This window comes from Panthera uncia, chromosome D1, assembly GCF_023721935.1.
Source record: "Panthera uncia isolate 11264 chromosome D1, Puncia_PCG_1.0, whole genome shotgun sequence".
NCBI classification, from domain to species: Eukaryota; Metazoa; Chordata; class Mammalia; order Carnivora; family Felidae; genus Panthera; species Panthera uncia.
The window spans coordinates 67,806,830-67,878,918 of record NC_064808.1 but is presented as its reverse complement, the minus strand read 5'-3'; the positions used below and the strand labels follow the sequence as shown (position 1 = coordinate 67,878,918).

Sequence of the window (72,089 nt, the reverse complement as noted above, 5' to 3'; positions counted from 1 at the left end):
GAGAGAAAGAGAGAGAGAGAGGACATGAGCAGGGGAGGGCTAGAGACAGAGGGAGGCAGAAGATCTGGAGCAGGCTCTGTGCTGACACCAGAGAGCCTGATGCAGGGCTCAAACTCACGAATGATGAGATCATAACCTGAGTCAAAATCAGATGCTTAACCAACTGAGCCACCAGGCACCCCAGGAAATTCATTTTTTAAAGCAATTCTCAGTATGTGCCATATTGTGGTGTAATGGTATAATGGAACTGACTAGGTTCAAGATATTACTCAATCTGTATATCATAAAACCACGAAATATGAACCAATGCTTATAGTAATGTCCATCAAGAGTAGCCATGCTCTAATTTCAGAGCCTTCAGTTTTCTAGAGGATTTGGGGACTATCCAGGTTTCTGATCAGTTTCCCAAAGATCTGAGAGTCTTTGCCCCGAGCCCAAGAAATGGAACACCAACTTGCATATGGTGTTGGAAGAGGAAGCCACTGTTTATCATAACCTAGGGATAGGTGAAGCAAAAATCCACTCATTAAAGTTTAGACTCAAAATTTCTTCTTCCTGATTTTCAAAATGTTATCTTTCTTGATCCTCTTTGTGATTCTCTTAATTTTTCCTTCATGAACTTTTTTCTTGAGCTTATTCCTTAAATTTTGGTGATTATTATAACAGCTGTCTTCAGCCTTTCTCTGCTCACTATCCGTGCCCACACTGTAGTCTATGGACTTGCTTTGGGTGATCTTCTCTACTCCTTTAATGTCAACTTTTATTTGTCTTTCTTCCCAAAACACCTACTCCACCATCATTTCTTCTTGCTTAGTGACTGCAGCACTAGTACTATGCTGAACAAATATTTATTAAACAAATGCAATTTTTGTGGTTAAGTATTATACTTCTACAATCTATGGATAACCATTTCTTCAGAATTTCTTCTTAATCTTCATACAAGTAAGGCAATGGGTATAGTGGGGGGAAAATGAGTGGTGGGATTCAGGCATATTTTGGGAATCAGCCCAACTTTCTAATTAAGCCACTTATTAACATGCATGGCATTTGTCAAGATACCTAATCTCTGTGCTCTAAACACTCTTTCATTTCTAAAATGAAGTGAATAATGCCTACCCTATAGTGCTGCTATAGGGATTAAACAGTATGCATATGTACATAGTGTCTACACATAGTAGACATTCAATAAATGGTCGTCATTATCATAAAAAGGAATTATACCTGCACATTTTGCCTCTTTCCATGATCTCACTTTCTCACTTTTAATTAAATTTCTCTGTCCCTCTTAATCTACTACTAATAACTCTTATCAATATTCTGTACACTACATGGGTGAGAAGGCCTGTTAAAATCATAAAAGTCAGGAAGGAAAAAATATAAATTAAAAACCTAAAGCATCCAACAACAGTGTGAATTTGCATCCCAAGCATGTTCTCCCTCAACGCTCTAAGTTAACTGAGTCTTGGAGCACAGCAATATGCAGGACTGGCAAACTACCAAGTTTTGGAAGGTACTTTTGAGGATGCAGGTTTAGGTAGAATTTCCAGGGGAGAGAGCTATTGTGGGACATCTATGAATAGGTAAAAAGAATATGTTCCAAAGAGATATACTTACATGGAAATGTATCAGATTACAAAGCAATTAGAATATTAAAAAATAAGCAGAGGGGTGCTTTGGTGGTTCAGTCGGTTAAGCATCCAGCTCTTGGTTTTAGCTCAGGTCATGATGTCACGGTTCATGAGATCGAGCTCTCAGTTGGTATACGTGCTGACAGTGTGGAGTCTACTTGGGATTTTATCTCTCCTCTCTCTCTGCCCCTCACCTGCTCACACTCTCTCTCTCGCAAAATAAATAAACATTAAAAAAAAAAAAAAGAAATAGATAACTAAGAACTTTATTAGAATTAGGTTACATTAAAATATTTCAACCACTCTTTCAGAATTGAAAGATACAATAGACAAAAAATAAAATAACTATAGTCACAGAAAGACTTAATTCAATCACTTTGTATATCAGTTGCCTTGAGTAAAGAAAATGTAATATTATATGTTGCTTTTATAGACCTGCCATAAATTTTGCTACAAAGAAAGTAATAAAATTTTAAGTGCTGATATTTTACAGAATATAATCTAAGAAAATAAGTTAAATTAAAACTTAACTAGTTAAAATAAGAGACTCCTAGATAACCTATGGAGGCAATTGGAATCTAAATCTAAATTAAAAACGTTTTAAATGACAAGGGGAAAAAAAGGATTTCACACTGTTCATACTGTAACTTGTGAGATACAGTCAGTTCGTCTCAGAAAAGAAGTGTGGGCCTAAAATACCTTTATTATTAAAGGAAAGAGTGAAAATGAGCTGCTAAGTATTCATGCTAATTAATTAAGGAAAGAAAGATAAAATGAACCAAATGAAAGAGAACTTACTACAAATAAAAGATGAAATTAGTTCATTAAAAAATGTGAGGGGCGCCTGGGTGGAGCAGTCGGTTAAGCCTCCGACTTCAGCCAGGTCACGATCTCGCGGTCCGTGAGTTCGAGCCCCGCGTCAGGCTCTGGGCTGATGGCTCGGAGCCTGGAGCCTGTTTCCGATTATGTGTCTCCCTCTCTCTCTGCCCCTCCCCCGTTCATGCTCTGTCTCTCTCTGTCCCAAAAATAAATAAAAAACGTTGAAAAAAAATTAAAAAAAAAAATGTGAAAATTATCACAGGAAACCACACTAAAATGGAGTCAGGAAGTTTTTGCTGTAGCTTGTTTGTCCCAGACTGCAATTCTCTGCTATTCCCCAAAACGACCATTTTCACTCGTAAAATAACTGGTAGTTTTATTTTAGGGTTTATATTGGTGATCAAATGTGGGATCCAGAGCAAACCTCCAAAGACCCCCAGGCTGGAGAGCCAACATCAGACAATGCCCAGAGAGCCGATGGGGCTCACTGCTTTCTCACTGACCCATGAGTTGGAAGGTAAGTTTTCTCCTAGGTTTTGGGCTCCATGCTTTGTGTTTGAGCTCTTCAGGCTTTGTTTGGGATCTTTGTTTTTGTTTTCGTTTTTATCTCAGAGTAATAGTTTGGCCTCTCATACAACTCCTTTTCAGAATTGGATTGTTCCTGATGGAACCATGCTGGCCTTTGGTCTGACTCGTTTTCAGAATCAGACTGTTCTTGTTGGACTGGTGCCAGGAGGAAATGTGCAGGCCTCCAATCCCACTGTTTGGGATCAGACTCTTCTGGTTGGAACTGTACCTATTGGAACTGTGCTCGCCTTCAGTCAACCTGTTGGGGATCAGACTCTTCCTGCTGAAACTGTGCTAGCATTCTGTCGGACTCCTTTTAGGAACTGGCCCGCCAGCCTTTGGTCCAATGTCTTCCGAACCGGGCAACTCCTACTGGAACTGTTCTGGCTTTTGGTCTGATTCCTACTGGAACCAGGCCATTGCTTTTGAAACTGGTATTTAGAAATGTTTCTGTTTTCTCTAGAAAAAGCTTTAAGAAATGGGATCCCAATCACCAAATGCTTTGAGGGTGCCCCCCTCACTTGGACTTGGGCCGGTTTTATGTTTAAAAACTATGGTCCCTCCTCATGTGCATTTCTCACTAAGTAGTCTGAGTTGTCCAAAAGTAATTTAGAACTTCAATGGCCATTGTGGGGGAACTTTACCTCTCCCCAAACTTATTCTACTCAAAATTAAATTAGAAAGTTGTGGTTCCAAAGGAAAAAAAGAAAAAGAAAAAACATCTGAACAGGATGCATATTTTTAAATGGTACCTTGAAACTTCCAGATGTTTTCAGGACTCTAAGTTTGCGTCTTTGCAAAATACCATTTCTAAATTAACCGGGGCAAACCACGGAAAGAAGTCAAAATGGCTTCTGAGGCCTCTTGTTCTCCACCCCAACTTTTTTGTCTGCAGACACATGGCAGCCATCTTATGCTCAGGCCTCACCTTTAGCACTATTTTCCTCTATTCTCTCTGCTGAACTTCCCTTTTCCTCTGAATCTCTCCCGCTCACTCCTCTTCTGAAACTATTGAAACTTGCCTCTTTAAAGTTAAATCTTCAGAAGATCTAAATACACCTCAAATTTCTTATGTTCCCTGAACTAAGGCTAAAATGCAAGTCATAGTTAAGGAGTTGCTTAAAGTGACTGAGGACCCACATAAGTTTGCAGAAGAATGTAGCATAGCTATTGAAATTTACCAATCTAGTTTATCAGGTTTATATCAATTAGTCCACATACCTGTTGGTGAGGATCAGGCCAAGCCTTGGATGAAACTAGTCAGAAGGGAACATCCTGAAGGGGATTTAGAGAAACAGACTCCTGACTTTGGGGCAACATGATAGAAAATCCATTGGAAATCTCCACTGGGCTATTATAATAGCTTTTCTTAAGCCTGTTGATAGGAACAAAATTCAAGCTTCACACAGAAGTCTTGTGAACCTGTCTATTTATGATTATTACAATCAACTACAAATTATCTTTTAAGAATATTCTTGTCTTCTTTTGGATATTGAATCTACCTGGTAGCATATAATTCTGCTTATTGATGAGCTAAACTGGAATCTTTCTCTCTTAGTCAAAAGGACCAGGATGTAATAGGAAACTGCCCACTCCAGATTTACTTAACATGGGCAAACCAATTTACTTGCATCCTAGATGAGCTACCTAAAAGAAAGACCACTAAAATTCTTTTTTCAACTTTGGCAAATGGATGCCCCTAAATAAATCTCAAAACCTTCTAGTTTCTGTTATTATTCCAAACAGCCAGGGCATTAGAAAAAGAATTGTTACAAATTTCAGCACTCCAGGCACCTTCTAACCAGCCTTTCTAGTGTCCTCCTAATTTCCAGTGATGGAACTCTGAGGAACTGGTCTCAGGAACCCCTCTGGGAACTGAGGAACTCTTCCCAATTCTCCCTATTAATCAGCTTGGAGAAACAACTCTCCAGATTGGGAATGAAATCTTTGCCCGTATTGACACCAGAACTACACTCTCAGTCTTAACCCCACTGCTATAAAGCAGCCCCTGCCTTGGAGTATGAAAAAACAGTTCAAAAGTAGAGTCTAATAAATGTCAACAGGTCTCTGGACCTATTCCCTTTGTCTAGGCCTTTTGAGACATACCATTTTCCTCCTTAGTTCCTCAATTTATTGGGCTGAGATTTCTTAGAAAACTATCTTGCCAGAATTTCTCCCAAAAGAGGAAAATAATTCTATAATTTGACAGTAGTAATCAAAATAGCCAACCAGGGGAATTAAATGACCATTAAACATCTTTCTATGCTGTGTCTCTGATGGCATCATAGTTGAGACCAGGGACAATGATCATCTGTTCCTATTGGATCAGCTACTAGCCTCTTTGAGGGCAAAATCTTCAGTTGATGTCAGCAGAATCCACAGTGCACCTCCCATCAATATTCAAATAGATCCCTCCAAATCTCATTCCACAATTAATACCCTATAAATAAAGAAGCCCTTCAGGGCATCAAATCCATAATAAAAGATTATGAAGTCCAGGGCCTCAACATCCCCTGCACTAGGCCCTCTAACCCCTATTTTACCTATGAGAAAACTGAACGACTGAGGGTGAAGGTTTGTCCAGGATCTTTGAGCAATAAATAACACTGTTATCCCTAGGCACGCTATTGTTCCTAACCCCCATGTGCTACTAACATCCATTTCCACTGAAAGCAAATTTATCACTATAATTGATCAATGCAGTGCAGTTTTAGTATTTCAGCTAAGAAGGATAGCCAATATCTTTTTGCTTTCACTTGGGAAGAACAAAAATACACCTGAACAGTAAATAATGCCCCAGGGTTACAGAGAGAGTCCCTCTTACTTTTCACAAACCATAAAAGCTGATTTGGATGATATAAAGCTTTCTATAGGCTCTACCTTGCTCTAATACATAGATGATTTGCTTCCCTACTCCTATTTTCAAACTTCTTCATAGGAGACCGCATCTACCTTTTGGCCTTAAAGGGACATAAAGTGTCCAAAGAAAAATTACAGTTTGCTCAAACTCAGTTTAGATACTTAAGGCATCTGATCTCAAAACAAGGACTACATTCTATCTAGACAAAACCCCTCATGACTGCTTAATGCTGACAGATTATCTTTTGACTTCCTGTGACAATTTACAGGAAACTCCTCTAGCCAATGCAAATCTTTCATGCTTTACCGATGGTTCTTATTTAAAGGATAAAATATTTCTGTGGTAAATATTATACTGGGTATGCTACTGCAACTCTTTTGAAGTCATTGAAACAGCTCCTTTACCTTTGGCTACTTCAGCCCAAACGGCTGAATTATACACCCAAGGGTAAAATAGATAACATTTATACTGATAGTTAGTATGCCTTAGGGGTAGCTCCTGACTTTGGAGTATTATGGAAATAGTGAGATGTCCTTACCTCCAAAGAAAGATAAAATTCAAAATGACTCCTATATCCAAAATACAGTAGATGCCATCTTCTTGTTGGCTTCCCTGATTATTAAGGTTCCCAGGCATTCCCTGGAAAATGAAGTAATCCACCTTAGTAATATTTCCATCAAAAATGCTGCTGTTAAGGAAACCAATAGTCAACTTCTGTCATGGCCCAAAGGAATCTTCTCCCAAATGAGAATTTGGAAAAATTGACAAGAGACATTGAGCAATTGGCCCCAGAGAGGGAGAAACAATATTGGAAATCTACTAACTGTTGTCTCAATAATAAAGGAGAGAACTTAGGTTTGGACAAAATAACAATCCAGCCCTATCAGAAATTCTAAAACTCCCACTACTTACCACTGTGCATACATTAAGCCATTGTTCTACTGACAAAATGATAGTGTTTATAAACCATTATTGGTGAGGAAATACCAAGAAGGCCACAAAAAGTTCCTATCTTGCTTGTCCCATTTGATCAGAATACAATCCTGGGAAACCTGTCTGTACCACTTGTGGACATTTTAAATTAAATAATGGATCATTTGAGGTTTGGTAAATGGATTTCATATACCTCTCCCCATATGACAGATATAAATATGTTTTAGTCATGGTTTGTGTTTTCACTGGACTAAAGCTTTCCCTTGTAGACAGATCAACACTTCTGTGGCAAATTGTGGCATTCATGATCTAGAATCTGAGCCCTTATATATCATGTGCCCTGCTTTTTATGCATGTTTGTAAAGAGCTGGTAAGTTTGGTAAGAGATCTGGAAGTCGACACACCAGGAAGTGAACCCAGATTACCTTTGCTTGGCAGGGTGTGAAAGAGAAGGAGAAGGAGAGGGGAGAAAGGGGGCGGGGAACTTTGTGTAGTATCATGGCAAAATGTACTTGGTATAATTTTATATCTAATCATATAATAATATACATATGGTTAAATATTAGGGACGAAAACAAGCAGTAGGAGGCAAAATATGCCTCTTTGGCATATTGATTATCTTAAGCTGGTTATTTTTAAGAAATGTCAGACACATGAAGCTCTGAAAACTGGGTAGATGTTAGAAGAGACATTTACATTTGTAAAGGGAATTCCCATTTGTAAGGGTGTCACCTTCACTGCACCAGGAAGAAAGGAAATGACTATATCTCTAGAAACTGTTATCAGTGGAGAAGGCAGAGACTTAAATCTGCACAACAACCTTACTCTTGTTTACTGTGCTTCTCCTGGTAACCTCCTATGTGTGATAATGATGTGATGTGGGGTCCTGGAGCAAAAGGTGAAGAAAGGATTTTTGAGAAGGATTTGGTGCAGAAATGTGGTTTTATTAAAGCACAGGGACAGGACCTGTGGGCACAAAGAACTACCCTGGGATTGTGAGGAGGGACTGATGATACACTTTTTAATTAGTGGAGGTTAGGGATAGCAGAAGTGACTAAGGAATTTGGAAGTGAGGCTTCCAGCACCTTGAGGGGCTAGCTGCTGTTAGGATAAGGTCATTTATTACTGTCTAGGAAAACATCAGTCTGAGACCCTTCAGATGTACATCAGGGAACCATATGTTTGAAGGATGATTGCTAACATATATCTTGGGAAGGGGGTTTGAGATATGGAGATATATGGAGAAGATATAATGATGTACGGAATCTTCCCTTTTTTGGTAACTGTGCCTAATTGTAAGTAGCTCATGGGTATGTTAAGGCCTGTGTCACCTGATGGGTCTGTTTGTATTCAGCCAGGTGGTCACTGCGGCCCTTTCTACATTCCATTGCTCAAACCTGTTTCTCTAAAGTGGCCTCTACACAATCAAGCTAAGGTTGCTTTTTGCCTCTAGCAAAGTCTTAATGTTAAAGCAGTTAAGTTCCTGGAGGAAGGTCACTCTGACAGTCTCAAGTACTTGTCAATGGGCTGCAAGTTGTAAGGAGATTCAATTTTTTTTTTACATTTCTTTTGCGTTTCTTTTTGACATCACTATCACTGACTCCCCACTGTGAATATCTTCTTTTGTCTTTAGCTAAAGATGGTATTTAAGGTGATGGCTTTGGCCATTTTGGAGAGTTACTCAATTTTCCTGATATTATGATACTCAAAATTGTCTGGGCACCCAGGGCACTGTAAGCCAATGTCTGAGACAACAGTTTTAAAACAAAGAAAGCTTTATTATCAAAACAACAGTCCAACAAGAAGCAGGGGGATCATTCCCAAAGCTGCCTTGTTCCTTGAGCCTAGGGACAGCTTATATATGTTTGCAAAGGAGGTGAATACATGAGGAAGGGTGAAGGGTTTCTTGAAACCTTGGGGCGGGGAGTTGAAATAATCTGGAGGTATGCATTCTTCTGTTAGGGAAAAATCCCTTATATGACTGCTGACAGGACTGATAAGGGAATTTCAGTCCCTGGCTGAAAACTTCCCTTCCAGGTTCTTGTTCCCACCCTGCTGCCTCAGGCACCAAATTACTACTAATTAGGAATGCAGAAGTAATAGAATATAAATTGCCCCCTCTGTTGATTCTCTGAGCTCAGATCTCTGGAGAATGATCTCCTCTGGGCCCACTGGTGTAAAATAAACCTCCTGCCTTCCAACATCTCCAAGTGCCATGTGGTTCTTCTGCTGGGTGATCCAGACTAGTTTCCGTAACACTTCCAGTGAGGTGCCTTTTGAGACCTGGTATATCAGGTGTGTCAGATAATTTCAAAACGAATGCTACCATCGGGTCCCCATTAGGTTTCTCTAATCAGTGGGTACATGTGGAGTAGGAGTGGAAAAGGCAAAATGAACAATTGATAAGAGGTGCATAAAACATAATTAAGTAGAGAACAAAACAAAATGTGGATCTAAGTTAATAATGCAACTAATACAACTATAATTCACAGAAAAGCCACCCAAACTGAGGCGGGATGTGTCTCCCCCCTTGCAGGAGGACCTGGATCCTGTGAGTGGAGGTGAATCCCAGATGGGCTGCCAAATTATTAGAAATAAGCCACTGACCCAATCCAAGGAATCAGAAGATCAAGCTGATTTATGCATTCCTCTTTTCAAACACTTAGTACCCTTAGAACCCTTAGAATTCAAAAATAAATCTATTAATAATAGATATATAATTAAATATATAAATAACTTTAATGTGGATACAATGAAGGTAACAGAACTCTGAGGAAAGAGGACCTCAAATTTATCATTTTTATTTGTTCTGTAGGAGCTGAAACCTCCCTTTCTCCCTTCTAAGTTCTTCGGCTAGTTTAATAATTAAATTGATTTAAGACAGAATAACATGAGAAATGAAATATTTTAAATGTTCCCCTATCATTACCTGGGTGTGATGCGGTTTTGGAGTGGTGGGGGTCCAGAGCCTATGACAAAGGAAGAATTCTTGAGACATCTTTGATGCAAAAAGATGAATTTCTTAAAGCACAGGAAGAGGACCCATGGGCAGAAAGAGCTGCATTATAAGCCTAAGGAGCTAGTATTTATATACCTGGGAGTTGGGGGAGGTAAAAGCAAGGTTTCCAAAAAGGACTTTGATATGCTAAAGAAGATTCTCAAGATACTGGATAACTAGCTTTGTGGAGCTAAGGTGGTTTTTCCTCTAGTAAGGCATTAACTTTAAGACAGCAGGGAGTTCTTGAAGAAATGTTATACTCTGCTTATCTTAAGTATTTGTCAATGGGCTGCAGGTTACAAGGAAATTCCATTTTATTTACCATTTCCTTTTTGCCTTTGTTCCCCCCATCACTATGGAGGGGAGGGTGATGTTGGGGATCCAGGAAACTGAGTCTATAGTTTTCTGAAGATTAGGCTATTGATAAGGTTGCCTTTTTCTTGTAAATTACTAAGACATTTGTATACTGATGGAGACTCATGTTTTGCATAACCATGATATCTATCAGTTAACCATTTGTTTTCTCCTTTACTTAGTTTTAGGGCAGCCAGGAATGCCTAGGAATGTCCCACCTTGGGGGGCGGGGGCCGTATGTGGGTTGCAGGGTGTTAGCTTGTGCTTTGCCCTCAGCTTGCCTTGGGCTCCTTCATTGGGTGAGTTATAGGATTCTTGGAAAACGATGCTCTTTCTCTACTTGGAGAAACTGATAGTCTTGACCTTTAAGCCTGTCATCCCAGTCTCATTTTGCTCTCTTCATGCCAAAACTCTACAGTTTTGCTATTTTAGAACTCACCTTGGTTCACTTCATGTGTCCTTTGCAGTGATAATGTATATAAAGGGAAGTCAAATAAAAACACATAACTTTGAAAATAAAATGCTGAGACATGCTTTGGCCTTCCTATTGCCCAATATGCATTTATAACTTCAGGATAGCGAGTCAAACATTTATGAAGCAGTCCATGGTCAACTTCCAAATGAATCCACACAGGTATACTAACTTAAAGTTCCAGATGTTGCTGGGGCTCTCAGGTTGGTCCCGTATACTACTTGAGTATCTCTGAAAGTGAACAGTATGAAGTGAGACATATAAAATGCATCATCTTATGACACAAACATTTGCCACACAAACAGAAATGAAAATTTGCTTCCAATTGTCCTGATTCTTAAAGTTGGAGAGTAAAGAGTTTCAATCAACATTTGATAAGTATTTATTGAACACTGTGAAAATTAATTAAGGGAAACCTTGCTGAAATGGAGTCTGGAGGTTTGGCACTGGAAGCTCTCATGCCCTACCACTAGTCCTCAATTGCTAATCTAACAAGAAAAGACAGACCTTGCACATGGATACTACTTGAGCTACTACTTTCCTATCCCAGCAGAAGGAAGAAAGACTCCCCCTGCCCTCCAGTAGTTCAGCCAATAAGAGACATTCACAGCTCAGCCAATGAGAAGCCACTATACTTCCAACTCCCAGTTTACTCCAATGGACTTTTTGTTTATGACTGCTCCTCCAATGTCCCCCTTTCCACTATAAAAGAATATTTCTTTCCTTTGCTATGCTGACTTGCTTATGGTTCTGTCCTAGCTTGCTTGTCCTTGATTGCAGTTCTCTGCTATTCCCAAATAAGCCCATCTTTTGCTGGTAAAATAACTGGCAGGTTTTTTTTTTTTAATTTTTTATGTTTATTTTTGAGAGAGAGAGAGAGAGAGAGAGAGCAAGTGGGGAAGGGGCAGAGAGAGAGGGAGACAGAGAATTCCAAGCAGGCTCTTCACTGACAGCAGAAAGCCCTATGTGGGGCTTGAAGGGCTCGAACTCAAGAACGGCGAGATCATGACTGGAGTCAAAGCCAGACACTTAACCAATTGAGCCACGCAGGCACCCCATTTTTTTTTTAAGTTCAAAGCACCCACTATGTGTTGGAAATACCATGGTGATCAAGACAGAGAAGTCCTCTGGAGCTTACATTCCAGTGGGGCAGAAACATAATAAACAAGAAAATTCAATAATTATAGGCAGTTTTAGGTGTCATGCAGAAAGAAATAGAAATAAAATTGAATAGCTGGAGAAGGCAACTTCAGACAGTGTGGTTAGAGGAGGCCTTTCTAAGAAGGTAAAATATTTATCAATGACAGTTTCATAAACAGTGAGTATGAGCAGCCATGTGAAAAAGTAGGTAAATTATTTCAGGCGGAGAGGATAGCAAAGTGCAAATGTAATGAGGAGAGAGGAAATCTCGACGGTTTGAGGATCAAACAGAAAGCAAGAGTTCATTCCTGGTACAGTGAGAGATTAGAGGAACAAAGAGATACGTAGTTCATGCAGGTCTTTCATGTAGGATTTCATTCAAAGATGATAACAAGGTAACCTCTTGGGAAGTATTCAGCTTCCCAATATTGAGAGTAACTTGATATGATTTACATTTAAATTAAAAAAAAATCACAGTGTTGAGGGTAGTCTCAGTGTGATACGTTGGCAGATCAGATAGGGGGGAGGGTGGGAAAAGGAAGAGTCAAGGATGATACTTAGGTTCCTGGCTTGTACCTTAAATTCAAGAAAAAGTGGATGAAATTAGAAGTTAACCACAGTTGTTAAGCCAGAAATGATGGCATGTTGGACCAGAGTGATGCTGGTGGAAAGGGAGCAAAGTGGACAAACTGATTACATCTGATGGCTCTGTAGGGTTGCTCTTACTCTCTGTGACCCAGAGGGTAAGCCTGGTCTATCTGTAAAAATAATGCTTCTTCAAAATCTCATTTCAAAAACTTGCTTAACAGAAGGAAACAGTGCAGTGAGAATGGGATCAAACAGTAGAGACTATGTCAGTAACTGAAAGTTCCACACCTGCCTCAATGTGCGTCTTCTGTCCAGGTCTCTTGGAGAACCTTTCTTTGTCTTAATTTTATATCTGACTGCACCAATAAGTAGGCCAAACTTCATTTTTTTTAATTCCATTCCAACAGTCTCACTAAAAACCAGAAAGTCTTCAGTTGGTTATCAGACTTATACTCACTAGCAGGATGACCACAGAAAAGTGACTTATCTTTTCAGAGCCCCATTTTCCTTATCTGTAAAGTGTGAGCAAAGATATCTATAAGATCACTAGCAGATTTATATAACATGTTAATGTATTGTGCAAGTTATAATAAACCTTTCAAATAGAAAGCAGAATAATTTTTTTAATTTTTAATTTTTTTATTTTTTTAAGTGTACTTATTTATTTTGAGAGAGAGAGAGAGCGAGCGAGAGAGCGCATGGGTGTGGGAGGGGCAGAGAGAAGGGGAGAGAGAGAATCCCAAGCAGGCTCCACACTGTCAGTGCAGAGCCTGATATGGGGCTCAAACACAAATTGTGAGATTATGACCTGAGCCAAAATCAAGAGTTACAGGCTTAACTCACTGAGCCACCCATGCACCCCTATAATTCTTTTTTTAAAATATATTTATTTTGACAGAGAGGGAGAGAGAGAGAGAGAGAGAGAGAGAGAGAGAGAGAAAATGCAAGTGGGGGAGGAGCAGAGAGAGAGAGGGAGAGAGAGAATACCAAGCAGGCTCCTTGCCATCAGCACAGTCTGATGTGGGGGCTCCATCTCACAGTCAGTAAGATCATGACCAAAGCTGAAATCAAGAGTTGGATGCTCAGCCAACTGAGGCACCCAGGCTCCCCAAAAGGGAGAAGTTTTATAAGAGAAATACATACAATAATAAATGCATAATAAATTTAGTCAGATCTCCACAGAGATCTGTATTTACTTATTTAGTCTTCTCAAAACCCAGATGAGGCAGATAGGGAATACAATTATGCACATTTTATAGATGAGAAAACAAAGGCACAAGATGAAGTAAAATAACTTCTTCAAGATTAAACAGCTGATGAGAGGCAGAGCCCAGTCTTCCCTCTCAAGCAGTGTGACTGGAGTCCTTGCTGATGCATAAACCAGTGATTCTCCAACTGTAGCTATAGTAGGAATCCTGAAACGGAATTGTTAAAACACAGATTGCTGGGACCTACCCAGACATTTTCTGATTCAGTAGGTTATGAGGGAGGGGTCAGGAATGTGCTTTTCTTACAAATCCCAGGAAGATTTGGCTGCTACTGGTCCCATTGATCCTGGGACCATGCTTTGAGAACTACTGCTAAAAAGGCTGCCTACTTATAATGATCTGAGCACCAAATTCTGGTTTGCGTGAAAATCAATTTCATTTCATATCATTTCAATATATGTCAAATTTTCAGGAATGAAACTTCTGGATAAATCAACAGAGGATAGTATTTTTTTTTTTTTTTTTTTTTTTTTTTTTTTTTTTTTTTTTTTCTGCTGGGACTTGACCAAGAGTTATCTAGCATCAACATCAAGGTATGGGTTGAATGACCATCTGATGAGATATTTGTATTCTAACTCGCTGAAATTATCTCTGTTTTCAGAGAAAAGGCACCCATCACTTTTCCCGATTCTATAATTTTATGTAGAGACATAATGAGTATCTGAACGTCATATTCTGTTTTCCAGCACATTGATCCATGAGCATTTTAGATGATGAAATATATCTTTGCATTAGAAATTTACTTAAAACATCTTTCCATTTATTCCTTATGTTAAATTTGGTATTTTAGTTTTCTTTTTTTATTAAATGTATAAGTAGCTTATATTATATACACATTTCACTTCAGAATGGTAAAGGTCTCTATAAAATATGTTATAAAAATAAAACATAGGGGGGCGCCTGGGTGGCGCAGTCGGTTAAGCGTCCGACTTCAGCCAGGTCACGATCTCGCGGTCCGTGAGTTCGAGCCCCACGTCAGGCTCTGGGCTGATGGCTCGGAGCCTGGAGCCTGTTTCCGATTCTGTGTCTCCCTCTCTCTCTGCCCCTTCCCCGTTCATGCTCTGTCTCTCTCTGTCCCAAAAATAAATAAAAAACGTTGAAAAAAAAATTTTTTTTTAAATAAAACATAGGGCCTGATCAGTTTGAGAATCATGCAATTTTCCTCCCTGCTAACGGAAAGAGGACCAGCACTTTACTTTGAGGGGGAATAGTTTGTAAATAGTAGATAATTGGAAACAAACTAAATTTAAAATCAAGTTATCTGAGGTTTATTTTTGAATCTCAGTAACTAGCATTGTGACATCTAGTGAGTTATTATGATCTCTGGATCTCTACTTTCCAATACTAAAATTAATCCATTAGACTAAAAGTTCTCCAAGATCCCCTTTTAGTTATCATTCAGTGAATAAAGACTATTTAAACTATCTTCACAATTAAGTATGCTACTTGATTACATCTATCAAAGAAATTTCCAACTGGATTGTTCAACTCTTCAATATTGACAACCTAGTAAAAGACTTCATGTTTTAACAAATAACACACTTTGGGGAAACTTCAGAAGGCAATGCTACTCTGTTGGTGTATCGTTAAGTGTGTTACTGTAATTACATGATGTCAACTTTTAATCTCAAGCATACGGCTATGAAATCTAAAAGGCCACACCCTTGCCTTTGCAGTTTTTGCCTACATTAGAAAGCATACTCACTTCTGAGCTTTCAAGAGCAGTTCCTCTTGCCAAATTGAAATTGGCTTCCAGGCTTCAAAACCAAGATAAGGTTATACAGGGGAGAAAAAAAATTTCCTCTACCCTTCAAAGGTTCTCCTAGCTGGGATAAGAATTAAATTGACATGAAACTGATTAACAGGAGGAAATAAAATGTGATTTTGTATGTATGGGAACCCCACATACAATGATAAGTTCAAAGCCAGAAAGGCAAAACGAGGTATGGACTCCATCCTGAGCTGAGGAATAGGCTAGGGGCCTGGCACATCAAAGGAGAAGGGGACAATTCACAGGGCAATAAGAAGAGCGGATATTTGGTAATTAGATCTTTGCCCTACCATGCAGATAGGTCAGTCAGATAAAATGTATCTCTGGTACTAAGTCTAATTCTGGAAAAGATCCTCAATTAGATTTTTCTAGGTAGTTGCGGGATAAAAAGTTTCTTTTCTTAAAAAAAAAATTTTAATGTTTATTTTATTTTATTTTTTGAGAGGCAGAGCGTGAGCTGGGGAGGGGCAGACAGAAAGGGAGACACAGAATCCGAAGCCAGCTCCAGGCTCTGAGCTGTCAGACCCAGCCCGATGCAGTGCTTGAACCCAGGAATGTGAGATCATGACCTGAGCCAAAGTCAGATACTCAACTGACTGTGCCACCCAGGCACCCCAAAAAGTTTCTCATGACCAGGTAGGGCCTTGATTGCCTTCAGCTCAAAATAGTCAACATGCCTCAGTGGCATGTTTTGGGGAGACTTGCTCTGAACCCCCTCAGTTATTATGCATTTATTTTAAAACCGCAGGACAATTTCTGAGTGTGTGTGTTTTTTTTGTTTTTTTTTTTGTTTTTTTGAGAGAGAAAGAGCCAGAGAGAGAGCGGGAACATACACTAGTGGGGGGGTGGGGTGGGGGGAGGGAGAGAGAGAATCCCAAGCATGCTCTGCATGCTGTCAGCATGGACCCTGATTTAGGGCCTGATCCAGGAACCTGATGGAAATCCATGACCTGAGCTGAAATCAAGAGTGGGATGCTTAAATGACTGAGCCACCCAGGTGCCCCAATTTCTGGGTGTTTTTAAGTCATAATCTAGGGAGACAAAGGTGAATAATGAGCATATTTATTTGTAACCACTGTGATGAGGGCAAAATACGTGTGCCCTAGAGGACAGGGACACATAAAAGTCTATCTTGTTCATCACTTGCCCTTGATGCTGACACACAGCTTGACACCTAACAGGCTCTGTGTATAAAAGAAGCCCCAGCTTCCACCAATAGTCAGGAAAAGTCACAGGAGCTCTCCCAGAAAAGGGTGATATTTAAACTAAGCCAAGAGGCACTTGGAAACAGTGTTACATAATAATTATTGGCAGTCACACTGGCACACTGGACCTGCTCATAAAACCAGCTTTCTCCTACCAGCTTCCTTCCTCACCCTGGGCAAGTTACTTCCTCTCTCTGGGCCTCCTGCTTTTCATCTGTAAAAGAAGGGGTGGAGGTCCACAATCTCTGACAGTTTTTGTGCATGTGTGTGAGTACTTGCCTTTACTAAATCCTATAAAGTTTGCAGGGGAAAAAAAACCAACTGATACACAAAAACCTGCTACTTTGCACATCTGAATTCTCTTGTGGATAATAAGTAAACAACGTTAACAGGAAACCAAACAAAACCAAGCAAAAAACTGCTGTGAAACTTTTGGCAAACGGAAGGAAGAGCAGTTCTCAAACAGCTGGGGTGCCTGGGGGCAACATTTTCCCCAGTGGGTACAAAATAACTGAGTTGGTGAGGACTAACTGGGGAAGGGGAGGGAGTAAAAGAAAACTCCACTTGTTAGATCGCTTCCTCTCTGGGTCTTTTTCACACTTTCTGTCTATTCCCACCCCCACCCCCTCACCTCAGTTGTACGTCTGTCTCTTTCTGATCTATAGTTCCTGCCTACCGCCGCACATTGTTCCCCCCCCCCACCCCCGGGGTTACTTCTCATGGAACAAAGTCACTGTGGCTCTTAACTCCTCTTTGGAGACGTCCCATGGTAATAGACCCTGTCTGCAGGTTCAAGCCAGGTTCCGGTGGAGCTGCGGCCAGGTGCGGAGCTGCGCGCACCCGGGAGCACGTTACTGCGCCCGAGCGCCCCTCCCCCCGCCCCTGGGGCCCCAGACCCCGCCCCCGCCCCTTGCAGGCCGTGGGTTTCCGGCAGCTCAGGCTATTTTAAGGCGCACGCTGTGCTGATCGCCTCGCTGTGAGCCCTCTGCTCTTCAGGGACGACTTCGTCCTTCTCCTCCCCTCTGGGGCACCGCCAGCATGGGTCCCAGGCCCCAGTCGCTGCTCGCCGCCCTCCTACTGCTCCTCGCCGTCGCTGGCCCCGCGTACTGCGACACACCTGCCAACTGCACCTACCCTGACCTGCTGGGCACCTGGGTCTTCCAGGTGGGCCCCGTTGGTTCTCAGAGCGAAGTCAACTGCTCGGTTATGGGTAAGCCGCGGCGCCCCGGCCTCTCCCCCTTCCCGCTTTGGCCCGGGACTCCTTCCTTGCCTTCCCGAGCTCTCTGCCCCCAGCGTCCACGCGGAGCGCGGAGACCCGAGGCCGGTGCTAGTGGAAGCCAGGATGGACTTGAGGCCCCTTGGGGTGCCTTTTCCCGCTCCAGGGCCGAGAAGTCCAAGCTGAGCGGCTGAGAACTTCTAATTGCACGTTTCCTTAGCTATTCCCGGGGCCTAAACACTTTTTCGAGAACTTTTTTTCCCCTTTTTAGTTTTTGGGTTTTGGTTTATTTGATTTGGAAGAGAGTTGAGACCGTGCAATCTTAGGATCTCCCTGCCCAATCTGCATATTTTTATAAAGCTGTGCCCATGAAAAATAAGCTCGAATACTGGAGAAAATAGCAAAAAAGTTTTTTTCCTTTTGTTAGCTTGTGGGAAAGAGCCTTTTTTTTTTTTGCCCAGAGTTTTTGACTTACACGTGTGTTGAAGCTACTAGTCCGAGAAAACTTTCGGTATTGGCTCTGCGCTTTTTCGTGTATTGCAGGGGGGTAGATAAAAGTACCCCCCCCCCCCCCCCCCATTCATTTTTTTTTACTTTCTACTTCTTCTTCGTCGTTTTTTTTTTTTTTTTTGGAAATAACTCTTTAGTCAGTGATTATATTTGGGAATGTCCAGAGCCAAGCACAAAGTCTGGCTTATGGAAACCTCTGAAAGAAATGTCTCGTGTTAGAACACACTGGGATATTTCATATGTCCTCAGAGAACATAGCTACCCTGAGGACAAAGAATTTAGAGAAGGGAGAAGAAAAAACACACAATCTCTGTCAAAAGAGGCACTCTTGTTCTGCCCAAACCCTTACCACCCTGTGGCATGTGCAGAGTGAGGGAAGCTCTCTGCCTCAATTTCCTTGTCTCAGCAGGAAAAGATTGCCAGGTCATTTGTTACTAAAACAGACCTATTCAACTATTCCAACTCCAGATGACTGTGTGGCATTTTGTAATCCTGGGCATTATAACCACCTTCTGTTTTAAAAGTTGAATTTGAAGGTCCGAAGCAGAAGGAGAACTGTTCTGTCACATGCAGCCTCCTCTTTCAGAGTATTCATCTGAAACGTGGAAAAACTAAAGTGTGAAACCCCCAGATGGACACAGTAGAACCCTTTCAGACAACCTCTGCTTATAAATCGTGCCTTTGACTTTAATCTAGTAAAGACACATGTAGATCCAAGCTCTTATCTTCTGAAGGTTGAAAGCTTAGTTCCTATTGGCACAAACTAGCTTTATAGGATAGAAACCTTGAGTTTGCCTAATAGCGTGGAAGGATTCAGATTATGAGGTTCTGAACTGCTAGAGCCATTGAGAAAGATACCCCATTTCTTCCCTAAAGAGATCATTTCCTTTGTCCTTGTGATATGATAGCAGATCTTTTATATTTTGTATTTTCCATTTTTTGACTACCATTTCGTATTCTACCCATTTTGGGCTGTCATTTGAAACATTCCTATTCCTCTTTTTCTTCAGTGTTTCGATGCTCTGGGAAGGTAGGGCTGTACTTTTGGGGGAGTCTCTGCCTGGTGGGCCACTGGACATATTTCTGTCTTTTGAGCCTTCACTTCACTGGTTTTCCCGAGACACCTGTGGGAGTGTACAGGATGGAGACTCTGATATCTTCACAAGCCAGACTGGTCCAAATCGAGTGGCATGAAAGGAAAGCAGCTTAAAAATAATGGAAATTCTAGAGATTTCCCTGCCATTTGCAGTCCAAATAATTTTCCTCTGTTGTGCATTATTATTTATTTATTTATTTTTAGGACCACCAGAAAAAAAGGTAGTGGTGCACCTTAAGAAGTTGGATACAGCATATGATGATTTTGGCAATGCCGGCCATTTTACCATCATTTACAATCAAGGCTTTGAGATTGTGTTGAATGACTACAAGTGGTTTGCCTTTTTTAAGGTTAGTTTTGTTGGGAATGTATTTGTATTTTCAGTGATCTGATATCTGAAGCTTCTTCTAATCAGACTCTCAGAATTTTAATTTTAGATTAAGAAGATAACCAGAATTGACACCATTTTTCCCAAGAGATATTAGATGGTGTAATTTTGCCACTTTATTTAAAATTGTGAATTCAGTAAATTAAAAAAAAAGAGCTATATTTGAATATGTACAACCCATCTGTATTGAAATTTACATTTTGGTAAGTATGACTAAATTTATTTATTACTACACCTTTACTTTTAAATGTTGCCTTAGTCACTTGGCTCTGTGCTGAATGTGTAGGAAAGATATGGGCATTATAAATTTCTTTTTCTTGGAATTATTATCCTATCCTACCATTGCTTGTTGACTCTGAGAAATTGATGACACATTCCTCAACTTAATAATGATGGATGGGTTATGTCGCAATACACCCATTGTAAATGGAAAATGTGTTTCATTCCTATCAGACATCATGGCTTAGCCTGCCCTACCTTGAGCATGCTCAGAACACCTAAATTGGCCTCTAGCAAAATCATCTAACACAGTCTATTTTATAGTGTGTTGACTATTTCATTGAATTAATTGAATACTGTAATAAAAGGGAGAAACAGAATGGTTGTAAGTGTATCACTGGTCCACCCTTGTGATCATGGGGCTGACTGCTACTGTTCAGCATCACAGGAATGTTTCCTACTGCATAGTGCTAGCCTAGGAAAAAATCAAAATTCAAAGTCCGGTTTCTACTGAACGTGTATAGCTTTTACACCATATGTATGTGTGTAGCTTACCAAAGATGGTAAGTTGGACCACCGTAAAGTCCAGGACCATCTGTGTTATAATGTACTAGATGTATTAATGTGAATAACTCCCTTTAGTGAGCTGAGACAAAGAGATAGAGAGCGTGAGTTATGCCTTGGGCTGAAGTAAAATGTAGCTCCGCCAGTCCAACCTGTGTTCTTCTTTCACTGGGGAAGAAGCATTGTCCGTTCTTGTATTTTAACACCTGGCTTCCCGTTGCATACATATGCTGAGGTATAATAGCTTATTTAGCACAGATTTCAGTCCATCCCAGATAACTTTCTGAAGTTGGAACTTTTCCTGTTGGCAGAGTATTAACTGCTGTAAGTGAATTGAGGACACAAGCCTGAGACTCGCTGTTTCTTACTATAAATAGAGTATAAACAAAAACAGACTTGCATGGAGTAGGGTTTACAACTTTTGGAACATCTGGTAAGAGTTGGCCAATTACAGGGATCTGTGGGAAAGTGGGGAATGAATCTGTTTAGGATGATGAAAGACAGGGGACTAACAAAAGAGTCACCTCTGAATTTATTGTGATTTTTCTAACCTGGCTTGTGATTTAATCACTGGGATATGGTGCTACATCTGAGCCAAGTGTATTTCTTAGAATAACAACTTTCCTTTTTTTTTTTTTCCTTAACCTTGAGAATCCCTCTTTAACATGAAAAAAGGGAAGAGAGACCAAGAGGAAAAAATTATCCCCCTCGCCTGTATTAGCTGGTTTGATACTCAGTGAGAACTGATCTATCCTTTCTGATCTATCCAGTTGAGAGCCAGCTGGTCATGTTTTTTAGTTGGAACCCATGCTTGACCATTTATGAAACGTTTTAATATCACCCCTGGATACTATGTATTTAAAAAAATAGTATCTATATGAATTTTTAAAATTGTGATACATAGGTGGTAAGCATAATTCATTCTGAATATAATTCTTGATCTGCTTATTGATGAGCCTAGGGCTTTGCAGACTCCTTGTCAGTACTCTGCTATAGCCCTTCAAAAGTTCTTTGCCTTTTAGGTGAGAACCATTTGCCTATGGAATTGATGTACAAGGAAAGACCTATTCAAGCTAGTTGTTGACTATGTACTCTACCCGCCTCCCCCTTGTCCTTTTTTGCCTGACACTTAGTAGACACTTAGTTGGTAATTTGTTTAAATACTGAAAATGAATCCATGAAGTGGAATTCACTTGAGAAATAGGAGGTTGAAGTGTAAGTTGGGAAGTTGCATACAAATAGATGAGTAAGTAAAATAGTTTTACCCATTTGGCTTAGAAAAGTTTTCTTTCTTACCTTCTGTAGAATGGGAGAAACTGTTGGGCAAACTTCTAAAGTCAGCATTTAATTGCCTGAGCCATAACCAGAAATAGATCTGAGCAGTTTCCTTTTATTAATATTTTTCCATCAGTTTGTCTGCTCTCAGCTTAAATAAGAGTCCAAAGCTGGTAGGTACAGAGGGGACAGCTGGTGGCTGGAGGAGGAATCAGAATGCCTTTTTGTATTTCCCTTGAAATTACAGTGTAAGCACATTTGGTATTTTTCCATAACCTCAGAATGTTAAGTCATGGGTCAGTAGAGAGCCACTTCATAAAGTCAAATAAGGTTTTAAGTGTACTTAACCACAAGTGGGAAGAATCAATACATACACTGTTGTTGGGTAGACCCCTACTTAATCACAGGCTTCTGGATGGCATTCTCTGATTAGGAGCAAGAAAAGGAAGAGTGTTCTTGCATTAACTGATTTCAGTATATTTTTTGAAGTGCTTTTTTAAACAGAACCATTATCAGGGCTGTGTTTTCCTGCTGAAAAATCAGTCACTCTGACTGGTCAATAGTTAAGTTTTGTGATAGGATCATAATTTTAATAAACAGTAGAATATACATAAGATACTTGGTTTTAAAATTTCTCTTAAGCTAATCAAGCAGTTCTAGATAAACATGTTTTGCAGAGTGAAAGAATCTATGCTCTTTTTGGCAAATCCAAGTGACAGAGTAATGGGGAGCTGAGTTTTAAATTTAAGAAAAATTATAGAGTGGAATTGACTGTAGATAATAGGAAAGGCAAATATTTTTGGTGACACTGGCTAACACAAAAAACTTGCTGGATTTTTACCATAAGTATCAGGGCATTTCCTGCAGAAGTACCAAATTAGGTGTCTTAACTCAAGAAAAACGCAAACGTCTTTTTTTAATAAGATTTCTTTTCTTTTTTTTTTTAATTTTGTTTTTTTTTTTTTTTTTACTGTTTATTTTTTATTTTTGAGACAGAGACAGAGCATGAACAGGGGAGGGGCAGAGAGAGAGAGGGAGACACAGAATCTGAAACAGGCTCCAGGCTCTGAGCTGTCAGCACAGAGCCCGATGCGGGGCTCAAACTCACGGACTGAGAGATCATGACCTGAGCCGAAGTCGGATGCTTAACCGACTGAGCCACCCAGGCGCCCAATAAGATTTCTTTTTTTTTTTTTTTTTTTTTTAAGTTTATTTTGAGAGAGAGGAGGAGAGAGCAAGTATGTGTGAGCAGGGAAAGGGCAGAGAGAGTGCAAGAGAGAGAATCTCAACCAGGCTCTGTGTAAGTGCAGAGCCCCATATGGGGCTTGATCCCATGAACCATGAGATAATGACCTGAACTGAAATCAGGAGTCAGCTGCTTAACCATCTGAGCCACCCAAGCACCCCAACCAAAAACCTGTTAATGTCACAGAGCTTTGGTCATTTATTCTACAGACTTAGAAAATATCTTTTAAATGAAAATTTATTTTTGAAAAGGTAGAATTATCAAGATGTAAGCAGTATTTGTTATTTAGAGTGTCTCATGTAAACTACAACGTAGTGTTCAACCTACCACTGTTAAAGAAATACCTGACATTTTTGCCATGAATATCTACTATCTATATGTTCTTAGTCTGCAAATCAATTGGATTTCCAGATCTCTATGTTGACTCATACCAGGCCCTACCACTTGTTTCCTTTTGTCCTTTTCAGATATGCCTTCATTAGATTACATATTTACATTAGATTGTTTCTTGTTGCTGTTAGCGTTTGTTGAACAGGTGATACATGTAGGATATTGTTAGCTCTGTTCCACGCAGCCCAGTAGAGCCGACAGCTTCCACATCATTCTCCCTGCATTCCAACTTTGAAGCAATTGTGATACCACTACTGTTGGTAGGAATTTGCTTTATTTAGTTCTCAAGCCTCACCTGGAAGGTGGGCATTTTTCATAATCTAAGTTTTTGTAAGCTCTTTCTTTTTCCCCCTTGGTTTTAACTGCTTGAGAAATTGGGAGTCAAGTGGGGATAATCTGTTGTTGAATAGGACTTCAAGCTAGATAAAAAGCTTGGAAGGAAATAAATCTGGACACTGAATTTTCATTCCTGGATAGTTTGAATTTGATAGGAAGCACTAGGTATATATTCTTAAAAGGTATGTTTTTCTACTCCCCTTCCTGCATACATTCAATTATCTGAAACATTATGGGGAGTTACAATCTCAGATGTATTTAGGGCTCACCTGGGTAGCTACTTAAGCATTTGAAATGACTGTAATGTGAAACAATAAGGAGTAATAAGATCAATGGCAAAATAGAAACTGTCTTAGAGGCATTCATACTCAGTTTTTTAAAAAAGCAGTGTACTGGCCAAAGTAAATGACAGAACTATCTGCAGGCTAGTTTCTAAGAGTTATCAAATTTAATAGCATTACCATTGGCTTATAATTGGTATGCCCAACAAATTCGTATCCCTTCAAAGTACCTGCAGATCAAAAGCAGCCAACCTCTTTTTTTTTTTTTTTTTTTTTTTTTTTTTTATAATTTGTGTGTGTGAGAGAGCGAGAGAGAGAATATCTTAAGCAGGCTCTGCCCCATGCTTAGTGCAGAGTGTGATGTGGGGCTCAATCCCATGACCTGGGATTCACGACCTGGGCCAAAATCAAGTCTGATGCTCAACCAACTGAGCCACTCTGGTGCCCCAAAAGCAGCCAACCTCTTATATGAAAACAGAATATAACAAAACAGGATGTTAAATAATGGCTGACTATGTGTTGGGTGGATAAGTGATTTTTTTTATGCTTTTATGTACTTTATTTTTTATCATCACGTGTAAAGCCCCTCTGTACCGCATCTTCTCTAATGGCACAGAGGAAGGAAGTCCTATGAGCGAAACTAAGTTCCGAAGAAAATCCTCAAGTTAAAAAGGCTTCCTAACCTTTTCCTGCTTCCCGTTTCACTTTCTCTGAGGCTGCAAAAAAGGAACAGTAGAGCAGGAACTCAGACTTCATTTTGAAGATTAAGCCACTCACGGGTGGAGAAGATGTGTTGAAGAGAAACTAGTCTTCTGACTGAAAATTTTATTTTAGGACTGGCAAGCAAACCTTATTGATCTCTAATTGTGTTTTTGTTTGCAACCCACTAGTCTTGGTAGAACTTGAAGCTAAAAAAGACTTCCATGGTTCGTTCTTTCTTTCTTCTTTTATTTTTTTTTTAAGTTTATTTATTTATTTTGAGAGACCACTGGGGAGGGGCAGAGAGAGAGAGAGAGAGAGAGAAAAAGAAAGAGAAGGAAAGAAAGAAAGAAAGAAAGAAAGAAAGAAGGAAAGAAAGAAAGAATGAATCTCAAGCAGGCTCTGCACTGTCCGCATAGGGCTTGATGTGAAGCTCAAACTCACAGAACTGAGATCATGACCTGAGCCAAAACCAAGAGTCAGATGCTTAACCGACTAAGCCACCCAAGCACCCCTTCCATGGGTATTTCTATATCAGGTTGGCTCTTGAAACAAGAGTGGTACGTTGGGAAATCCATACCAGGGAATTTATTTGCACATTTTGTGTGCTAGTGACTTGTAAATTTCAAGCTTGTCACGTCAGCCAGAAATGTCAATCATGTTTCCACAGTTAAGAATTTGGGAATCTTGTAATTTTTTTTTTTTGTTTTGTTTTTTTGTTTTGTTTTTACTGTGCTTTCTGGGTTCATTTTTAAGATCTAACAGTTTAGCTTTTAGAATACTTGTTTTTAGCCTAATTTACTTGTTTTAGTATAGATTTAGCATACTGAGATCCAGATGTTGTCTTTTTTTTTAATTTTAACAACTTGAGATTTACTCTTGAGTATTTCATTTTATGGAAAGAATCAGAACTTTAACAATCCAAGCCTAGTTTTGTTTTTTTTTTCATGGTGATGCTTAATTGTAACATAATGACTTAGTTTACCATTGTGAACTCTTCATAGGATGTCACTGATTTTATCAGTCAGTTGTTCATGCAGCTGGGAACTGTGAGGGTACATGATTTGAGACATCTGAGGAACAAACTGGGTGAGCTCCACTGAAATTTTTAACTTACTAAAGAGCCAGCTTCCCTCCTCCCTGGTGGCTTATGCACATTACTATTTGTTTATTCATCTGGGAAAGGGAGATGAAGACTGGAGAGATTAGGGTTTTCTTATACATTTCTTGCTTGAGCCTGCTTCTTGCTTTGCTACTTCTTACCTGCCTGCACTATTTTATGTGAGTGATCTTTCACTTTAGTTTATTCTGTTTGCAACACATCGAATTGGTTGTCACAAGTATGATGCTCATAACATAAGCAGACATGAACCCAAAAAGGTAGAGACCCAGTTAAGAAAAAGTTAGCTCACAGTCACTTCACTTATTATTTGAAGTAGTTACACTGCCTCAGGTTGCTCATTTTTTTCCTAAAAAGACTCCAGAGGGAACCATGTGAAGCTATGGCATATTAGGTCTGTTTTCTAGTAGAGAGGGTGGCTCTTCTAGAGAAATTCATCTGCCTGGCACTCGTCACTGTGAGACATCACCCATCTTTTGAAACTGACTCCTTCTCAGAACAGAGACTACTGACTAGAAATAAGAGGGTCTTTTGCACTTTTGACATTCTTCTCACACTTAGAAAAGGTGTTTTTTAAAATTTTAATCTTAACTTATTTTACAGTGCACGTGTGTGCGGTGTGAGCACAAGCAGGGGAGGGGCAAAGGGAAAGTGAGAGAATCTCAAACAGGTTCCTTGCTCATCACAGAGCCTGACATGGAGCTCAATTCTACAACCCTGGGATCATGACCTGAGCCAAACTCAAAAGTTGGATGCTCAAGAGACTGAATCACCCAGGCTCCCCAAAAAGATGTTTAAATCATTACTCTCACTGGGTCCATAAATTTAGAGGTCTTAAAACTTTTTATGCAAAGGGCGCCTGGGTGGCTCAGTTGGTTGAGCATCCAACTTCTGTTCAGGTTATTATCTCATGGCTTGTGAGTTCGAACCCCAAATCGGGCTCTGTGCTGATGGCTGAGAGCCTGGAGCCTCTTCAAATTCTGTGTCTTTCTCTCTCTCTCTCTCTCTCTCTCTCTGCCCCTCCCCCACTCACACTCTGTCTCTCTCTGTCTCTCAAAAATAAATAAACATTAAAAAAATTAAACTTTTTATGGAAAAAGGGTGGTTAGAGAGTAACGTTGATAGGGACTTAACTGTTCCTTGCATTTTTTTTTAAGATTTTATTTTTAACTAATCTCTACACCCAAAATGGGGCTCGAACCTTCAACCCTGAGATCAAGAGTCACACGCTGTACTGACTGAGCCAGCCAGATGCCCTACCATTCCTTGCATTTTAACACAATATTATTTCCCCCTTCCTCTTTCCCTACTTCCTTTACTTAGCTCCTAAGTAAAAAAGAGCTATGAAAAAGGGAACTGGGATAAGTGTTGAAATTTCCATAGCTTTATCCTGTATCAGCGTTTTCCAAACTGTTAACAGACCCCTAGTGCCCCACACATGTGCTGGGTAGGCTTACTCATCACTTGTCACTGTATCTTGTTAAACTTCAGAGGTTGTTCTAGGCAGCCACTATTAACAGATCAAAGTGAAAATTAGAGCTGAAATTAATAAGCTCTTTTTTCCCTGAATTCCTGGTAGTTGAATAAGTATACATTGTGTAGTTTCCCTTTCAGAATCTCAGGATCTTTTATAGAGTGGATGGTGGTAGCTTTGGAGGAAGACAAAATAGGAAACTTGCCCAAAATAAGCTACCCGTTTTTTTCCTCACAAAAAATAAGGTATCTTCAGAATGCAGTTGACAAAATTCTGTCTTAAAACTCTCACTCTTCCCAATAATTAAGGAATGCCTCTATTAAAAGATAAACCCCCTTAGTGTTTGCTCTTAGTAAGTGGGATAAATAGAGGGATAAATACCTGGAAATACAGATCAAAGCAGCATTAAGCCTGCATTTAGGTTTCGTAAGGAATGCATGGTAACCTATCTATCTAGGTTGCTGGATTGGCCTGTTTCTTTTAAGTATATTTCAAAATTATATTAGATTCATACAGTGGTAGTTGATTTCAAATGCCTTTACATGTGCTTCTTGAGCATGTGGGCTGCATGCATGATACATGTTGCTTAAGCTTTCAGCTTTGGAGAATGGCAGCTTTTGTGAATGTCTTAAATAGCATTAAGATTTACCAGCATTTCAAATACTAGCACTGTTTTTTTTTTGTTTTTTTTTTGGGGGGGGGGGGTTTCTTTTTTTTTTCTGAAAAGAAATTAATATGATTAAACATTCTTAAGAGACCATCTGATTCTGGTTGGCTTGTAACTCTAGTTTTTATTGTCTTTTAGTTATTAAATAGAGCATCTGTTGAGGGGCTCTTTTAAAACAACAACCAAAAAGCAGACTTTGGGGCTAAGAGGCAGAGCAGCATGCAGCCGTGGACCTTCTTACCTCTAACAGCTAGCCGAGGCCTCTAGCAACTACATTCCCCTTCTGGAGTCTTTCTGTGCATGTAAAATGCTGAGGAGTCCTGGTGACCTACCTCCAAGGCAGCTGCCCTCCTGAACCATTTCCCTGGAAAGCAGCAACCGCCATTTTGAAATGTGAACAACCAGACTACACAGGAAAAAGAAAGACATCTGGAAGTCTTAGGTGGCTTCACCATTCAACCTTTGAATGAAAGGAACTATATGAAACTCGAGTTTTTCCCTTTTGAATATTCTTCTATTGAAATGATTTTTCCAAACTCATTAGGATTTGAATTTTGTGTTGTATTTTGTTCATAGTGCAAATTTTATTCCCAGTTAAATTATCTTCTTGTGTGCCTTTCTTTCTTTAATTATCTTGATGAACCACAGGACCCATTGTAAGGAGAAATTAATGCTTCAGGATATCTTGAGATGCACAGATGTAAAGGGTAGAAAGATCATTCTACAGAAGACATGTTTGGGGGACAGGTTTCTGAGATAAGTCAAACCACTGAAGGGTATCCTTGTAGATCATAGGCCTGTATACCCTAGCCAGAAAGATGGGGTCATTAATACATTTTTTTGTCTGTTTTTTTGATTAGGTCCCAGTTTTGTACTAAGAACTTGACATATATTGCCTTACAAGATGTTATGAAGTAGATATTACTAGCTTCATTTTACAGATAGGGAAAATTAGTCTCTTACTGTGCATCCAATTGTAAAATGACAAGGGCTAGCCTTTCAAGCCTAAGGACCTCCCTGGGGCTAAAGGATAAAAGAAATAATGGTACTTAAGTGACAGACATTTCAGTGGATTTTTTTTCTGGAGACTCCCAATTCATAAGCATCATGAATGTTTAATGGGATGAAATACGCATTGCATTGGCTTCTTTTGAAATGGTTTACAGCTTATGTTTCCTTACCAAATTAGGCTATTCTCTTTCTTTCCTAAACCAGGGTCCTTTCATTCAAGATGAAAACTTACCTTCTCTCCTTTTGTGTTCTTAGAAAGGAAGGTTCTGAAAAACATCACATTAAGTAACATTGCCTAGTTGACTTCTCTTAATTACACTGTTGTTCTTATTGATTGCTATCTTTTAGCTCTTTCCTGCTAAACAGTGGACTAGTTTCCTGCTCAGTTGTTCAGAATTGATGAATATCAGCCTCAGTAAGTTGAAAATTTGGAACCATACCTAGTCCCTATTTTCTGGAGGGCTTTTCTCTTGTATCTGTGCTTGAATGGAAGAATCTCTAGATACCAGATTTTTATCATTTTATTGGTTCAGAGAACTTTTTATGACCTCTGAGTGGCCACTGGTCTGCTATTCTGGAAAGGTTATGTCTTAGAAAGGTGAAGTAACTGTATACCCGACTACTTCTACCTGGATACTTTTTTCCATCCTACCTCTGGACCTGATAATTCATTACCCGGGGCCTTGATGCCACCTCTGTGAGACCTTCCCTAGCTCTCTCCATTGGTGGGAGAACTGCCATTGTTTTGGTTCACATCGTGCTTGCAGTTACCTCTGCTCAGGTAATTCTGCATTAACTGCTGTAATGGAGTGATTTGATAGTGTGTCTTCTTCCAGACTGAAAAGCTGTATGTCAACCTGTGTATCTTCAGAACCTGATTACATAGAACTTTGTAAGTGTTTGGAAAACTGACCACACTTCTCTTGTCTTTTCAAAGACTTTTCACAAGTAATATTAGCTTACATAGATGTATTTCTTTTGTATTCTAGGAGCACAATCAGAAATGATGCTATGTTTATATTTCTGGTTCTGTGCCCTAAAAATACAAATCAGGTTACCTGTCTCCAGGGTTCTAAAAGAGTTGCATTTTTCAAACTAATTTTCAGGATGTAAAGTGACAAAGCAGCTAATGTGTATAAGAATGTATTTAATATGGAATTTAAAACCACCTCTACGAAAGTTGTTTTTTATTGTTTTTTTTTTCCTATTTCTCTGAGAAACTTTGCATCTAAATGTTTTGCTAATGGAAAAGAAGACTTGGTAGGTACAAAATTACAGATACTTGTGTTAGCAGGTGTCCTAAAATAATACCGCTTTGCATTTTCTGTCACAATTGTTTGTCTTCTCTGATCTTTAAACTCTGAGGGCAGGGATCAACTCTGTACTACTAAGCATTTTATTCCCTTTGTATAATGTGATGCATGATAAATAATAGGCCTTCAATAAATGTAGAAGAAAGAAAATTGAATAATATATCATTGTATTGTCTTGTTTTATTGACATGTTTCTGGGTATATTGTTACCTTTATGTACTTAAGAGTCTGTAGTGGACCCTCAGGCCATATATGTTGAATTGGCATGGTAGAAAACAGTGGAGGATTTTAGATTTTATTCTGTTCATTTATTTACGTTTTAATTTTTGTATGAGACTAGAAAAACCGAGATAGGGCTCAAAGTTAAAAACAGTAAAGTTGTAACTTTGAGAATTACTAAAAACTAAGTTAGCTGTCAGGGTAGATAGCTTTATGATGGCAGATTCCGCACAGCCTGGAGTGCTGTGTGCTGTCCTGTTCCTTCCCCCATTTCGGTACATGGAGAGACACCAGCCAAAGGTTAGATTAGGTGAACTCTCAGATTTGTTCAAATCTCCCAGTTTAAAAATTTATGAGTGAGGAAGTGAGGAATGAGCCAAGAGATTTTGACAACTGTATTGAATGATAAATTGCTATTTTAACTAATTCTAGAACCTATATTTTGGTTTAACCTGAATGTGTTTTAAGCACTGGAAATAAATGAACTCACTTCCACATGCAAATCTGTCTTTACCTCAGTAAAATCCTGGAAGGTATTTGGTTACAACCACTAATGATTTCTTGGCAGTTTCAAAATTCATTGAAATTCAACTTTTTAAACAAATGGTTAAATCTTAGGTAGAAAGCTAGAGCTAATCCTTGAAGCCGGCAGAGGGGAGTTTGTTTTTTTTTCTGAGGAAATATGTGGTACTCTTGGGTAGGTCTGGGAAAATAACAACTTAGTAAAAATGTGCCTTGTTCTCTTTTGTTGATGATTTTTACACTCCAGACCTGACAGCAAATGAAAGCAGTTAATCTATATACAGGAAACAGGGCAGAACTCAAGTAAACATGTTTTGTTATTTAGTATTGCTGGAAATGTACTATCTCTGCATATATGCTTTACCATTAAATCATTGAGCTTCATGCCAGGTGTCTTTTCCTGAAATGTTGAATGATCTTGATGGATAAGACCTGGTTCTCCAAATTTTTTGTCATGTATTCCACAGTGTGTAAAGGTACATTTAAAACATTATATCCGTGTACTGCCGTACTGATGTTTGCTATCAAACACATGAGGTAATATTAAATGATTAAATATTTGTCACAAAAATGGGTTTTGCCAAAATATATTCCATGATGATATTCTTTGAAAATAATACAAAAAGCATGCTTCATTATCATAAGAATCTGTTACCTATAATTTTCACTACTGAAAGTTTTCCACATTTGGAAGCACAATTTTCTAATTAAAATCTTTAAAAGATGTTAGTAGTTTTTGATCCATTTTATTAAAAGTATGAAAGTATCACAGGTTTAGTAAAGTCTGGAAGTGCTGTTGGGTATTAGGGGTGGTGACAGTTTAATGGACTATTTTTTTTAAATTGGGGTAGAGCTAACACAGTGTTCTGATAGTGTCCGATTCGACAGCTCTCTGTTACGCCATGCTCACCACAAGTGTAGCTAGACAGATTTTAAGTGAGACGTGTTTTATTGGTAACTAAGATTAAAAACTGAACACTGCTGTGATGGAACCATTGGAAAACATCTGATTTCAGAAACTTGTATTTGCCCGACAACTTCTACCAGGAACAGGGCAAAGGTAAGCTTTGTCAGTTTTCTTATGTCTGCTTATATTAGTATTTGCAAATTCGGGTTTCTCTGCAAGTATTTTAAGCCACTTTGTGAAAATTAGCTTCATTAAATCAGCTAGGTACAGAAATCAGTGTAAGCAGGCCCATGTAAAAAGGACATCCTGTGTCTTAACCATCACATGTGTAGCACACTGTGCCTGGCAGGTGAACTTCTGACCTTGACACTGAGCGGTGGCATCAGTTGCTTTGTAAATTAAAGAACAGTGGAAGTTGTTTCTCAATTTTATTTGTATATAATTACAAATGTAAAAAAAAATGTTTTTCCCAATATTCTAGTGGATCATCTTTCATCTCATTTTGGAAACCACTGGTTGACAACCAGTATCAACTGTTCAGCTGACAGATTGGGCTTAGTGTTTTAAGTTCTTTGATGGCATAGTTACAGTCATAAAACAACTTCTGTATCCCCCGCGGTAACAGATAATCATACTTCTACTGTTTCTTGTTTCATGTTCCTAACTTTTTAAACTCATCAAAGTTACAATGTCATCTTTATCCTTCAAAGGTGTCCAGTGTTGTAGGTATCATTCCCACTATCGGGTGAAGAAATTGGGGCTCCTTAGTTGTGGTTTGCTGAAGGTTACATAAATTATAAGTGGCAGAACAGGATTTAAAGGGCAAAGCCCTTTTACAAGACTGCCTATTTCTGATAGCCAGTGCATTACATAAAAGTTAAGTATTCAAATATTTGCCAAGTATATTAATCAGGGAAACCATGGAACAAAGTGATTTTAAACTTAAGTTCTAAAATATCCCAACCTGTTCTTTTTCAATTGGTTAAATAGGTAACAGTAATGATAGTTGATGAAATGAGTGGGAACTTGAAGAGGGGTTTGAGAATGTTTGGCGACCCTGGGTAATTTTGAAGAAGCAAATGGATAGCTAGTAAATCCTAGTAGTTTTCTAAACCTAAATGCTAGTGTGTGGAATTTACATTTTATGAAATTATGTGTTGAAATTGGCAAGAATGAATGGAAACTTAAGTTACACCATCTGTGCAAGACGGTATTCGGACACTGATGTTTATATAAATGAAATAAATGAAAACCCTTAAAAATACTTTGGCTATATTTCAAGCTGGATAGTGTGGCCAAAACTTCAGCTTCTTAATTGGTAATAATGTCAGAATCACATAAGAACTATTTCACAATAGCAAAAATGACCGATACCGTGAGAACGTTCAAATCAAGAAAATAACATGAACAGCATGTGGTCCTTTCAAGGTGTAAGGTAATGACTAGTCGGCTTCTAGAGTGCTCAATGCTTCTTCTACTGAATCCTGCACAGATTACAGGGTATTACAACCCTGTCCTACCTTTTATAAGGTAATTTCAGGGTCTCTGTGATATCTTAGAAGCACTGCACTTCGATTAATTACAAACTTCGTATCTTTTCTGAGTTTCTTGTGTTATTGCTAAAGAGGACTTGGCATTTGTTGTTCTTTCTCTTATTCATTTATTCACTCATTCCATAACTAATTGCTTCCTAATGCCAGTTTCCTACTTCCTGAATAAACAATCCTATTCTCACAGTGCCTTTTTTTTTTTTTTTTTTTTTTGAGGCGAGAACAACCTCATAAGCTGCTGTGAAAGTGAAATGAGTCAATATATGTAAAACAGAGTATATGAGGTGGAGTCTACTATCATCCTGATCTTATAGATGAGGGTGCAGAAAAGATAAGTAATCTGCTTAGGATCACACAGACAGTTAATGTCAGAGCTGGATATAGTCTAGGAAGTCCAGCCTGAAGAGCATGTCTGTGACCTTTGCTCCCCATCAAAAAACCTTGGCAAAAAAAAGGTAAAAAGATTGAATTAGAAAATGACCATTAGAGTTGCTAGAGAATGTAAGTGGCCCTTACAGGGCTGTGGACAGCAATTTGGACTTTACTCTTGAGAGTCTGTTAATCTTCTCCAACTTTTTTTTTTTTTTTAAAGGAAACAGTGAATAAAGTAATGATCCTATAACTTGTGAACCCATGTTTGAATTCTCTTTTCTCCATTTACTTTGCAAAGCATGTAATTTTTTTTTCTTTATGAAAAGAGTGATGCCTATTATCCCAAGGAATCATTGTGAGGCTCGAATGATACAGATGGAAACTCTTTGCTGCGTGGTTTCTCGGTATCTCCTCTCTGTTTTTGGAGTTGGCTAGTATGTTTACTTCTCTAGCTCTTTGTGAAAAGACAGAGTATATGAAGTGGTGTGTGGTATTGGGAAGAGCCCTTGGTTTTATAAATTCTAGTTTGACTACTTTTCTTATTTTGTCCCCTGAGACTATATTATCTCGGTTTCCTTGAACTTAGAAGATTTATGAGTGATGGGTAAGATATTTATCGAAATGTGAACTGATAAGGTGCTATAGTTCCATAATGTTGATAAAAAATACAGAGTCCTTAAACAAATGTGGTAAGAAACTTCAGCAAAATCAGTCATGCTTTGGTGAATTTTTTCCCCCTCTATCAAAATAACAAGTCAGCCTTCCCATCACAGGGAAAGTTCATTTGGTGGTAGACATGATGCTTGTAACTATGACTCATTTGTGCCAACCAGGTGAGCAAAACCACACTGAAAAACATGGGGCCCAGTTCTTCTCACTTGAATGCCCCTAACTCTTTTGGTATTAGGGGAAAGTTATTTCATCTGTGATCTAAATTCTGCCTAGATGGGGAAGTTTCCCGGGCTTCTCCAGCATGGTTAGCTTCTTGAACCACATGATGTTGTAATGAATTATTTGTTTCTTTCATTGAATTGTGAACCTCTTAAGGGCTAGGGCCACATCAATACATTTATGTGTGTGTGCCTAGTACCTTGCACTGATGCCTGAGAAATAGGTGGCCAATAAATATTTGATAAATAAATGAAAGACCTTAGCAAAATACACAGTAAGTTCTATAAATAATTTTTTTCAAGTGTAATAGTAATTCCAAAACAGATGAGTGTTAACAGCCTCTAACAACACCTTGACCATCTCTCCTAGGCGTCCTCTTCCAGGACTTTGTAGGCTATGAGTTTCATTCTTAGGAAATTTTTTAATTTATTTTTTTTAATGTTGATTCATTTTCGAGAAAGATGGCACATGTGTGTGCACAAGTGGGATAGGGGCAAAGAGAGAGGGGGATGATCTGAAATAGGCTCTGTGCTGACAGCAGACAGCTCCCTGTGGGGCTCAAACTCACCATGAGATCATGACCTGAGCCAAACTTGGACACTTAGCTGATGGAGCCACCCAGGCACCCAAGAATATTTTTTAAAGTGAATAATTGTATATAGCAGTCCTCATTTTATAAACAAGGAGATTCTACCCAGAGACTGATTTTGCCTTTTATTTCCATTTTTGAAACTTCTTTGCATTTGTATTCAACTTAAGTACTATCTTGTAATTTTTTTTCTTAACATAGGTTTTCTACAGAGGTCGATAAACTTTTTCTTATAAGGTCAGGTAGTAAACATTTCTGGCTTTGTGGGCCTTAGGTATTCTAAGGTGGCTACTCAGTTCTGCTGCTGTAGTATGGAGGCAGCCATAGACCATATGTGCACAAGTGGTCCTGGCCGTGTTCAATAAAACTACATTCATAGAAGCAGGCAGCCGTCTGTCCTATAGAACTCACATTTATCATTTAAAATGCTGTATAATACTCCTTTATTTTTATACATGAACATTTAGGACACAGTTCTTGGTTTTAACTTTTCTGTTGCAATGAGTGTCTTCCTACGTGTAGTATTTTTTTTTCATTTATGTGTATCTGACATATTTTGTAAGGTACATTTCAAGAACTCTTTAAAGTCTTGTCAGACTGCTTTCTGAAATGGCAGAGGTGGGGGAGCCTTGGCTTAACCCCACCTGGCCTATCTGACCACCACACTGCAGAGAATGGAACACGATCAAGAGCCTATGCCAAAGAGACACTGAAAAGAATGCTAAGGGGTTTAGATTCCATCAAATGAGGTACCAATATTAGTGTGTTTTTGATCTATAAAAATAGTAGTTGCATGTAGTTTTGATTTTAATAAATATAAATTTTACTGATCTTTTTACACAACACACCCTCTAATGTTGCAGCTTGGTCATATTCTATGGCCTTTGTTTCAGTGTTTCTCATCCTGAGTTGGGGCTTTAGCAGGGACATGAGCAGGAAGCTGAACTCACACAGGTGAAGACATGCTTCGCCAGCTGTGGATAGACAGGTTTCACAATATCATGAACCACCAATACGGATGCAGAGTATAAATCTATGTGAGTAGTCCATACTCCCTTATCCTGTGTTGTATAGCTTAGTGGGTGGTGAATCCCAAGGTTCAAATCTAGTTTTTTGGATTCTAAGGCCAAGCATTTTTAACTCCATTCGTAAATATGATTTGAATTCAGAGAGAGTCTGATGCAAAGGTAATTCTATCTTTAGGTATAGTTTAGCGCATGCATTCCTCTAAACGCAGGGGTTGCAAACCTTGGGCCTGGTCTTGTAAATAAAGTTCTGCTGGCACACAGTCTACTTCATTCATTTCTTTGTTTCCTATACAACTTTTATATTGCGGTGGCAGAGTTGAGTGGTTTTGACAGAGGCCTTATAGTTAGCAAGCCTTCAAATGTTATTTCTCTGGCTTTAGAAAAGAAGTTTGCCAACCCCTGCACACAGGTAAAGTGATACCTGTTATGTCAGGAGTTCGCAAACTATAGCCTGTGAGTCAAAAATAACCTACTATGTACTTTTCGAAAGAAAAGTATTGCAATTCAGCTGACAGCTGGCAATTTGTTTATGTGTCATCTGACTGCTTCTGTGCTTTTGTTCCAGTAAGTCAGTGCCTGAAATTGTGCCCAAGACCCTCCTCATTGAAATTTAGCATGAATTTTCCCTTTCTTCCTCCCACATTCTGGGCTTTCCTTCTCCATGAGGAGATGTTATAACATGAGGGTTTGTAAGCTCAGGAACCTATGTATTTGAGTTCAAATCCTAGATCTATCACATTATAGGTGTTCAGTATTAACATTGGAATAGGACAAGGGGCCATATTAATGAAATATAATGGAGAGAATATTAATAATCAGGTTACTTTTCTCCCCCGTAATCAGATTATCCTAATAAATTGTGAGGTTGACAGGAAAAAGGATTTTGTTTAGTTCTATGGAAATTTTTCATCCTTTATTTTTGTAGTTTGCTGGAGTACATCTTCTTTGAGTAGAAAAGTATAGTCTGACAGATTGAACAGAAATTTATTTCTGCCGTGTAACTGCTCTGTTATTTTAGGAGCTACGTACCTTCTCTCAGCCGAGCCTCCACTTACTTGCTGGTAAAATGGGCTTATTGAAGGCTCTTTCCCCATTGGCTTAGCGAGGACTACATGAGGAAACTATTGTAAAATGCCTGCCATGGGGCAGATGCTCTAAAAATGTTAGGTTTTTTCCCCCTGATTTTCATTCCCAGAAATGTTTTGTTATGCAAATTTTGTTTTTGGCAGTCAGTTCCTGCAATCATAGAAAAGTTTATTTCTCCTCCTTTTGTAGAGTAATTCTCAGAATGTAACCTCTCAGGGTGAATTTTTTCTTTTGGTTGGCAGAGGCTGGTTCCCAAGATGAAAGGACTGTGAATGGGAGCCGGGAAAAGGGACCTGACAGATGAGCACAGATCCATTGGCTTGACGTTTCCTTCCCTTACTTGGTTGCAGTATGAAGAAGAGTGCGGCAAGGTAACCAGTTACTGCCAGGAGACCATGCCTGGATGGGTGCACGATGTGCTGGGCCGGAACTGGGCTTGCTTCACGGGAACCAAGGTGGGAAGTACCTCTGAGAATGTGAATGTGAACACAGCACACCTTGAGAGTCTCCCGGAAAAGTGAGTTGTTACAAGGGAAAAATACATTTAGTTTTATAGTATGTAGAAGGATGCGTCTATGTTAATTCTTGGAAAACATTATTTTGATGATACACAATTTATTTAACATAGAAACATAGGCCATATTATATAAAACCTAACTGGAAAAACATATTGAGTAATGGAACGGAGAGAAGAAAATATTTTTTCCAAGAGTAATGGACCACTGATGGCTTTCAAGAAAATTTATATGAAGGACCATCGAATTGCAGTGCCAAAGAAAGAAAAGAGCGGTTTATCATTGCCATGTGATTGCTTAACACTTGTACATGCCAATGTTTATGTTGCAACAAATCATAGGTGATACTAATTGAACATAACTTTTAAACAAGGGCAGTGAGTAACTGAACTGACAGTTCTTAGTAGTGATGTAGCAGTGTATTAGTTTGCTGGGGCTGCCGAAACCAAGTGTCACAGACTGAGTGGCTTAAGCAACAAAAATTTCTTTTCTCACAGTTCTGGAGGCCAGTAGTCCAAGATCCACCATGTCAGCCGGCTTGGTTTCTTGTGAAGGCTGTATCCCTGGCTTGCACACAGCCACCTTCTCACTGTGTCCTTACATGTCACCCCTCAGCTTGTTTCCTAATCTCTTTTTTTCCTGAGTGCACCAGTCATATTGGGTTTGGGACCACTGATAGGACCTCATGTTTCTGTAATTTCCCTGTTAAAGGTCCTGTCTCCAAATCACTTTCCGAGGAAGTTTAGACTTGAACCTATGAATTTTGGGAAGACACAATTCAACTTACAATACGCAGTTAAAGTTTTTGTTAAGCAAGGTCCAGGTTAAGTAACTGTGAACCACACAAATGAGAGATTTCAGACTTTAGTTATTTGGAAGGAAAAGATAAAGGGGTATTATTGGTAGCAGCCTTTTCTGTTTTGTTTAGTTGTGAAATCCACTAAAAGTACCCATGAATAAATTTTCCCAGGCCAGGCCACATGGGCAGTGAGTGATCCTACAGTAGAGAAGTTGGGGATGTGGTTCTGAGGTAGAGACAATGGGGACAGGAGTTTAAAGAGGACAAGTTGCATTTGTCTGGGAAAGTACTCATAAAGATCTAGACTAATGCATCCTCTCCATTTTGAATTTAGCTTTTAAATTACTTTGCTTGACTTGATCCTTGAGCAACACTTTTCTTATTAAACTGTTCACTTTTCACTCTCGACTTGGGATGTGCTGTGTACTAATGTGCTCCTTTTGGTATTTTAAACATTGTCCCACTTAATGAAGAAGCTACTCACTGGCATGCTCAGAACCTATTCCGCTTCACCTGTAAAAGCATTTGGGACTATGCTTTAAGGTCTTCTGCTTAAGACCTTAAGGTCTTCTGCTTAAGACCTTAAGGTCTTCTGCTCTATGCTTAAAGAGATCTTTAAGGTCTCTTTCAGCTCTTAATGATCTGTTATCCCATAGTAAACTACATTATTTTTAATTTCCTTGGATCTTAAACACTGAAAATAATAGTGTTTAAGACCTACCTTGTCATTAGTATAGTGCACATGTCCCTGTCTGATGTGTTGCTAGGATAAAGCAAGAAAAGCAGGACTAACTTACTGCTTCTTGAATACCTGAGAGTCAACAGTGACTCCCATCAGTGGAAAACACTTCAAAATAGACCTTTACAATTTAAAATTTACCCTCGTATCTAAAGAAACAAACAACCGTAACTTGTTTTTATTTTGTTAGTGTTGTCAGAAACCAGATACAGGAAGTTTTAAAATCTATTTAATAATCATAACTCTCTGGTTTCACACTTTGCAAGAAGGAAAGAGCTTTGATAAAAACATGTATACACATGATTATCAAAGTAGTTGCACATTTTTCTTATTATTTTCAGTGCTCCCAGTTTCTTTGACTATGTCAAAATAATTCCTCTGTGAACACCTAAATAAAAAGGGAAAGAAAAGTTCACAACATGCCTAGATGTTACTCAAATTAGGTGTGTCTTGCTTTGCATAATTGGGAAGTCTTGGATAATGAGTCACACTTCAGTGACAGAATCTTCTTAAGTAGAAATAATTATCCGTAATCCTAGTACCTGGAACATAGGTTTGATACATGTTTGTATTGTATGACTAATCAACTTCTCCAGTTTTTTTGCTTTGTAAGCATATTCTCTGTGTATTAGATTTATTTATATCCGTATCCATATCCATACCCAAGCGTTTGAGATCAGGGAAACCAGTGCTTCTCAAATTTAATGTTATTGTGAATCACCTGGGAATATTGTTAAAATGTTGTTTCTGATTTTGGTGGTCTGGATTGGATACTTGGAATCTGCATGTCTAATGGGCTTTCAGGTGTGGCTGCTAATATTGGGTTCAAGAACCACATTTGAATAACAAGGATGTAAACCTAACGTCCATATGTAAAAAAAATTTTTTGCCTCCTATGTTATAATGTTTGCCATGCTATATGTACATTATATACAGTTTATGCTGTCATCTCCTTTTTTTTATTATTTTTACAAAGTTATAAAGGTGCATTGTAAAACTTGTAGCGGGTGGGGCAAGGTAGTGATTCTGTGTTGCCACTCAGAGATAACAAGTTTTGGCCTTTTATTTTTTACTTTTTAAAATTTATTTATTCTGAGAGAGAGAGTGTGAGAGAGCACGTGGGGAAGGGGCAGAGAGAGGGAAAGAGAGAATCCCAAGCAGGCTCCACTGCCAGCACAGAACCCAAAAAGTATGAGATCATGACCTGACCCTAAATTAAGAGCCAGACACTTAACTGACTGAGTCACCCAGGCACCCCTTGGCATTTTAAAAGTGTATTTATACTATAAGTATATTTTCACAAAAATTGGTTGATTCTGTATAAACTTATTTGATATCCTGCCTTTTTATTTATATACCGTGCGAATACTCTTCCGTATCACTTGCTAACATTAAAAATAAAACTGACAGTTATTTTACCAGCAAAAGGTGATTTTATTTGGGAATAGCAGAGAATTGCAACTGTGACCAACAAGCTATGGCAGAAACCGTACACAAGTGTGCAGAGCAAGGGAAGCAAGCTCTTTTATAGAGGATAGGAGGGAACTGGGAAGGTTATGATAAACAAAACAGTCATGCAGGAAACTGGGAGTTGGAAGTATAGTGGCTTCTCATTGGCTGAGTTGCGGCTCCCTCTCATTGGCTGGGCCTTCCCAGGGGAGGAGGTAAGCCTTTCTTCCTTCTGATGGGATAGTAAAGTTGTATCCACTGGCAAGATCCTTATCTTCCTGTTGGATTTGCCATTGATGAAGAGTGGTAGGGCATGAGAGCTCCCCTTGCCAAACCTCCAGACTATTTTAGTGAGATATCCTTTAATTTTCACGCAGTAAATAATCTCCTGTACATTTTTACTGAATAAACTCATAGTCAATGAAGTACCATTGTTAATCAATGCTTTATCTTAGAACATTTATTTAGGTTATTTATAAACTATCAGTATTATAAAAGTGTTTCATCAAACATCCTTACACATAGATCTTTGTTAACTTGAACTTTTATTTTATACGAGACATTCCAGTTCTAGACTCTTGGTATACATGTGCTTTCCCTCAGGCAAAAGTGAAGGGTACTTTTTGGACCTTCCTTATAGGTCGTGTCTTTGTATATGAACAAACTCAAATTTGCTTTGGTGCCAGAAATACAGCCCTATTTGAACAAAAGCTATTAACACAAACTGCTATAAACAACAGTTTGTTTAAAATATGACGGGTAAGGACTAGGATATATTTCAGAAGCCTGATGACGTTAGAGTCAAATTAAGGGGATTTTTCAGATCAAAAATTGGTTACATTTATTGTTAGAGTGTCTGATGCGGTTACTAATGGCTCCCAAAAATTCTTGAACTGGATTAATAGGCTCATACTCTGAATATGATACAAGACAATGACTTGAGTCTAGTGAAATTTCATTAAGATTGAGTATTTCAGGAATCCTAGTAGTTTGGTTTTTGTTTTCTGAAACTGGATTTTATTTTATCTGATAATTTCAGTTTATCTAAATTTTGTGTTCTCTTTGTGTGATGCTGGACTATCATTGACTATTATGGAAACTCAGTGTTATGGCTCTTTTTAAACTGTGGTGCATTTAACTTGCTGATTTTTATACTAAAAATGTAAAATAAAGATTATTTTGAAGATTTGAATAAAGTGGTTCAGTTGCCTTACCAAAAAAAAAAGAAAAAAAAATTGCCTTCCTAAAATATTATTCCACTTTCCACTTAGGCCCAGAGTATAAGGATGCCTACTTTAATGAAGTCTAATTACATCTGTAAAGAGGATAACTGAGACTGTCGTATTTTTGTTGTCAGCTATTCTAATAGGCTCTACCAATATAATCATGACTTTGTGAAAGCAATCAATGCCATTCAGAAGTCTTGGACTGCAACCACATACATGGAATATGAGACTCTCACACTGAGAGAGATGATTAGGAGAGGTGGTGGTCACAGCCGAAGAATCCCAAGGTAATAAAGCATATCTGTTTATCGCTAATAAAGATATTTTAATGCCACTCTCCCCTCCAACCTGCTCTCCCTGGTTTGCCCACCATGTTGTTGCTCATTCCAGTTTGTTACATTATCTTTTTTTCTGACCATCTCTCTCTCTCTCCTTTTCACATACATCCTAGTGCTCTGAGTCCTATTTATGGCTGTTGCTTTCACAGCATCTGCTGCCGCCATCGTTCTCTGGCCATTTTCTGCATGCCAGCTTAGGGTTTTGTCATTTCTCTGCTGCATTATGGATCAGCCTCCCACCTCCTGTCTCTCTAGTCCCATCTCTTTGGTTTCTTTTCCTCCTGGTCCCCATTCTTAGACATTCTTTAAAATACCAGCTTCATCTTCCTGTACCCAGCTATGATTGTGTTACTACCTATTATCTAATAAATAAACTTAACCTGGTTAACCCAAGCCTTTTAAATTTGTGCCTATATTCAGTATCCTGATCTGCTTTCAGAAAATAAGACACACAGTTACTGAAAACTTTGCTGTCAAGCTAACTCCATTCATGCCACTCTTTGTTTCAGATATCCCTCATCTTGCCTCAGGAACTGTCAGATTTGTCACTGTAAAAATCTCAACACTCCCTATTATCAGGTCCAGCAAAAAGAAAATTGCTCCTTATTTATCAGCGTACCTCTACTTCTCCCAGCCAGGAGTGACACTTCCATGGCATATTTTTCTTACTTTAAGAAAATGAATTTATATTAGAAATTTGGTAGATTTTAAAAAATTTCCTCAAAGCTATAGGTGGATCTATCAGAATATATAGTCCCTAAACATTTGTTAAATGACCAAGGTTATTCCGGGGATGCCATACCTTGTTGAGGAGAAATTGATCTCACCAAAGGGCAGAGAACTGGAAACCAATAAGGAGTCAGTGGGACTCAGTAAATTGTGTAGGTAATTTTTCCTTGGTACATAAAAACATTTTCCAATTTTCAGAGAATACAGTGATTATTTCCTTATTAATCTCTATAGAGTTTTGGTTCAGGTTTTGTTTGAACGGGCCACTAATTAACTAAAATGCGTTTCTGATTTTTTTCATTTGCAGACTAATAATCCTAATACTCTGACATTTTTCGGTTATGACTCTGGGTAGAGATTTTTCCTATCTAACTGATAGCATTCTCTGATAATCCTGCCCCTTTCTCAAAAGACTCTCCTACAGTATTTCTCAAAGTGTATTCTAAGGAATTTCCAGCCCATGAGACTCTGGTGAGTGGAAATTAGGGAAGAGAGCATGTTGTATCCAGGTTTGAGAAAGTGAAGGAGCTATATTGTGTGCGTGTGAGACAAGAAGTGAGAACTGTTGAGTAAAAATCCAAAGGGGCACGAGAAAGAGGTTTGAGCATCTGAGCCTCAGACACAATTCCTTTGCCATGTGCCATGGGCCATGTTTCTCGGGAACTCTTTTGTGTTTGGCACTTCTGTCTCTCCACCCAACCACCTTTGTTTTAAAGAAGGGCTAGCTTTATGAAGCGCTGCTTCTGTGGCTACGGCTCCATAGAAGTTTAGAGATAGGAGATGGAATTGAGTGAAATGAAAATTCTGAAGCAGACATTGTGGTCTGGCTGCCTGGTTTTCAGTAGCATTTTTGTATATAAATTAGTTCTAAGAATCCAGTGACATAATAGAAACTCTCAGAGCCTTAACTTGAGGTTCAGGGAGTCATTGAAACTGCTGAAAGTATAGAAAAAGTATTGGTTATGGTCATCTCCCTGAGGTCAGAGCTTTCACCAAAGTTAAAGAATCTAGACCCAAATGATTAAGAGCCCAAAATGTGTGCTGCACCTATAATGTTTGTAATTCTTCCCTGTCTCACAAATGGCTTTCGCTCTTCATTTTCACATCATCGAGCTTCTGTTGTCACATTCTTTTAGTTTTGTTTGTCTGTGCATTGACAGGCAAATACTCTGCCTTATAGCATGGTAGGAAGAAGGAAGTTAACACCTGAGTGCCTGCTTTGTGCCAGACAATCGCTTAAATAAAGGTATCCACATCATATTTAATCCTCTTAATGGCATGGGTGATGATGATGATGGGAGTTATCGTAAGAGCTTAATCTACTAAGGATTTGCAGAGATAGGAGCTGTTCTAAGCACTTGGTAATCATTACCATATTTGAATTATTTTATAGTAATTGTTTGAGGTAGGTATGATTATACCCATCTTAATAGGAGTCAGTTGTAGTTTTGTGATGTTAAATTCTTTCACAAATGTCAGACAGCTAGTAAGTGGTGAAACCATTTGTAGGAGGTCAGTATGACCTAAGATATCTGCTCAGAAATTACATTTTGCTGCCAAACTTCAATTTCCTTTTAAAAAAAATTAAGTGTATTTATTTTGAGCAAGAGAGAGAGGAGAGAGAGAATGAATGGGGGAGGGGCAAAGAGAGGGAGAGGCAGAATCCCAAGCAGGCTCCACAGGATCAGTGCAGAGCCTGATGCAGGGCTCGAACTCATGAACCATGAGATCATGACCTGAGCCAAGATCAAGAGTCACATGCCTATTGGTGCTGACGGCTCAGAGCCTGGAGCCTGCTTCAGATTCTGTGTCTCCCCCTCTCTCTACCCCTCCCCTGCTCGCACTCTGTGTCTCTCTGTCTCTCAATAATAAATAAACCTTAAAAAAAAAAGAAAAAAAGACGCCTGACAGAGCCACCCAGGTGCCCCCAATTCCTTTTTTAATCTTTCAAATTACTTAGTGTATTCTTAAGTATATACAGGACAATTAATATGTATTGATTGATTGAATCTTTTATCCTTGCAGTGCAAAATCATGGAAACTTTATTTCCTTCCAAAAATTGTTCGCACCTAATTTTTACTTATAAATCTTGAAAGAAATATCCAAGATTTGTTTCTTGATTTGTTTTTTTCTCCTGCCCTAAAATTTTTGCGGTGCATAGCTTTTTTATGTACCTTGGTCATTCCATTGACATTATCTAAGTTGTATGTTTTATAACTTACAACTTCTTTGTGTTATTGTAATTGCTCTGTGTTTCATATCTTTTTTTTATGTTTATTTATTTATTTTGAGAGAGAGTGTGAGTGGAGGAGGGACAGAGAGAGAGAGACAGAGAATCTGAAGCAGGCTCTAGATTATGAACTGTCAACACAGAGCCTGACGTGAGGCTTGAACTCAAAAGCCATGAGATCATGACCTGAGCCAAAGTCAAATGCTCAACCAGCTGAGCCACCCAGGTGCCCGATATGTTTCATGTCTCTTAATGCAGTCTTTCATATGGTCACAGATCACATCAAGTTCATCTCCTGTCACGTAGTTTCCAGCAATGTCCTGGCTTAGTTAATATTTTAGTGAAAAATTGATACTTCTTTATGGAATATGCTATCTATCTTTACAGTTTCAGAAGGTTATGATTGCTGTTAACGAGTGTTTTTTGGTTTTTTTTTCCTCTTCCTCTGTTTCATTTCCATTGTGTCCTAGCATTGACTCACATCATCTCTAAAAGAAGTGAGAGAGGGAATTGATTGGGAATAGTTGCAGAAGACATGAAGAAACCCAGAAATAATCTTTGCCAGTAACTAAATTGGAACCTGGTAAACCGGATAAGCACTGAAAAGTTAGAACAGTGTGATATGGCAATGCCAAGTTGAATGAGAAATTCACATAGTGTATAATCAGAAAGATACATGTTATCATGGTGTAATAGTAGTGCCCTAACTAAAGAGTTGATAGAGCATAGAAGTGAGTTTTTGTTGGCGGCTGGTGGGTAGACGCTGCTGTGTGAGTGGTCTTTAAAGTAGAAGTTAGGGAAGAACTTCTAAAGGGATTTCTTCTAAGCAGCAGGCAGCAGGCATTTGGGGTAAAAGGAGCAGCAGGAAGACCTGGAACACTGAAGTCATTTCACAGACTGGAAAATTCCTAAGAAATCTAATGTGTCTAGAGCTGGAATGCTATTTGTTTTAAATTGCTAACATGAAGAAGCTTGTAGAACAGTTTTCTCATTTCTGGACAATGTGTCTGTCCCTCATTCATCATCCCAAGCAAGTCCTCTCTTTGTGTCTTGCTTTCCAACCATATCCTATAAGGTACAGTTCTGTAATGATGAAGCATTTTCATCTGTTGTTTATGGAGCCAGTCGTCTACTTGACTTGATCTCTAATCTCTGTGCTACTTGACTTCTTTTATAACCACCTCACCATCACCACTAACCATCTCCTGAGTCAAACCTCTGTAGTTCCTGTATTTTCTCTGTATCCTTTGTAGGCCATCTTCAACTTCCCATGTGTCTACTTTCTTAGTCACAATCTGTTTAAGAGAATGCAGCTATTGAAATATACTAAAAATAGCATCTCAGTGATGTACATAACCAGGGTCCTTTCATAGAAGAAAGTTGCTAACCCTGAAAAAGAAACCAATTGTGAAAGCCATTTGTAAAGCCATTTATAGAACTTAGTTGTGTAGTTCAAACAGGGCCTAGTGGACACATTGTTGTATAATTGAAACATTGATAGGACAAGTGCTCCTTGGGCCTGAATGTAGATTCTAGGCAGCCATGTAGTTGAAATCATGGAATTAAGGGTTAGGAAATCATTCTCAAAGGAATGACTATATGTTGATGTCAAATGTATTATTTCTGTCCTAGACCCAAACCTGCACCACTGACTGCTGAAATACATGAAAAGCTTTTACATTTGCCAGCATCTTGGGACTGGAGAAATGTTCATGGTACCAATTTTGTTACTCCTGTTAGAAACCAAGGTAAAAAAAAAAAAAAAAAAAAAAGTCTGATTTTTCATTTATTCATTCTGAAATACTGAACACTTACTATATACCAGGCTCTCGGGTTGATTCTGGGGATACAGGGATGAAACAGGCACGATTCACTTTAGTAAAGAAATGGAAAGTATATAGCCGATGGCCACTCCTTCCTTTTTTATCCACGACAGATCAGAGATAATAGATAATCTCCAGCTGAGCCCAGCATTTCTATAGTAGCCTTCTCCAAGTACTTCTAGGCAGCTAATGAGATTAATCAGTAACCGGTAAGACAAGCTCATCTGCTCTCCCCAGTAGGAGAGACTCATGCAGAAACAAAGAACTGCACAGAATTGAAATTGGTCTTCTTCTGTAAGTGCTTTGGTGGAATCTGTCTTGGCCATTTGCCCCTACACATTCCACCCTCTGCTCCCCACCATTTAGTTTTTAGTTACTGTATGAGCCCAGAAAAACAGATCCTTAATTTTTTTTTTTCTGTTACAGTAGATTTTTTGAGCTGTGTAAGGACCTTTTTAATTCATTTTATGTCAACAGGACATATGATGGTAAGTATTAACCAAGCTTCCTGAGTGGTGACCTTGTGGAGCCCAGCTTTACCAAAAGTATCATCATAATTGCATTTTATCCATTATTTTCAGAAATCTGATACAATATGAGTAGATTGAGTAACTCTTCCTCTAATAGTGCTTGATAGCAAATTATCTTGTTATCCTAAATTTTAGCCAACAGTGACTTGGAGAATCATTTATACCATACTCAGGTTTATTGCTTCTAAGCTCATTTTGAAGATAATTATAGTACACACGACTGATTTGTTACTGTAAAATAGGTGTAGTATTTGCTGTCTGGAAACATTCTGATTAGTGTCTTCTGAGAGGATTATAAGTTAATAACACCCCAAAATAAATTGTTCTTCCCCTTTCCTGAAAATTCCATGATAATCAGCCTGACTTCTCAGCATTCACCACCAGCCCTTTAATTCCATCCTCACTGAACCCTGGCAAAGTCTTCTGAGTGTACAGAGCTTTGAGCAGGTCTTAGAGCAGCCAGCCAGCAAGGTTCCTGTACTCCAAATGACATCAGAGGTCTCATCTCTTTGTCTTTCCTTTCACAAGTTGTTCTGGGACTCTTCAGCTCTAGAGAAAGAGATCCTGAAAATTCTCCCCTACTTTTTCTTTCCTGGGGAGGGCTTCTTTGGAAAGGAGGGATGGGGGATGAGAGAACTTTGCAGGTAATCGAGAAATGAATGGAGAGTGAAATTAAAGGGCTGATGTCCAGAGAGGCTTAAAATTTACTCTGTCATCAAAGAGATGCTCTATACTTATCTGAGAGGATTACGTAAATACTGTACGTCAAGTGTTGATTATCGTGGGCCTGGCACATGGTTGTTCTTGCCGTATTATAGGGTGTTTATAGAACATCAAATGTGTTATGATTTTTTTTTAACGGCTGAGGATATAAAGACTAATTGATATAGCTCTTGTCCTAAGGATTTGCAGTTTAGCAAGATCTGCAAGCCAAAAACATTAAAATATAATATGGTAACTGCTTTTGTAGTGTTTTTAAAATTTGCTGGGGCATAGGAGAAGGTCAAAAGAAAAGTTTAGGGCTACTGGGTGGCCCAGTTGGTTAAGCATCCAACTTTGGCTTAGTTCATGATCTCATGGTTCATGAGTTCGAGTCCCATGTCTGGCTCAGTGCTGACAGTTCAGAGCCCGGAGCCTGTCTTCGCCTGTCTTCGGATTCCGTGTCTCCCTCTCTCTCTCTGCCCTTCCCCTGCTAGTGCTGTCTGTCTGTCTGTCTGTCTGTCTCTCTCTCTCTCACTCAAAAATAAGCCATAAAAATTTTTAAAATTAAAAAAAGGAAAAAAAAAAAGAAAAGTGCCACTCACTTCCAGAAAGACACAATTGACTGGTGATGAGACAGTAATGCAAGGGAAGGAAATTTGAGTTTTTAAAGCCGAATTCTTTGATACTGGTTTTCTCATAGCTTGGTAAAAACCATTGTCTCCCATGTTCTATATTCTGTGAGTGCTATAAATATGATTTGTACAGACACAGGCAATTTTTAAAGGTTCCTCTTTTGACTTCCTTTTTGGTTGTCTTTACTTTGGGTTGGGGAAAAAATTAATTATTTTTTCTTCTGGGAAACTGGGCTACTTGGAAAATTCCACTAACATTAGGAACACCAGTGTTCTAGGTGACCCAGAATTCAAAATTACCCAAGTTAAGGTAATTCACAACTTTGCTGTATTCAGAAAGTAAATCAAGGTGAGTGACAAAAGGAATATTGCGAGGAAAATGAGGTTTTATCTTGACACTTGAAGGCTGCTTTAAGCACCAGCTGTGTGGCTAGATTTATGTCCAAGTGTGAGAGGGAAGAGAAACTAGGAAATTGGAAGACTTGGACTTTCTTTGTTCTTCCCTCTTATGTACTGTCTTTATTATTGCACCTTCAAAAGGGAAAGGGGGTGTCTCTCAGGTCACATTAGTTAGGGAATGCAGTGTTTTTCTAATGTCTAAAACCTAGTTCATTTAAGTCTTGTTCTAAATACCATCTGTACGCAGGGCCTGAAATTGTTCCACGCTATTCATTTTACATACAAGATAAAAAGGAAGTGCCAGAAAGGTCCAGTGACTTGCCCAGAGTCACACAGCTGAGTCATGGACTTACTACTACACTTACTAGTTCAGTGTGTCCTCCACTGTGGGAAAGGGTCAGCCGAACATAGTTAAACCATATGGAAATCACATTAGCTCTTTGAGTTGGTGGAAATTGGATTACTGCAAAGCTCTGTCTGGGTCAGACCCCCTTAATTCTTTGTTGCCTTGTAGTCTTAAGGAATAATGGTTCTTTTAAAATCTACATTCTAGTCTTAACTTTTTGAAAGGAGGCATTAATTTCCTTGGCAGCTGACACATTATTCTGGGAGTGTCAATGGCTTGAAGGAGGTTGTGTCCTTACCTCATTGCTGCAGTTTCTCTCTCTTAACAGCACATTCTGAGCCTTTGAATGTACATGTGGCCTATCGCTCCCACAGTGCTAGATGGTCAGATGAAGAGGGTTCAATGGTTAGTTCCAAGAGTGATTATGTCTGTGGATACCCATGGCCCAAGAATGCTGGGTGATCAAAATGGGCCATTTCCCTATTCTTGGGATGTTATTTATTACAAGTGTACCTTGAAAAGAACACTGGCTTTATTTATTTACTGTTGCTGATCTAGTTCTCTGACACTCTATCATTTGAAAGAGGGGTCCCAAGGATAGCATTATTTAGATGGTTTCAAAAACAAAATGTTCAAGTTAATTTTGGCCTATTTAGTAACTTGATGACAGGAAAGAAAATTTGAAAATTCTTTCAAGTAGATGCAGACATATGAACTGAAAAGAACACAACCTGCCTTAGGAGACGCTTAGATACTAGCACCTGCCATCTATTCATTTTGTGACTTTGAACAGATCATTGCTTCTCTCTGAGTTTCAACATACACATTATCAAGTGGGTACTACACCAGGTGAATTCAAGATCCTCTTCCAAGTGTTTGTCCTAATCTTCATCATTTAGGAGATCTCTTAGCAGTAAAAGCAGTATATGGTATGGATAAATCTGAGATGTTTATAGGGAGAAGTTTGGGAAACATCTGAAATGGTAGCAGTTAAAGGGTAGTAGAGTTCTAATGGACTCTAGTCAAGGACATGTGGTATTGTTTAACTACTGGAGAGGACTCACAGTAGAGTCTAGGTTTCTGCCTCCCTTATAGCTTAGAAACAAGTAAAGGTTGACTACTACCAATGAAGTCACTTTTTTCCCCCTGGATGTAAATCTATATCCACTTGTTAGTAACTGGAATGTTCTTTCTACAAATACGCATTGAGTTTCTTGATTGCATCAGGCAGCTAGATGAAGAAGGCACATTTCTTATGTACACTCATGGAAATCACAGTTCAGTTTGAGGAAAACAGTATAAGTAATTCAGCTGGAGTGTAGGATGTTAGGGGCTGAGCATAGAGTATCCTGGCTTTCATTTGTACTCAGGGACAAATGTGAATCAACATCACCAGGTGAAAGGGAAGAACAGTGTCCCGATAGATAGTTATCTAATACATAATGTTGTTTTGGATACTTTTCTCTCTAAGGAAGGCAGTTACTAAATTTTACTAATTTCAGGTTTATTAAAGAGAAGACAACATACTCTTTATGTGAAATGGATTTTTTTAATGTAATATTGTCTATTCATTAATCTTATTTTAGTGCATAAGGGAGTGCTCACCATTCAAATAATTTGGTAAATAATATATTAGTATGTTGAATAATATCAATTGCGTGTAACTACATTTGTACCAATATTTTTGATTTGTTGCAAGCCTAACTCTATGTAGAATTTGTGTCAGTGGCAGAGGTGAAAGAGGCTGTATAATAGAGATATTAAAACTATGTTCATTTTTTTCTAGAATGTAACAAGTTGAAATCCCGTTTTTGTCACATGTGCCATATTTTCTTAAATGTATTTATGTGTTTACTCACACCTGTTAAAGAAATGTACAAAAATGATATTGTTCATATAAATTACCTCATAATAAAACATTTTCCTTCTCTTGAAAGAGCAACTATATCCCTAGCATTTGCTTCTTAATAAATTAATTTTGTCTTCACCAGGACATCCGGGTATTAAATAAAGCAGTTCTCTTTTCCCCTCTCCCTTACCTCTATCCAGCTACTTTTCGTGTTCCTCTTTCCTCTGGGTGACACTTCTCAGGGGACCATGACTGTATTGCTCTTACCCTTTTCCCCTTAGAACCAGTCTGTTTTCAATTTCATTACCTCCATATTCCTTATACCTTTACTTCCTCATTGGCCACCTTAAATACCATATCTGTCATTAAAATTACTCTCTTACCTTTCTTGGACTTTGTTGTATTTTGCCTCCTCGACCCTGGTTAAGTTGAACTTTCTATAATACACCCATACCTGAGCCATTCTTAGTGTTAATTCCACCCAACAAGTAGCTTTAGAAAATGCTGCTCTGGAGATATTTAAAAGCTCAGCTCACATGTGTCCCTTCATAGTTTTTCTCAACTGAATGGCTCAGAATGCTGCAGACATACATTATTTCTTGATTACCAGGAATAGTACCAAATTCTTTTCAGAGATTAGAGGAGTTTTTTGGTTTCGTTTTGCTTTGTTTTGCCTCCTAAAATATTCTCACGGAAAGCCCCATAGAGTAACCTTGGCCTTTTGAAAGCTGACATCTTAACGTTTGTCTATAAGGTTAATAGTGTTTGTCTATTGAATCTTCTCTATTGGGCTGATTCTTACAACAACAGCAACACACAATATAAATATGTTAATTGTATCTCTCCACTCACATATTTCTGTGTTTCTTTGTAAGTGCTTCAAAGTTCTCTTGGGTTATATATCTTGCTTTTCCATCACCAGCATCTTGTGGCAGCTGCTACTCATTTGCTTCCATGGGTATGCTAGAAGCAAGAATTCGTATATTAACCAACAATACTCAGACCCCAATCTTGAGCCCTCAGGAGGTTGTCTCTTGCAGCCAGTATGCTCAAGGTAAGTGTTGTATTTCAAGCCCTTTTTACCTGGGTGTGGTAGGCCATTGTTGGCAAAGGTAAAAGGATAGTGTAGTAGAGAGCACACTGTCTGTAGTCAGAGCACCTAGGTGCAAGTTCTGGCCCTATCACTTATTCATGAGTGATTCTCATGGAATTCACTGCACCATTCAGCAAAATGTCACTAGTTACTATGTACTGAATGAGCACTAGCTCTTAGGAGCCTTTTATGGACATTATCTAACAATGCTCAAAACCTTGAGAAGTAGATATCCCTGTTTATAAACAGGACAGACACAATGTTGTTCTGTCATATTTTGAAGGCCACACAGCTTCTAAACAGTAAAGTTTCAGTTCCAACTAAAGTCTCACCCCAAAATGTAATTTGTATTAAAACCATGCTAACACTGGTTTCTCTCTAGGAGGAAACTAAAATTCTGAAAGTGGGCTTTCAGAACAGGGCATGGGTAATCTATGTAGAAAGCCCAGCTGCAACTGATTTATAGTGAAACATTCTCAGGTTAAAGTTTTCTGTCAACACCAGATTGGGCCAGTAGAGATTGAAACTGCCAGGAATGATTATTTGTCATTTAGCCTCTTGTTCTTTTTGAAATTCTTATTAAACCCCAACATTGTAACTTCTAAGCCCTGGGAACTGTAAGTATCAAGACAGTCCTTTATCCTCATGAACCTTGTACTTAAGTGAGGAAGGTAGAAATTAAGTAATGAAAAGAACGGTGAAGAAAAAATACACGTTAATGGATGTTTATAATAAGGTAAGGACTGGAGGCAGGTGATGGGGACCTGACTTAGACTTTTTTTGCAGTAGGTAGTCAGAGAAGACTTCCTTCAGGAAGAGCCACATTGTGGTGTCTGGCTATTTAACAATGATGGTAATAATAGCCAACTTTTATTGCTTTTACATGTAGTAACCAGTCCTACGAGGAAGGTACTATTCCTATCTATATTTTACAGATAAGTAAACAGATATGGAGAAGTTAAATTCTTCACAGTTTTGGATCTGAACTTCACTACATAGTCAGGCTTCAGAGCCTCCCCACTCAACCACTGTGCTATTATAGCTACGTTCCATGTCAGGTGCCAAATAAATGTCTGTTAATTATATGGGGATGAGAGGGTAGTTAGCTTATGTGGCTAATGGATGAATGAAGTAGCATTTAAACTAAGAACAACTCTTGGGGGTAACAAAAAATTAATGGAGTAGAAAAGGAAAAATAGGAAATGGGACACTTTCTCCTCTGCCTATTTCTAATGTGTGTTATTCATCCTCAGGCTGTGAGGGTGGCTTCCCCTACCTCATTGCAGGAAAATACGCCCAAGATTTTGGGCTGGTGGAAGAGGCATGCTTCCCCTACACAGGCACAGATTCTCCATGCAAACCGAAGGAGGACTGCGTCCGTTACTACTCCTCCGAGTACCACTATGTGGGAGGTTTCTATGGAGGCTGCAACGAAGCCCTGATGAAGCTTGAACTGGTCCACCACGGGCCCATGGCAGTTGCTTTTGAAGTCTACAATGACTTCCTCCACTACCGCAAGGGGATCTACTACCACACTGGTCTGAGAGACCCTTTCAACCCCTTTGAGCTGACTAATCATGCCGTCTTGCTGGTGGGCTATGGCACTGACCCAGTGTCTGGAATGGATTACTGGATTGTTAAAAACAGCTGGGGCATTGGCTGGGGCGAAGATGGCTACTTCCGGATCCGCAGAGGAACCGATGAGTGTGCAATTGAAAGCATAGCAGTGGCAGCCACACCAATTCCTAAATTGTAGGGTATGCCTCCCAGCATTTCCTACTGACTTCCATCGGTCATGAGAGGGAATTGGTGTATCACAGATGGAGACGTTTATAGCAGTAATTGCAGAAGATTACAAATCAATTCCTATGAAGATTTTTGCCTTTAGAATGAAAACTGCCTTTGATTTGAGTATACCTTCCCATTGACTTCTGGCCTACTTTACTACGCAGGAACAAAATGCAGGATTTTGTTAATCATTTGTAATTCAAACATGCTATATTTTTAAAACTCTTTGTGAGAACACAGATTTATTTTTCAATTGTAAAAATCAAGAAAATATGGAAATTATTAAAATTTTTTTAAGTTTTTAATCAGTGTTTAGGTGACATATATGTGTGCTTAGCAGTTTTCATCATTGGCCCCTTCAGTTAGACTCATGTTATTACATTATTATGTAAGTACTTAAAAAATAAGAATTTGAGTGTATTTCAACTAAAAAAAACTATGAACCCTTATGATAAGGGCAAATAATGACTAGTTAACCCTAAAATTATTCCCTGGATATTTGATGAACCAGAGGCCATAGAGAAAAGAAATAAGGTGTTTTTTTTGTTTTTTTTAATGTTTATTTTTGATAGGGAAAGAGAAGTGGGGGGACAGAGGATCCAAAGCAGGCTCCACACTGTCAGCACAGACCCCGATGCAGGGCTCAAACTCACAAACTGAGATCGTGACCTGAGCTGAAGTCAGACACTTAACCGACTGAGCCACCCAGGTGCCTGTTTCTATGACAGGGATCACTACCTCATCCACAGTGGCAGAATTTATTAAAAATGGTGACTACATGGAATACCATGATTCTTTAAGCGATGTAATTAAACTCTTAAGCTGTACAAAAAACAAGTTTCATAATCTAAAACTTGTTTACATTCGTGCTAATAGAACATACAATCAAAGTCTGGTGACAAATTGAGGTCGCAGAGGATGGGAACTCTGGCTAACCTCCCCAAAGACATTTCCAGGAGAACAACATATGTTGTATGTGTGGAGGCACCGCCATCCACAAAGGAAAATAAAGTTTAGCTGCGCAGCCAAGCACAAGCGAGACATTGACTTTGGTGCTTAGTGCCTGGATAAGCTTTCTGGCTGTGCTTCATAGGAGCAACAAAGCCTTAGGCAGTTTTCTTAAACCCACCTGTGTTTCAGTTTGCTGGTCTGTGAGATGGAGATAATGGGATAGATAACCCTTACTGTGTAAGCTCTCCATGTCTAAACCCTTGCACTTTTCTATGGCATGGTTTACTTTATTTAAGCTTTATTTAAGCCTCAGCCTTTCACCATCCCAAGTGGGGAAACAAAAATAGATTCAGATGATGCAATTTCACAGCATCCAGACTTGCTCGCTGACCTTTATTTGACCTCTAACCACTGAATCCAGGAACTGAATAGATTTGAATAGTAAAGGATACATGTACCTACTTCTTAGACCTCTCCGAGGGTTAAATGCCTTCATAATAGGTAGACCATGTAAACAGTATTTGGAATATAGAAAAGAGTATATAAATATTAGATATTACTCAAGTCCTCTTTTTCTGAACACAAATCGTAAAATGTTTGCTGTGAGGAAACAGCTAACACGTTCTATTAATAAATATGCCGTACCTTGCAATGAGAGTGGAGGAGGGGCTTATGAGATTTTTTCTTTTTTTAATGTTTATTTTTGAGACCGCACAAGCAGGGGAGGGGCAGAGAGAGGGGGACAGGGTCAGAAGCAGGCTCTGCATGGACAGCACAGAGCTCAACATGAGGCTCAAACTCCGGAACCATGAGATCATGACCTGAGCCGAAGTTGGACACTTAACCAACTGAGCCACCTAGATGCCCCAAGATTTTTTTTTTAATTTTAAGGTAGAACAGAATCTACAGAGGCACACTGGCACAAAGAAACAAAAACCTTCAAAAACTTGAGATAATTTTGATTTTTTTGGTGTAGAGGTTTTTACATCCTTGACTGCACTGTTGCCACTGCTACTCCCTCTGTGGAGAGAAGAACAGGGTGAGAGGCCATCATTTGGAAGCTACGGCTGAGAGAAAAGTCACTGCAATTCTGAAGTAAAAATGACTAAGGTTAATCTATGGGTGTAATACGTTGATTTTCTTATTTGGGGTTTTCCTGTAAGGATAAGGTAAGCATAATAGTCACAAAACGTTAGTGCTGGAAGGTCACCTGGTCCACCTCTCATTAAAGTAAAAACAGGCCGGCAGAGGTGAAATAGCATACCTGGGGTTCTAGTTAATAAAGATAAGTCTGGATTCCACTATGTTCAGAGCTTTCTACTGTTCCTGCTGCTTCTCAATTAAAAAAGGAGAAAGGAATCTGTGTGTTGTGAGACCAATAAACTCACCGTGTTCTGTAAAATCATTTCTAAGTTACTTTCCAGCTTTCAGAAATCTTATCTCTCTGGGGCAAGTACTCTAAGCTTCAATCCGCATGTGGTAGTTTAGAAGCCTTAATTTTTAACAGTTGTCCTCTAAATATAGTGATATTTATATTTCTTAACTGTAATAAAGATTTATTTTTGGTCTAAAGTTAAGTGGAAACTTCCTGTCCACAATTGGAAAGCTTTAGACATATCAGAGTCTTCTGCTTAGATGGAAATTGCATGGACTTGAAACTGAATATTGGTAGTGTCAGTTAGACACCGGACCTTAGTTTCATTAGCTATAAAACATTGACCTCGTTGAACTGCAGTTGTGATTGAAAGTGTGAAATTGCCTGGACTGTAAAACAGTTGAAACCTCAGCAGACATTCTGGTTGTGCTACACAATGTTCTCATCATGACAGCCAACCAAAATCAGAGGAGAGAAACTGGCCTTTGGACAGAAAATGCAACACATGTCTTTGTTGATGTCCTCCTTTTTCCTTTCAGAAGTCCATTTATCGAGATTGCCTTTCTTCAAATGCTTTTTAAATGTTTATTTTTGAGAGAGAGAGCAGGGGAGGGGCAGATGGGGAGACACAAAATCCAAAGAAGTCTTCAGGCTCCAAGCTGTCAGCACAGAGCCCGATGTGGGACTCAAACCCACGAACCACAAGATAATGACCTGAGCTAAAGTCAGACGTTTAACCAACGGAGCCACCCAGGTGCCCCTTCGAATGCTTTTTAAATTTTTTTAATGTTTATTTTTGACAGAGCATGAGCGGGGGAGGGGCAGAGAGAGAGGGAGACAGAATCCGAAGCAGGCTCCAGGCTCCGAGCTCCCAGTTCTGCAAGCTAAAATACAGCTGAACAGTAACAAGAATTAGTCTATGGAGACAAAATAGCTTTGTGCTCTGAAAATATGGACTGAGTCTTTGCTTCTCTAATGCTTGTTATTTAGTCCTTAGTTCAGTTATTGAACAGAGATCTCTAGTCTTTAGTGTTTGTTTAAAAGGCAATGCTAATATTTACTTCCATGGGCTATGTGTGGCAAAGTTTAAAAGAAGCAATGGGTATTTGTTTTTATACTACCTGCCCTGTAAAACAAAACAACAAAAGGTTTAAAGTGCTTTGTAAAGTTAAAGGTGCAGTAAAATAACTTCAGGCTAAATGAGTGAACGAAAGTAAAGGAAGATGAAGGTAGCAACATAGGGTATGAGCATGAATAAAGTCTGTACAGTCTAGCACATTGGCTGATACATGGGGATCATGCTTCAACAGCAGTTCTCAACCAGAGGTGATTTTTGTCCCTCAGGAGACATTAGGAAATGTTAGTAGACACTGGGGTCATCATACTGGGAGAGGGGACACAGTCCACAAGGAGATATTATCCAGCTCAAAATGTCAGTAGTGCCATGGTTGAGAAAGCCTGCTCTACAACATGAAGACTGACTGGCACATCTTTTCCAGTGTCATTGACTATGAGTCTGGAGTTCTCTCTTGTGCAACAAGAGAGTGGATGCAGAATTGAATACAAGAGACACTCATGTCCGAGAGGAGACAGGAGCCCCAAACGGGCATTTCGTCTCTGTATTTATTGAGCTCACAAGATATTACCCATGTGGGTAGCGTGAAGACAACAAGATCTTACACATGTGGTGAGTATGGAGAAAGCAGTCAGATAGTAGTCATTAACTTGTCTGAGTAAGAAGCAAAGGATCCTGGGGGGTGGGTGGCGTGACAAGTAGAGTTTGTGATCAAGGTACATTGTCACCAGATGGAAAGTAATTTCCTGCAGGTGATATAACAAGTTACTTGTGATCCTATTACAATATCTCACTATCTAACCTTGGCGCTTTCGCCCCATGGTGGCAGCTTTCCACCCTAAGCTTTTTTCTAACCCATTTATGTAAGTAGAACCTATTTCCCCACATCCCAGCAATTAATGGTGGTATAGACTTTGGAGAATGGGGAGAATTCCACAGACTCAAGTTATCCCAGAAGCTTCCAGAGAGTATATGAAACTTGAGCTAAGCTGTGAAGAATCAAGAGGGGGAGTAAAAGACCTGCCAGACCCAGGCAGTGGGGAAGGTTGAAGCAAGGGCAGAAGATAAGGCACTTCCCTCAGCTTCAGGATGACATACAATACCCTCCACCCTATAGGAACCCATAGATATGATTTTAGAAAGATTTTAGACTTATTAAACACTTAGCCATGTAGTAAGAACGGGGGTCATTAGTGGACCATAAATTGGTGAATCCATATTTTGAAAAAGGAGGGGAGCAAATGGGAAGATAGAATGATAATTGGAAGCCCATGTTTGAGAAAATTCTGCCATAGAAGGTGAACATATCATCTCAACTCATCAAACATTTGACCAAGAAAAGAGGTAGATTGTAGTAGTTTTGCTTAAAAAAGAGCATTTGTTTAAAGCATTGATCCTTTGCCCTTACGAGGTTGTGGATCGTGGGCCCTTTTGAGACTGGTAAAAATTATGGATTCCTTCCCCATAAAAAAGCGTGCACTCATTCTAAATTTTGCATAAAATTTCAGCAGGCTCTTGGAGATGTACAAGCCCCAACATAGTAAAGTACAGTTTTGTGTGTATAGGTGCTTTTCCCCCCTGCAAGTAGTCATTTCATGGTGCAGATATAATCATTAGTTTTCTTTCGACTGTTGGCTGGGAGGAACCTTTGGAAAGTCTTGACAGGTGGGGTTCTGGGAGCCTGTATCAGGTAGACAACTCAGGTTCCAGTTGGAACCCCACTCTCGGTCAGACCCTGTTTGGACACTGAGTTCCCCATTCGTTCTTGGAGCCTAGTGGCTCTTTTGGTTCCAGCCCCTTGTTTTGGTTTCTCTGGGGTTGGGACCTAGTTGGCATCTTTCGAGCAGGACTCTGCCAATAAAACCCCACCTGGTAACCACAGTTCTTCCAACAGCAGAGAGACTCTTTTGATGCCCTCTGTCTGCTTTCAGGAATTCTTCTTGTGCAGCCCTGGATTCCCCATATCTGTGGTCCTGCCATCCACAAGAGCAGCACCATTACTTCCTCCTCCCCTTGAGCCCATGCTGCTGCCTGCCCACTGCAGCAGCTCCACCCAGTGGATGCCTTGTTGATTCACAAACTGTCCCCCCCCCCCCCCATACACAGAGGGCAAGGAGAGACTGAAGAAAGAGGAAGGTCACTCCGGATTGGTAGGTGGCAGGTTTGATAAGCAAGAGAACTTCTAAGGCTTGTTGTCTTTGGTGGCCACAAGGCAAGTAGATCTTTACACCTGCCTACCAGAATCTTAAGAAGCCTTATGTGGGTTAAGTCACAAACACCATGTAGATGGCCTCAACACCTCACTCAAGGCTATGCCGTTGGAAGAGCTCCCACTGTGGGGACAGGCAGGTTGCATTTCCCAAGGACAGGGGAGGAGGTGAAGAGATTCTAATTGACTGGGTCCCGCTCAAGGGTCAGCCAGAAGTCACCTCTTCTCCATTATCTCCTCTAACTTAACTCTAACTGCCAAATCTACTTTATTTTTGTACCCAGTTAGTTGTTTTTATTGATAATAATAGCTACCATTTATCAAAGTCTTATTTTGTGCCAGGTGGTATAGTAAGCCCTTTAAAAAAAAGACTTAGGAAGAGCAATAGGGACCATTTCCTGAAAAGTCAACACCACTGGGGAAGACAGAGGAAGGACGTCTTGAGGGATGAAATATAGAGCTGTACTTTGATAACATAGAGACCCGGGTTCTAATCCCAAATAAATGGATGAGCTCTATGATTTAGGGCACATTACTTAACTGCCCCGATTCTGTATCTGTAAAACAGAATCTTCACAAGTAATTGAACGAGACATTATATGTAAAGGCATTACTTACTTCTTCCTTGTCTTTTGTAGGTGACTATCATACTTGCACTAGCCCTGAGATGTGAGAAGAAGATGCCTTCATCATCTTAAACCAGGATGAATAATAGAAGGGTGATCTCAGAGACAGAGAGGTTAATCACGAGATGAACAGTGAAAAAGGTATGACATACTCTATTTTAAACATGGTGAGTTTCAGCTGACCACCGCAAAAGCAGTAAAAGCTTTTCCTCTCAAAAAGCTTCTCGCCAGAAATATGACAGTGATTCACAGAAAGGATTTGTTTAGCAGATTTGCAACAATTGCTATCGGCTCAAATGGAAAGTATTTTCTGGTAGCACACTTGGTCCTCCAAGGGAAGTTGATTATTTTACTTAAGAGTGCAATGGCAAGGAAGGTATTAAGGACAGCAACATTTCTTCCAATATAAAAAATAAATAAGTAAAATTAGGAAGGTGATGAGGCCTTCTGCTATATTTCGTATACTGGGTGTTAGTAGAAAGACATCAACCCAGGGTGGGCTCACATTTAGGCTCACTGCCAGCTGAACATCAATCTGGGTGCTCGGTGATCTCTTTCTGTATATTTGAACTACCCACCTATTGGGCTTGTGAAGTTTGGGATAATAAAATAATAAAAAAAGAAAGAGCCCCTGCAGTTTTTGCATGAATTTTTATTGAATTCAGCTCAGAGCCCTTTAGCAGGAAGAGTGCTTGCTTTGGCAAGCATCCAGAGAACATCTTTTAGGAAGACCCTTTCTGTTTTTGTTTTGGAGCAACTTTGCGCAGTTAATCACTGCGTTATTTACAGCTATGAAAAGTTGGAAACAACCAAGAGGTCCAATAAATAGGAAATAGATCATTTACAGTTTGCAAGCTTGACAGTATATTATACAATATTAAAATAGTTATGTTGTTGATATACACTGTTAACAAATGTTTAGAATATATAGAAAAATAATGCTTTGATTTGCTACATAAAATGCAAGTGGACATATAAGTATCTTCAAAAAGGCAGGAATATTATGAATTGCTAAACACGTTTTTTCCTTTATTGTTTTTGTTGTAACAGCTTAGTTATAAATAACAGAAAATGTAATCAAAATTTGCATGACCAAAAAGCCCTCATCACACAGATGTGCTCAGGTCTCTCTCCCCTCATAAAAAAAGCCACCAACTTTCCACATTACTGCAAATATCATATTATTCTTTCCTTCTCTCAACAGGTACACTTCTTCAAAGAGGTTTCTTTTCCTTTCTCACTTTGTGTTTTCTCCTCAATCTATTGAAATCTGCCTTCTGCCAGGTCACTTTGAAATTGTTCACATCAAAGTAAGTGAAACACATCTTGTTGCTAAAAGCAGTTTTCTATCTTTATCTCAGCATTTGCTATTTGGTTATACCTTTCTTAACCTTGCAATTCCCAGCTTTCAGATCTGTGTTGCTGTTGTTGTTGTTGTTGTTGTTGTTGTTGTTGTTGTTTTTACACTTCTTTTATTAGGCTCCTGGTCCTCCAGTTTTCCCTTAATTTTACAATTCCTCCAGCTTCTGTGTCTCCTTTCCCCATCACTACACTTTGTCTCTTGTTGAGCTTTTCACTGTCAGCATAAATCATCTCTGTGCTGATGAATCTCAAATCTAGTCCCCATCTCCAGAGTTCCTGCATTAGTTATCTATCATGGCAAAACAATTACCCAAAACCTAATGGCTTAAACTGGCACACATTTATTGTCTTACAATTGCTGTGGGTCAGGAATCTGGATTCTGTTTCACTGGGTTTTTTGCTTCATGGCTTCCTACAAAGCTGCACTCAAGGTGTCTGCTGATGGTCTGCATTCTCATCTGAAGACTCAGCTGGGGACGGCTCATGCAGTAACTATAGTCAGTATCCAGTTCCTTGCATGTTTTTGGATTAAAGTCTTCAATTCTTTGCTGGCTATTGGCCAGAGAGCACCCTGAGTGCTTCGCCACTTCATGTGGGCTTCTGCAATATGACAGCTTGCTTCATCTAACTGTGCAAACTCTAAAAGCAATGGAGAGAGTGTACTAGAATATAGGATTCAGTCTTTGTAACCTGATCATGGAAGAGATATCTCCTCAACGTTTCCATATTCTACAGGTCAGAAGCAAGTTCCTCAAGGAGAGAGTGTTAGAGAAACCCTGGATACCAGTAGGTGGGGCCTTTTGGGGCCAACATAACGATGCCTACCATAGCTCTAAACCAGATATCTCACTTCCCACTTGTACATAGAAGTACAAGTCCCATTATCAAGTGGAAAATGTACAAGTCTGAGTACATCATCTTTTCCCATCCCCAAAGTAAGCTCATTTCCATCCTTTAAGTTAATGGCACCACCATTCACTGCATTTCCAAAATCAGAAATGACGGGTATTATCATGGATTTATTCTTCTTCCCCACCCCCAATGTCCAATTATTCGTGACCTCCTTCTAGTTCTCATTTCTAAATACCTATTATATCTGTAGTATGAAAATGCACCTTTAGTCTACCTGTGGTTTTTATAACGCAGGCTACACAAATTCACACTCAGCAAAATCTTCTTGGTCAGTAGGGATACATGAAGTTGAATGACAAATATTGTGAAGGGAATAGCTTTCTACCTGAATGATATCAAAACTTCCTAATAGGATGAAGTGGTTTAGTATGGTTATTTCCAGTATGGGGGATGTAAGCTCAAAACAGTCGTGTTTGTTTGCAATAACTTCTATCAGCTGTTCTTGAAAATATTATCTTCCTGGAAGGATAAATCTCTGGAAAATGTTTCAGTCCTACCATATAACTTTTCAGGTATTTTCATTTATTAAATTTTCACACCAGTCCTAAGAAGCTCAGACCTATTTGTTCTACTATTTCATCCTCTCAGGGTCTCCACTAATGCACAGGATGGCAGTGTAAGGGCAGGAGGGTGTTCCTGTGCAGATCCTGGAAGCAGCAGGGGCCTGCACACATCAGGTCAGAACTCTAATTCCTCCCCAAACCGTCTTCAGTTCTAGCTGCTTGGAATTTAGACATTGTGGTCTGCTTTTAACAAACCTCCTTTTTCTAATGTGACCATGAGATGGGGATGGCCAAGAGTGACAATGGCATTTTCTAATTAGTTATAACATGATTGGTTGTCACATATTTCATATATTTCCAAACTGCTATGTCCTTCTAAGGCAGTCCTGGAATGTTTGTCTGGGAGCTGTCTGTGCAGAAACAGATTGGGGTATACCACCTATAAACTGGAGGCCTTACTCCTATGCTCATTTTAGTCGCTGCCATCCATGCCTTCAAGACCTAAGTCATCGGAATCCCTAAAATACTCCTCATCCTTAGATTCAGTTTAACTGGATCAATTTCCCAGGCCTAGAAAACAGTTGATACTTGTTATCCTGACAGCCCCATTCAAAAATGAGATATGAAAAGTAATGCTTTCATAGCGACATGTGGGAAAGAACTATAAAAACCCTTAAGACATGGTTTGGCAAAGATATTTTCCCCAATTCAGAAATGAGTAGTGTTTTCTGGCATCTGCTGTAGTACTTTGTGGCTGGCAGCTGAATTATCTTGGTCTCTGCCCAAAACTCTGGCTTCGAAAGCTGATCTTGAAATCTCCTGTGTTAAAGAAGGATATAAAACATTTAATGGTTGTTTGTGTGTCAAAATAAGACATTATATTAACCAGATTAGGAGATGCTGTGCTTGTCCAAATGGCCACAACAATAAACAAAATAATTACATTTTGCCTGGTAATGTAATGTTTATATTATTCTTCCAAACAACCTATGAGATAGGATAGGTTTTAACAGCCCATTTTACAGATATAAAAACTGAGATTCAGTGAGACTAAAAGGCTGGCTTGTGGGTATTTCAACCCACGGCTTTATTTATTTATTTATTTATTTATTCATTAATTCATTCATTCACTCATTCATTTTTAAATATTTATTTATTTTCAGAGAGAGAGAGAGCATGTGTGCACGTATGCACAAGCAGGGGAGGGGCAGAGAGAGAATCCCCAGCAAGCTCCACTGTCAGCGCAGAGCCTGAACTGGGGCTCGATGTCATGAATCATGAGATCATGACCTGAGCCCAAATCAATAGCCAGATGTTTAACAAACTGAGCCACCCAGGCGTCCCTTGAACCCACAGCTTTAGACTTAAGCCTGTTTTCTTGCTACTTTGCTAAATTATTTTTAAGGTTTATTATCTGAAATGCCATGTAGTAAGCAGCAAGTTAGTAATTCTTCCTTTAACTATGACTGAGAGAAAATTATATACCATTCTCAGCCAATATTGACTTGGAGAATTATTTATACCTTCCTTAGCATTAGTAAGTTTACAGTACTTTTGAAGACAATTATCCTACTCATGACTGATCTGTCACTGTAAAACAGGTATGGACTCGAGTGCCCATAAGTAAATATGTTTTGGTGTCATAAATATGTGTTGGTGTCCACATTCCTTTTTCCTAGAAAATTTACTTTAATCAGGTTCTCCTGCCTCTGTGAATTCACTGTCCTCTAACCCATGACCTCATGTCATTTAGTGCTTTGAGACCTCTAAATGGGTTCTTTATATTGAGGTGAGGACATAGCTTGCCCTCTGTTAAAAGCCTATAGCATTAATTCACTGTCTTTCAATTTGATAATTGAAATAATTCAATCCTGTACATATTGCTTTCTGTCATCCTTTGCTTTTTTATTTTTATTATTTATTTATTTATTTATTTTTATTTATTTTTTGAGAAGGGAGATTAGAAGTCAGTAAGAGAAGAGGCAAATGGAACGGTGTTATATAAATCTTTGCTTGTGAAGCAATCTCGGACCTCAGAGGTGGGTTGGTGTGCCATAAAGGGAAGCATCAGTCCGTTATATGGACTTCAAGGAAACCCAGTGATGTAATCCAGGCAGCACTGACATTTAAGGGCACATCTTCTGTAATTGATGAAACATGGCTGCAGGAGTCTCCTAGGCACAAATGGGAGACATAATATGATTCTACATTTTGGCAAATGATTCCCAGTTAGTGCCCAGATGAAATAAGTAGAAATAATGTGAGGACCCAACAGAATAATGGGTAAGCATGGTATCTGGAACCAGGAAATTGGGCCAAGGTTCTAGGGGGTACCAGGGGGACATAGTCTAGGAGAGTATTCAAGGTTCTGGGAAGGAAGAAAGGCTGTAGCACTAGGCCTGGGTTTTACCCCCACATACATTGGATTTTAACAATATTAGATGGATGCACCTGCTGGTGAAGACAGGGTCAGTGGTAAGAAAAATTTTGTGCAGGAAAATAATGCAATCAATCTTTATTTTGATAATATTTTTATCTGCTATTAAGGACAGCTTGAGAGGGAGGAATGAATGGAAACAGTGAAATCAATTAGGAGGCTGTTGTTATCTTCAAAGCTTTGTCTGTCTCACCTTTATTCTTGTCAGATTTCTTTTTCTAGATATCTTTAAGAGTCTCTCTTACCAAATGTTTTAACACTCATCTGTTTCCGTATCATGAATCCCTAATGAGATTGTAAACTTTGATGAATTTGATGCACTTACTTTTGCTTGTTTATAGCATTAGGCTAATGATAAACAATCAGAAAAATACATGGGCATGTTGCTGTGAAAAATACAAAGCATGACAAAGTATGGCATGAGCAGAGAAATGGAGGTATGTTGTATTCAAGGATATAGGTATGTCAAAAGGGAAAGGTTCATTGACTCCTACAGAAAGGTGTTATGTGGGGAACTTTTTTAAGTTTATTTATTTATTTTGAGAGAATGAGAGAGAGAGAGAGAGAGAGAGAGAGAGAGAGAGAATCCAAAGCAGGCTCTATGCTATCAGCAAAGGGCTGGATGCAGGGCTCAAACCCATGAACCGTGAGATCATGACCTGAGCTGAAATCAAGAGTTGGACGCTTAACTGACTGAGCCACCCAGGTGCCCCTGTGGGCAACTTTTTGAATCACAAGTTGCACCATCTTTCTTACAGTTAGTGTTCAAAGATATATTACTTTATTTCTTTTTCATTCAACTTGTTTGTGTTTTTATGTGTTACTTGTAGACAGTATTAGTTGTTGTTGTTGTTGTTGTTGTTGTTGTTGTTGTTGTTTGTGTGTGTGTGTGTGTGTGTTTTAATCCTGCCTGGAAATCCTTGAATTTTGCTCCTGTACTGAATCCATTTGTACTTAGTATAGTTACTGAAATGGCTGTATTTGAGTGCACCATCTTGTTCAATTTCCATTTGTCCCATCTGCTCTATACCCACCCTGTTTCATTATCCTCTATGTACTGCAGTCCTCAAATTCCTGATGACAGTGATGCTTTCTCATAATTACTAAGAGGCATGGAGTGCTGGCAGGCCTCTTGCGGTTCTCCTGCACAATTGGCGGGCCCCATGCCTGCTTCTCAGGAAGAGTCATCTCTTATAGCATTCCTGCCCTTCCTTCAGTGATGTCTGCGGTCTCCCACGATTCGTGCCTGGGATACAGATGGCTCCTCCCAGGTACCTTTCTTCTCCATCACCTAGACAGCCATATATCTTGCACCCCAGAGAGAGTCCCTTTTATGTCCTCTGTCCCCAGTGTTTCTTGTGAGCACTCAGGGAAGGCTCGAGAAAAGAGTTGGTGAAGGGATGCAGAGATCTTTGTGCCTCAGCCTTTGAAAATTAATTAAAATTCCATCTACTTTCTTTTTACCCACATCTATAGCAACATCCTCCACTCACTGCTCTGCCAAAGGAGGGTATGCTGTCTCATCAGAGAGGCTTGTCACCTTTTGCATTTCAGTTCACTAGGTTACCTGATGCCGTCAGTTCTCTAAGAGACTAAAAATCTTTAATGGTTTTGTGTATTAACCAGTTCGTTCTCATTAGTAGAGTGGAAGCAGCATGTCCTCTCACTTTCTCTATCCTAAGGAAATGGAGAACTCAGATGATGCATTTTCCATGCTTACCATAATTGCTGGCACACGATTGCTGCTCAAAAAATACTTGCTAGTTGAATAATATGAGTAGTCCCATCTACTATTTATACATCTTTAAGTTATTGTTCAGTTGCATCTGTGCTTAAATCCAGATATTGTTTTAGAGAGAATCAATATAATAAACTCTAAAAAGAAATGCGCTCCTTCATGTCATGTATGTAGATACATAGATGAGGAGGAAAAATAATCCTTCTGTTGTGCTAGATAGTAGCAAATCAGGGCAAAGAACCTTCTACAAGGAAGGCCTTTATGATAATCAGAGATACTCTGGGATTCTGGGATAACTATTCTTAATATGATTACAAAATCTAATAAAGAACAAAAATGTTAGTATCCCTGTAGTTTCTTTGTTGTGGGTCATAAAGCTCTCTACCTTTTCCAGACAGATCCTTACATTATGCACACACATAAAGTACCTTACTTAGTCATACTTTATTTCTGGGTCTTGAGTGAATCTGTGGAGAATAATTGTTATGTAAACATCATATTGTCTCTGATAACTGCACAGATATTCTGGAATGGGAAGGATTAGGATATATTTAGAGGTCATCCATGGGTTATATAATGGAGTAATATTCCATATAATAACATCTTGAAGTACAGTCAGGGGAAGTGACCAGATCACTGCAGAATATCTAGGTCAACAGCCTCACCTCTGAAAAATAGGCTGGTTGCCAAGGAGGGAAAAGATGGACTTCTTTCTTTTTGTAACCAGAAATAGCAAGACCTCATGTCCTATAAAAGCAAAGATGGACTAAAATATCATGAAACAGACCTGGGTTATAAGAAATAAAAAAGCTATTTCTTGTTGCCCTGAGTCTTTTACTTATATCACAGATAGAGGCAGACACTGAGCCAACTTTGAGGGAATCTAAAACATAAAAATACATTATTTTAAAACATAATAAATACATTTTTTTTGGTTCTGAAGGAACCAAAGAGCATCCTGAGTTAAATGAAAAGGAACAAAAGAATATCCATGTTGTCTGGAACTGAAGTTGTTTAAACACAATATATCAGAAGAAAAGTAATCACTAAAGTATGCAGGCCTATGTGTGTATATGTATTTATATATGTATGCATGCATACATATGTGTTTATGTGGGAATATGTGTAGGAGGGAGAGAGAAAGAGAAGAGAAATTGAGAAATGAAGGCCAATTGCTGAGAGAAATCTGGTTTTCATCAATTTACAAATAGAAATTGGGACTGTACCAGATATGAAGATGAAACATTTTGAGTCCATTAGGCTTTCTTTGAGTTGCAATTGTTAGGGCATAGAATTTGCAACACATAGATATTTCCTTTGCTTTGCATGCCTGTGCTGCAGAGATATTTAAACTCACGCCTCATGTATCCCTCTGGAGCTCACGCTCAGTCTGATCCTGGAAATGCTGAATATCTGATTGATCTCTTCATGAATCCGAGGCTGTTTTATCTCAAGGCTTAGCATGCTGTCAGTAATTCAAAAGTCCTTAGTCCTGCCATTAAGCTAGATTTTGCCTCACAAGAGAAAAGAGGGAGAACTAAGGCTCTCTGAAAAGCCAACATGTAGGGTAACCTTGTTCTGAACCCTTTAAAATCATCAAGGCTGGGATAGAATCATCTGGGTTATTTTGAGTCACATATATTTCCAATTTCTTTGCACAGAATTATTTTTAGTCTTAATTTTACTAGCAATGCTGAAAGCTAACCTTTATATCTTTAAGTGTTCTCAATTGTATCATCTAACTGATCTTTATAAAAACCAAGCCTGTCTCAAATTGTTTCTAAAATTTCATTGGTTAACACTTTTACAAAATCACCACTGTCTTTGGGTTAAAATTCACCCTGAGGGTCAGTGTAATATAGAGGTGAAGAGCACAGACCCCTGAGTCAGACTGATGAGCTCCCATTCCACATTCTACTACCTACTTACTCACGTTTCTGTTATTTTCATTTCCTCATCTGGAAAATGGGATAATGATAGCACCCAAGTCATACAGTTCAGAGTATTCGAGAAGATAATTTACCTAAAGCCATTCAAAAATTGCTCGGCACACAGTAAGTGTTTAGTGAATGCTAGTTAATATCACTGTTGACACAGAATACAAAGCCCTTTGTGGTGGGACCATACTTGACTTTTAAATCACTGTGGGTCAGGAAATCGGCTAAATTTCTCCATGTATGATTTTGTCTGGTATTTACAACAATCATATTGGATAGGTATAACCCTTGTTTTTAAGCACAGATAGTAGGTACTTCCTCAGCAGCAGCAGCAGCAGCAGTATTATCAGAATCATATTTTCCTTCATCATGTGTTATCATTCCAACTTTATAGAGAAAGTAATCCCTTCATATGGATTTGAATAATTTAAACAGAGCACATCCATCTGGAAGAGAGAGACAGAGAGACAGAAATGCTAGCAGGAAGAGAGATAAAGAAACAGACCATTCAGTTTCTTACTGCTGGCATCAATCTCTTTGAGACACAGCAGCACCAAAATTTTTCTAAATTTCCCTTTATCTTTATCATGAGATCCCTATTTTGGGTAAAGCTACTTTTTTCTTTGTAAACTATAAAGTCCTACCTGCTGCAGTATAGGAGAATACAGAGGATTAAAGTCTCAGAGATGGTGTGATGGATGATCTTTGACTACGATTTGCTGTGGGGAGCACAAGTGATGAGAAGCCAACTTGGTACCCCTAAGGGTAATTAAGGCACAGCCTAGTTTGAACCAGGATCAAGCGATCCTATTCATCCTTCCCTTAATTCAATAAATGTCTCACCACTTTATATTTACACATCTACAAGTTTCTACTGAAAGGACTCTACCTATAATACTGAATATTTACTCAAAGTAGACCTACTGCCTCTACTTGTAGACATGAATTTGTATTTCTATCTCCCTGGGCATTTAGCTACATGACAAATCCACATGCCTCGTGGGTGGGTAGCGTGCTGCCAATGAGACAAATCCTGAGATGAATGCATAGAAAGGATAAAGGCTCAGAGAGAAGCCTGGAAAAGGCTGGAACAAGACAAGCACACACGAGCCACTGAAGCTGTTCTGGAGGTCAGCCGGGGTGATGCACATTTTAACCAAGAGCGAGTTCTGTCAGTATTGCCAAAACCACATTCATTCCTCTTGAACCAGTTCCCATTATAAGCCTTTGTTTCTGCTTGAAAACATACAAAGTGTTTTCAAATGTTCTGTCAGAAGTCAAGGCCTAAACTCCTTATGGAAAGTCGCACTGTAAACTGGATACAAGTTCCATAACTCACTGTTGGTGGCTCAGAACTAAGCTGTACTTTTTGTTCCTTCTTCTCAAGTCTCCCATTTTCTCTCCTGTTATTCTCATTTCATGTATATCCTAAAAGTCCAAATGAACAAAATTGGTTCAATATAATTTTTTAATTCTGAATGTGGAAAATCTTCGGCTTAAACTCCGTGATACCAAAAAAGATGGGGCTATTGAATTAAGCAGAATAATAGGCTAGCAGAACCAGTTTGAAAAATATTTGATGCAAGATTCTTATTTTTTAAATGCAAACCACACACACACACACACACACACACACACAAATGGTTTGCATTTAAAAATACATAGACTAAAAATTGTGATGGAACAAATTCATTCTTGGCTGTATTTATTTCATGTATAACACTGTATGTAGATGTTTTCAGGCATCCCAGATCTCAGGAAATATAAAATCTCAGAGTTAGTTTGGTAAAACAAAAACTCTACTGGATAATGAGATCTAGAGGATCAACAGATGTATTTAAAATTTTTTTTTCTGGGGCACCTGTGTGGCTCAGTCCGTTAAGTGTCCAGCTTCAGCTCAGGTCACAATTTCTTGGTTCATGAGTTGAAGTACTGCATCAAGTTCTGTGGTGACAGCTCAGAGCCTGGAGCCTATTTCAATTCTGTGTCTCCCTCTCTCTTTGCCCCTCCCATGCTCATGCTCTGTCTCTCTCTCTCTTTCAAAAATAAACAAACATTAAAAAAATAAATTAAAATAAATAAATTTTTTTCAACGTTTATTTATTTCTGAGAGAGAGAAAGAGAGCACGAGTGAAGGAGGGGCAGAGAGAGAGAGGGAGACACAGAATCCAAAATAGGCTCCAGGCTCTGATCTGTCAGCAGAG

The 72,089-nt window shown here is 39.1% G+C and overlaps 1 protein-coding gene across 3 annotated transcripts; it reads left to right on the top strand.

The window, feature by feature from the left end:
- The first annotated feature begins 17,539 nt into the window (after positions 1-17,539).
- On the top strand, positions 17,540-55,057 carry CTSC (cathepsin C). 3 transcript variants are annotated; one of them, XM_049653185.1, is made up of 7 exons: positions 17,540-17,813; positions 19,630-19,775; positions 37,923-38,089; positions 42,432-42,587; positions 47,231-47,346; positions 52,802-52,933; positions 54,226-55,057. In XM_049653185.1, the coding sequence occupies exons 1-7, from the start codon at positions 17,642-17,644 to the stop codon at positions 54,726-54,728; spliced, it is 1,392 nt and encodes a 463-aa protein (XP_049509142.1). In that variant the 5' UTR covers positions 17,540-17,641; the 3' UTR covers positions 54,729-55,057. The 3 variants fall into 3 exon arrangements, with proteins under 3 accessions (XP_049509142.1, XP_049509148.1, XP_049509145.1); XM_049653191.1 differs by lacking the exons at positions 37,923-38,089; positions 42,432-42,587; positions 47,231-47,346; positions 52,802-52,933; positions 54,226-55,057 and adding exons at positions 25,828-25,912; positions 28,223-33,819 and having other exon boundaries at positions 17,544-17,813; XM_049653188.1 differs by lacking the exons at positions 37,923-38,089; positions 42,432-42,587; positions 47,231-47,346; positions 52,802-52,933; positions 54,226-55,057 and adding an exon at positions 25,828-28,212 and having other exon boundaries at positions 17,544-17,813.
- Positions 55,058-72,089: the final 17,032 nt, after the last annotated feature.

What these genes read in the sequence shown, in the direction of transcription:
- CTSC (XM_049653185.1), top strand. Translation starts at nt 17,642, where the DNA reads ATGGGTCCCAGGCCCCAGTCGCTGCTCGCCGCCCTCCTACTGCTCCTC. An exon ending in AGTGGTTTGCCTTTTTTAAG is followed by an intron (nt 19,776 to 37,922) that starts GTTAGTTTTGTT and finishes ACTTGGTTGCAG; the next exon opens with TATGAAGAAGAGTGCGGCAA. An exon ending in CTTGAGAGTCTCCCGGAAAA is followed by an intron (nt 38,090 to 42,431) that starts GTGAGTTGTTAC and finishes TTTTGTTGTCAG; the next exon opens with CTATTCTAATAGGCTCTACC.